The 72,089-nt window shown below is 32.3% G+C and overlaps 1 protein-coding gene across 1 annotated transcript; it reads left to right on the forward strand.

Moving 5' to 3' along the window:
• Positions 1–14,303: 14,303 nt before the first annotated feature.
• Positions 14,304–45,965, forward strand: LOC133195278 (hepatocyte growth factor receptor-like). Its single transcript, XM_061331131.1, has 3 exons — positions 14,304–14,516; positions 44,994–45,134; positions 45,822–45,965. Exons 1-3 carry the CDS (start codon positions 14,304–14,306, stop codon positions 45,963–45,965), a joined length of 498 nt encoding a protein of 165 aa, XP_061187115.1.
• The last annotated feature ends 26,124 nt before the right edge of the window (positions 45,966–72,089 follow it).

The following is a 72,089-nucleotide window of genomic DNA, read 5'->3' on the forward strand; positions in this document are numbered from 1 at the left end:
ACATCAAGCATCCAGATTTCACTAGGAAAATGCAGTGTATCCAGACTAGTGAAGTGCATCTAAATCCTTTTGGTAGTAATGTATCACTAAATACCATACGGAGAGTTCTTGAATATTTCAGTAGTAGGTATCTGGATGTGTATTTCTTACACCCGCTTTTAAGATGAGTGGTTTACAATTACATGTTGGTCGTGGGTCAGGATAACAGGGCTTCCCTTGTGTTGGCTGACTTTAAACTTTCAAGTTTTAGGTCATGTAGAATTTGTGTTTGCATTTGATATCTCATTAGCGTAAATAATGAACGTTTTTTTCATTCTTCGAAAAAAATAAATGCTGCTTTTATTTATGCTGCTTATTCTATGCGTGGTGTTGATATATTTGAATTTGTTCAATTTTTTTTAATTAAAAAATAGACAGCTTAAAGATAAATGACTGTGATAAACCGGGAACAGCAAAGCATTTATGCTGCTTGTGCTTTTTATTGTGCTGTTGCTTGATTACCATGCATTAATTCTGCCCTGGAGACTTATCGACCAACAATGCTACTATAATAAAATAATAATAATTATACTACAATAAAAGTTTAAAGATTAATATTGGTGTTTTTAATCTCCTCTATGTAGAAAAGAACCTGTCGGTTAACATATGTTTCAATATCTGCAGCTAGTTTTTCTAATTACTACTTGGGCAATATCTATCTGCTTTTATTCTACTGATTAGTGAGTTTAATATTAGAAATGTCTTTCTGTTCGACACATATTTACTAAGCTATATGTGCAAGACAATATGTACTTACGCGATACTAAGTCGCAGGTACAACACAATAATTCTTCAGTATGAGATCGCTTCTTGTAAAAACGACATTTATTCTCGTAATGTCGAGAACTTTTCCGTTAATGGCGAATATTTTCTCGTTATAACGAGATACTTCTCGTTATTACAAAATTATATGGTTTCTGTTTTTCCAATGAGAACTCGACCCATCAAAAAAGGAAAAGAAAAGAAAAACAAACAAACAACATGCATATATACATACATACAAACAAACAACAAACACTGAAAAAAACAAAAACAAAAGATAATTACCGCCCTACAACAGTCTATCCTTATACATTGCAATTTTATTATTTTTTTTTTTTTTTATATCTTTACAACAATGAATAGATTGCTCTTCATACTGAACTGAAAATACGACTCCTATATGATTTTGCTAAAATCAAGCTAATTTCGGTTAATACACCACGTTTAAATTTAACATGAAAAATGAAGGTAAGGAACAGTAACCAGGCATAAAATTCCATAGAAACAATACAAATTGTGAGCAGAGCAAACACGCGGGCGGATCTCTGAAAACATCAGAGGTGGAATCAAGCGCCGTGGAGGAGTAAGTCTTTTAGAAAACTAGCTCACAAAGGAATGTATTCCAAAGAGTGAAATATGAGATTAAAGTATGCTATAAATTACATTCTATTACCTCTCCATGTACAGTTTTTTGAAACCTGTATATAATAAATAATTGATCGTTTATATACATTTATGTATCTAAAGACGTTTATTTAGAATGTTCAAAGTCCAACTCTGTTGGCTGTTATATGACAAAAGCAGCACAAAGTAAAGGAAGATAAAATTCTACAGCAATACATCTGATCTTCGAGTATATGCATAAAATAGTTCTGTGAACGGATCAATTAAAAATCTAATTGTCAAGCTATTCCTAATAGGTGCTGGTTGTTGACGTGGTTCGGGGGGGGGGGGGGTAACAGAATGATTTAAATCTTGTAGAAAAGATTAAATCAGTGTAACTAGTCATTAATCTAAACGAAATACTTTTTTCCACAAAACAGTCTTATACGAGGGTCGTTCTGTAATTAATGCAACAAACAGTATATCACAGTTAATATAGATCTGTTTAATTTTATTTTTTCACATTTGAAACGTTCAATTAAAGAGCTCCTAATCACAGAGAACCCTATTGTCCTCGCAAAATAATTCATTTTAAAGTATGGTCACTACACTGAGCTGAAAAATGTTTAAAATGATCTCTGCCAAAAAGATGAAAATGAGAGCGTATGTAAAAACTGTATGCTTCTTTACATAAATCGCCAAAGAACTCATATTAAAGATATGATTTTTATATGTGGAAAGAATAGTCTTTAACGCTGTTTTCAGATTGATCCAGAAATTCAAAAGTAAAAAAGAGAGTTAAGATATAAAAGTCAAACTGGTCGATTGAAATTTGTAGGGACACCAAACATTATCGATCCTATTTACAACATGATATCTAAAAAATGTCAGATTTACATCTAAAGACATTTTGCTAGAACACTAGGCATTTCATCATCATAACATTTTAAATAATTCAGACAAACGGAAATGAATAAGATAATATTTCTATCAGATTTGTGCCTTATTTTCTTAAAATTGCCCAAGAGAAAAATACGCATTAAATGTGCCAACGATCTACTTAATAACAAATATTTTAGCAAAATAGAAGATTCGTTATATTTGCGTGATGGATGACGAAACATGGATGCACTTTCTATAGCCAAAAAAGGAAGAGCAATAATAAAATGTGGAATTAAAGAAAAAAGTATCGTTCTTATTATTGTAAAGAGAAACAAGGGCTGCAAGCATGTTTTATTAGTTTTCCTTTTTTTTAAGAGCTCCAGTAAAACATTAGATACATCCAAAGGAAGGACCATTAATGGTTACTTTTATGTTCAAATTGCATTGAGGAAAGATAAACAAATTTCCTCGAAAGGAAGTCCAAATACCGCCCCAGGGTAATTTTCTTACATTTCGCAACGCTGCTGCAAATAAGCACAGAGAAATAGATGAAATTCCGAAGAAACGAAAGTTTACAGAGCTTTGCCATCCCCCATATTCGCTAGATCTCAGCCATTGTGAGATCTTTTTATTCTAAAAATGCATGAAAACAATCAAAGGAAGATTGTACAATATTAGATATGTCATGGAAAGTGACATTTATCAGTGTCTTTGGGGCATCCCTAAAGAGCGTATGCTGAGGTTTTTTTTCTGGTCATGGCTACACAGACTTAAGACATGTGTAAAGGATAACAGGGAATGCTTTGAGGGATTGAAAATGTTTAGAATATGTATTACTCACTTTTCTTACTTTTAGGTGACCTATTGCGTTATTTATTGAACGACCCTCGTATTCATGTGTTCATCAATGCTTACTTACTCTTGTCTTAGTGCAGGAAGGTCAATATTTATGACAAAGCAGTACCAAAATTAATGAAAACTACATATTTCTCGATCATTTTCTCATAAAGGTATACTTTTTACTTTCTTAAAAATCTAAATGAAAATTTAATTCAATTCAATTCTTCAAACAATATTATCAACAGCATTTTCACACAAAGACTTTTAAAGATATTACCTATAATGCATTGCGAAATTCTAAAAAAAAAAAAATACAGCAAGGAAAATGGGGTGATACGTACATTATGATTTTTTATGCGGGATGAATTATAATAATTTTGCCTTAATTTTAAAGATATAAGTGAAATTGTTTAAATAAATGTTGATTCTAAATGTAATTTGGCGTTTTGATTCTTTTTAGCGCATTTTTTGTAGAATCGAAACTGTCTTGAAATAAACTTTTTTTAGCATTTCACACTGTATTTGCACGCGCTGCTGTGTGGAAATTAACGCATAAAGGTACTATTTTTATTGCAAAAAATGATAGGTAATTTGCAAGAAAAGAAATGTCAAAGTTTCAAAAATTTCACACAAAGCCTTTTCGGACATAGGTCCCTCCTCAAACTGTAGAAAAGCATTGAACGTCAAGAAAACTTACCATTACATGGTTTTTTTGGGTTTTTTTTTTTTTTTTGGTTTGTTTGTTTGTTTGTTTGTTTGTTTGTTTTTTTGTTGTTTTTTTTTTTGTCGTTCGTTAAATCCCGCATAGCAAGATCTAAACAAGTAAATGATGGCAATGAACTTGTAGATGTGACGTCATTCCGAAAAACTTGACGCAGTTTGTATGCCATGAGGGGCGGATCAAGCAATATTTTTACAACAGAAATGTATTTTTTATTCGCTGATATTTAAGAGACCATTCACTTGGATGCATGCCATTTTATGATTTTATTTATATATTTTCCGTAGACTACATTTCCTACTTAACTGATACTGCCGGATAATAGTGTATTTGTATATATGCAGACCCTGTACATTGGAAGGTAACGTAGGGGTCTAGTGGAAAGGCAGACAATCAGTCTTTCCTGGTAAGCTTTTACACATAAACTCTAGGCTATTTGAAAAGTACTCGTGAAATCTTATAATTGTATTACATGTAGTTATTTTTATTTTGATATATACTGAAAGGAAAAAGAAAAGCAGGGTGAACTTTATAGGTGATATTTAAGTTTATATTTTTCAGACGTATTTTCAGTATTCCTATCAAACATAAAATTTCATCTTTAATAAATATGTAACCAAAATCTCATTTGATATCTTCCAATAATTCATGAGTTATTGAAACTCATATGACGGTACCCTCCAAAAGTGAAAATTGAAAATTCTCATTATGTCACATGTCTCCCTAGCGCATCTGTCACAGCCTTGATTCAACAGTATGTTTATTCTTCTAGTAGGGATATTATTCAACCATTCCGACAAGGCAGCCCTAAGTTGATTGAGACCAGCTTGGGCTTTTTGAACCCTTTTGTCCACGTAGTCCCAAAGATGTTCGATGCGGAGAAGATGACCTTTACGGAAACCAGTCAAGTGGATGAATGTGATAGTTTGCGAGAAAGTCGATAAACCCTTGAAGCATTGGGACAGGGGTTAATATGCCGAAAAAGTAGGCAAACGACGCACGCGTGCGCGAGTGAGAGGAACACCAACGTAAAGTTGACGAGCTTACAAACCAAAATTGCGCAATCGATTTCCTTCAGTTTTGTGGTGAATGTAACGACTTTCATAGCCTATTGTAATAATAGCAGTTTTAGGGTAATGTGATGGTGATTATAAAGGTGGCAGGATGAATAGCCTGATCTTGACGTGGCTCTTTTACGCGTCAACGTCATCGTCATAGTTGGTTGGAAACCTTTCTAGGCCCTCCTTGATGACGAATAAGACGTTCTATGGTGGAAAAATTCACAACAAACTGCACAGAAACCTGTCGTTACCTTTGTCCTTACTTAGGCAATGCAATAGTCATACCCCATGGAACTTCCGTCAACCGTACCATGATTGCAAGAAATGCACATCGTTTGTAAATACCGAAAAACGATGTGTATAACTTAAGTGCAGCAAGTGGTACTTGAAGAGATGTTTTGAAAAACATATCTTCATCAATATGCACATGTCATACATTTCACGGCTGAGTAATTCTGAACACTGATTTTAATGCAGAGTAACCAAGATATCCCTCTGACCAATTTTCATAATTTTCGGTTGGGCAGTAAAAAAAAATCGCATATTTTGTTACCCCGCGTTTCTCTTTCCTTTCAGTATATTTAACCAGCAAAAAGAATTCAGCATGCGGTCTTACAAATATAATTTCACAAAACGTACAATTTGAACTTGATTATGTCCTTGCAGCACTGAAATTAACAGGTGACCTTAATACTGAAAGCATATTTGCTAAAATCACGTGACTGAACATCAGGTGACAAGTCTTTATAGAAAATTTATCTGTCCTCAATATGAAGTTAATAACCACATTACATTTGTCTGAAATTGGTATTTTACTAGAAGGAATTTCCATCCTGATTATCAATAGTACAGCAAAAGTAAATTACCCTTTAGTTAGATATATAACTTAAATAAAATTCCCAAAATTCTTCATGTATATATATATATATATATATATATATATATATATATATATATATATATATATATATATATATATATCTTTGTGTGTGTGTGTGTGTGTTTGGTAGCAATATCTTTATTTACAAAGACTGCATTTTATTAGTTAACAAAAGCATAACATACGCAACGTAGTTTGAACTTTATTGTCTTTTTCCCTGGAGTTGAAGAGTTCCAATACTTAAAGGAACTGTGTGCTACGTTATAATGTTATTTATATTCTGTTGTACACTTTTTCTTAAACAAGTTTTGATAAACAAAGCATCTATAATATATGTTTCGTAATTCGTATATTTTTCTTTGACTTACACAAGAATTTTCATCAATTGATATCTTTTTAAAACCTCTGGTAATACATGCTGATTTTTTTTGTCTTTGAACATCTGATGGCACTATATTCTTAAATTAAGAATATCTTGAAAAATTATCAGAAGGTAAGGTACGTTGCGTTTGTCCTTAAGCTAGAAAGTCTTTGAGTGTATAATAGTGGTAAAGATTACCGGTATTGAAGAGAAGGATTTCCCCCTTAGCTAGCCCCTAGAATCTGTATTCTAGAATGGGACCTTCCCCTGAGGAGAAAATCTCACACTAGAGCCAACTTTCCCCTGAGAAGAAAATCTCACACTAGAGCCAACTTTCCCCTGTGAAAAAAATCTCACACTAGAGCCAACTCTCCCCTGAGAAGAAAATCTCACACTAGAGCCAACTTTCCCCTGTGAAGAAAATCTCACACTAGAGTCAACTTTCCCTACCTTTCTTTCTTAAAGTGGGATTTCCCCTATTATCAATGCTAAAATAATATTTTGGCTAAAAGTTATATGAAAGCAACAAATTTCTTAATGAAAATATGAGTGTTTTCATCTCAAGAATTGTTTAAGTTCAATATGAAATCTTAAAATTTATAGAGAAAATCATTGAGTTACAACCCAAATTTTAACTCTAGGAAATTATAAAATTAGTTACTCGAAAATTTGTTAGACTCGATGTAACAACACCTCTGTTGGTTCGAACCTGTTTATTCATGAATTTTAGAATTATATATCGTAGATCACACCACCTTGAGAGATTTTATAATTTGTTTGCCCTCAAAAGACCCATGATTTTATCTTTGCAGCTTTTTACAAAGATTTTGTGAAAAAAATTCTAGAAATTATATTATTCATATGTTCCATATTAGGTTCCATCATTGTGTTTCAATTGAGAAGTCCTTCCAAGGGAAGAAACAACAATTACAAGCAGTACTGCTCTTGCAAACTGAAGCATAAGTATGTCCCCTCTACAGCTAGATTTTTTCATTATAATTTTTGTAAATTTTATTGAGATCACGTATGGGAATATGATAGAAAGAACACTTGGAACAATGTGTCATCCCTCCCCTTTCATATATAAGTGCATGTATGATATTTTATTTGGGATTAATAATTAATCCACTTCATCTCCAATAAATCACATACAATAAATATGGTATTTTCTTATTAACCACAGTTATATGGATACAAACAGAGCCGTCTTCAAATTCTCGTAAATTTTTGTTTTGATGCTGTTCTGACGCGTCATGACGTCATCGTCATCGAAACTGTGCGAGAAAAATTATTAATAACGATATTATGAATGAACAGAATGTTTTATATTGATTTTAACTTATGAATGTTTTTCTTATGTTTCTTCTTTGTAAGAGTTAAAATCGTTTTTAAAATAGATACACCATAACAGAAATTTCGCTTTGTCTGAACGTAAAACACCTTAGCCTGAAGAGTTATCGTTCTTTGTAACTACTGTATATGCGTAAAAATGAACAAATAAATTAAAGATATAGAGCTCTGTTTAATTTGTTGGAAGTTTTATTATACAATTAAACACGTTGATTTAATTTTTTTTTTAAATTAAATACACCTCAATCAGCAATTTCAATATTTTAAATTTCTTTTTTCACGGAGGATTCCATTAAAAACTAAATTTTATTCCTTTTGCACAACATTTCATATACATACTTTTAAATGTGTCTTAATGGTGGAGTAGCTTGTACAACGCCAGTGAAAGAAACGAACTGCAATTATAGCAGAAGAAGTTGCGGTCATGGTGCTATTAACGCATCTGTTGAGTGCAGGTTCGTAGTGGAAGAAAACAGACCGTATGCAAATATAGCTATAACAATGATAAGATTTCCAATGGGAAAATTGAATTCTGGTGTGGAATTTCATGGAACTCCTACTCAAGAGTCATTTTCCGTCATGAAAATCCAACTCTAGAAGCTATTTTTCGGGGAGGGGGGGGGGGTCCTTCTCTAAGGCCAGTTTTCCGGAGAAAAAGATTTCAGAAGGATGAGCCGACTGCACAATCCCTATACTTTATTTTTATGTCGTTATTTGGTTAGCATTTATATTTTCCTGTTAATATCAAACGCATTTATCTCAACATTGATTTTTTTTCAGACATTTACGGGGGGCAAATACCATAAACTTCTGCTATGATCATCGATAAACTTTACTCTTTTAAATTTCCAGATTTGCTATCTCGGTTCATATTTTGATATTGATGGGATAAACATATAGTTTGGTATGTTTCAATAATGAAAAAAGCAGAATTATTTGTATTTATATGTTTATATAGTATTACTTTAACATAGGAATTCTTCTGCCCTTTTTCTAGATTAGCATTACACACGATACACGAACTTTGAAAGATTAAGTCTCATAACCATGTTTTAAAGACAAGTTACTTTTTATTTACAGATATACGGATTTGTATGAAAACTTGCTTGATATAAATTAAAGTAGAGATCACGTGTTAATATTAAAATTATATAAAGTCTAACCCATCCCTAACAAAAAAATACTATAGTAAATTATAGTTAACTATAGTTTACTATAGTTAACTATAGTAAATCAAAGTTCTAAAGTTTTTACTATAGTAAATCAAAGTTCCAAAGTTTTCTCTATAGTAAATCAAAGTTCCAAAGTTTTCTCTATAGTAAATCAAAGTTCCAAAGTTTTTACTATAGTAAATCAAAGTTCCAAAGTTTTCACCATAGTAAATCAAAGTTCCAAAGTTTTCACTATAGTAAATCAAAGTTCCAAAGTTTTCACTATAGTAAATCAAAGTTCCAAAGTTTTTACTTTGGTACTATAGTTAACTATAGTAAACTATACTTAACTATAGTTTACTATAGTATTTTTTTTGTTAGGGATGGCCTACTAATGGACTTCCTTAATACCACAGCATGGTTTCCATGTTATGTCTTTGATCTTCTGTGCATCGTTTTTATATCTTTTTTTTATCGTATTTATATATGTGTAACATTGCTAAATAAATACATCTGGGTTTATATACCCCCGTATCGAAGATTTGGGGTATATAATTTTTGCCCTGTCCGTCCGTCTGTCTAGCTGTCTGTTTGTCCGCAAAAACGTTAACATTGCCCATAACTTTTGATTGGCTGCAGCTTTCATATTTCACATGTGTATTTCTTGTGACAAGACCTTTCTTTGGGTACCATGTTTAACCTTTTGACCTTGACCTTCGTGTTTGACCCAGTTTTGTAAAATTTTACTGAACTTAAACCTTAAGCCATAACTTTTGAACAGTTGGTGCTAGGGATTTTATACTTCTCATGTGTAATCCTTGTGATAAAACCTTTCTTTGGATATCAACAACTTTGACTCTTTACCCTTGACCAAGAAATTTGACCTACTTTTTTTAAGAAAAAACTTTAACTTTAGTCATAACTTTTGAACGGTTGCCGATAGGGCTTTCATACTTCACATATGTAATTCATTTGACAAGACCTTTCTTTGGATACCAACAATTTTGACCCTTTGATCTTGATCTTGGAGTTTGACCTACTTTTGAAAAACTTAAACCTTGGCCATAACTTTTAAATGGTAAGGTCTAAAGCTTTCATACTTCAAATAGATAATTTATATGACAAGACCTTCCTTTGGATACCATCGACTTTGCCCCTTTGACCTTGACCTTGGATTTTTACTAACTTTTGGACAATTTTAATCTTGGCCATAATTTTTGAACAGTTGGTGCTAGGGCTTTCTTATTTGACGTGTCTATTTCTTGAGGAAAGACCTTTCTTTGGATACCAAACAATTGTAATCCATTGACCTTGACCTTGGAGTTTTACCTACTTTTGAAAAACATTTACCTTGGCCATAACTTATGAACGATTGGTGCTACGGCTTTCATTTTTCACATGTGCATTTCTTGTGAGAAGGCAATTCTTTGGGCATCATAAATTTTGACCATTTGACCTTGATGTTTAACATATTTTTAAAAAACTTTAACCTTTACCATATCTATTCATTGGTTGCTGCTAGGGGTTTCATATTTCACAGGTATATTCCTCGAGACAATACATTTTTCTGGGAACCAATATATTTGATATGCATTTGAGAAAGTTTAATTTTTGATATAAGTTGTCATACGGGAGGCATCAGTGTTTCACGAACATATCTTGTTTTAATCTCATTTCTGTTTCCTTCTGATTCATTTCCTATCTAGTTCTCCTTCCTTTACTCTTGACATTTTAACCGTCTGTTTTTTATACAATCTATAGTTCCTTTAACGATTATTTTAACAATATTTCATTTTCTTCCCTTTATGTCTCCCAGTTGATTCGATACGCAAGAGCTTGCTCTACGTACAAACAACTTCTAAAACGAGGCATGCTTTTGACAAAAAGTTGATGAAACAAGAATATAAACGCTTTCGTTTGAGGTAAACATTTGGCAAGTTCTATGAACGATACAATGACCTTGTCAGCAAATACAAACATCATTAAGTCGAATACTGACCGACGTTTTCCATCCGTTATCCATACCATTATTTACACAATGAATTGTCTACGGATTTCTATTTGCCCAATCATGACAATGAGCACACGGCGGGTTTGATGACTGGTCGACAGGGGATGCTAACTCCTCCATGGCACCTGATCCCACCTCTAATGTTGTTAGAGGCTCGTGTTTGCTCTGCTTCCGACTTGATTTGTTTCAATGGACTTAAGAACTTGATTACTGTTCGTTATCTCCATATTTCATTGCTTTCAAAATTTAATTGTCTCTTTAATTTCATATGTTTTCTTCTAATTATATTTTCTTTTTTGGAGGAATTGATAACAGAAGTAACTGTAATGAAACGATAAACATTCTTCTTATTTTACATAATTTAAATAATTTAAAATTATACTCATTGACTTAATATAACTGTTTCTCTCCAATACAACTTTAAATTAACAAGAAGAACTGTACTATGGAAGGCAAGCAAGGTCTTGAATACTGAATGACCTTCCTCAATTCTCTTAAGCATGTAGCAATCGTATATATATATATATATATATATATATATATATATATATATATATATATATATATATATATATATATATATATATATATATATATATATATATATATATATATATATATATATATATATATTCCATACTGTATATAATCCATATTTAAGCTAATCTAAGCATTATAAAAAGTATAATAAATTATTATATAGATTTTTAACATGATTACATAATTTTTTCTTCTTTTTGCGATAAATATACTAAAATTATCCGTCCCACATGAGCGCTTTCATCTCAGTTCCAACCTTATAGCAAATACCTTTTTAAATGTCTTGAAAGATTTAACGATTTAACATTTTATCATTTCCAAATTAATCATTCTAATATATGATACATATAACTTGAACAATCAAGTGTTACACGATATTTCAAAGTCATAGAAAACTATTTACAATACAAATTTCGGCCAGTGCTTTCGAGTGCTGGACGAAATTGCAGTGATTTCCAGGTATTATCTTAGTGTGACATCTAAAATGTGTATCCCGAACATGTGCAAAGCAATTATGCATTTAATGGCAAGTAACGGATTAAACTTTAGAACTTGAATTTGCTTTTATATCTAGATACCAATTGAACTCAAAGAATCAGTTAGGGCAAAATGATTTCTTTATCGAACGTGGTTTAAAGGCCAATGCATGTATTTTGTGAAAAAAAACAAAAACAGGATGATGTTAGTACATCCTACAATGTTAAAAATATTTTCATTTAATACATGTAGAGCTACCAGGTTTTAATCTAACTTACGATTAAAATGTAGAGTTATCTATAGAAAGTACCCCAGAAAAGTAAGATTAAATTAAAAAAAAGCCCTAGTATGGATATTTTATATATTATGTGCAATGAAAGCCTAAATATATTGTTTGTATTTTATAAATGAGTGTTTCCTCGAATGCAAAACAGGCACTCATCTAGATCAAAACATTTTCAAGCCTCTTGATATGTTTGGCACCATAATTGTTAAAGTTGACATGAATCATAATTATAATATGATTGGAAGGAATAACAGAAATGTTAAAGGATATTAAAAGAAAAAAAAATCTGATAAAAATTGTGATCAACTAATGATTTACTTTTCTTCTCTATAAGTTTATTATAGGTCTATCTCTATTTAGGTTTACAATTTATTAAACCGATATATCTACCACTGTAGCTGTCACGTGCCACATGCATTGAACAGTTTGAAAAACATTTTTCCTTCCTTCTTTGAAGAGTTGTTCATTGTATATATACGTAATTCACTCAAGGAAATGTCAGTGTATTCAAGCATCACCATGATTCACCTCCAGGGGTAAGCTTTTATATTTTCTAAACATGTAGGCAATTTAGTTTCCTCCAAGAATTTCACCACATAACATTTTGCTATTTGTTTAGATTATTTGTTTAAATATTCCCCAAATGTCAGTAAGTGAATTAATGTTTAAAATAAAAAAAAAACATTTTACCTAAAAATAAAAACATATGCATGTTTCTAACATTTAAAACTGGTTTTATATAAAAGAATGGCTAGAAAAATTGTTCATTATTTTTGAAGAACAATGTTTTTAAAGTTTTAACTGATCTTAATTGCCTTTTCAGTTCGCATTTCATACTTCTGATCGTAATTATAAATCCTACTTTTGGAATATTACACAAAACGGTATCAGTTCCTTTGTCATTCACTCCACTCCGAAGAATCACGGTAAAACCAGACAATGGAGATGTGTACATTAGCGGCAAGAACATAATTCTACATCTGGACAAAAATTTTGATGTAAAAAGCAACAAAACAATAGGTCCCCGACAAGACAGCGAGCAATGTGATCCTGAAAAAGCTTGCAACTCTTTGCAGTTAACAGATAATTATGTACAAGTTCTAGAGTTCATTCCAAAGCAAAGAATGGTGCTCATGTGTGGAACAGTTGAGCAAGGTCGTTGCAAATTTCTGTATAGTGACTTATTATCATATGAAGAAAATTTTCTAAAAAATACACAAAACTACGTTGGAAGTAGAAATGGAACGATATTTGTACCATACTCTGCTGACAAGAAAGATTACAACTATTTTATAGGCCGAAGTTGGGATGGACGACCTATGAAGTATACTTTTCCAGAGTTTTCTTTCATGGGAATTCATAATAGATCTGCTGACCCAACCAATAAATGGGAATTTCAGAATACAACAATATTCGGGTCAATTGGAATATGTGATAAAAAACGAAAAGATACTTCAACTCAGTTTATCTACGGTTTTTTTAAAAAAAAAAAAACACTTTGTCTTTAGCATTTATACCCAGGCAAGAAACGTATCTTCCGGAATCATATATCAAACTAAAATGTCAAGGATATGCTCGAGCGACAAATATATGAGATCTTTTAATGAAATTATACTCGAATGCACAAATCATAATATTGCAACTGCTGCTTATTATAGCGAGGAAATTGAGGGATCTACAATACGTGGCATTTGGTAGCAGCGTAGACTCTGTTCGGTCTTCCAAAAATGCTTCAGTGTCTGTTTGCAAATTCACCCAAGGTGAAATAGACAACATGTTTAATAATTTGATTACACATTGTTATAATAACGGAGATGCTCAAAGCCCACCTGATTGATCGACGTGTGGGAAAACACAAAAATGTAACACTAGTGCAACAGTAAGAAAATTTATTGAAAGACGTGTTCATTATAACATAAGTTAAATATTTATATTTATAACATATGTTTAACATGTGTGTTTGTTTGTAACTGTTAAAACATACATGTTTATTTATTTAAAGAGTCTTTTAGATCTCAAGAAGATCTCCATTATAGTTAATTATATATAACATTAGAATGTGAATATCTTAGAATAAGTACTGTAAAAAAATATTTTTTTAGAAAATCAATTCAAACCAATTACAAAAATAATATCGATTTAAACGTGAAATTATTAAGAAATGCATAACTTTCTTAAATCTATGCATTGTTTACAATTTTGAATTATATAGGGACTACAAAATTTGCAATTATTTGAGTTCATGGCAACGTTTCTATCACAAAAGCTTTAACAGTTGTACCTTAGATAAATGATAATATCGAAAGAATATTTTCTCTAGCTTGTATCCAGTGTCATCGATGCCTGTCGATAGCTACTGCAGCTCGGAGAGACATATAAGGGAAGCACGTAAAACCAATCCTGGAATACAGAGGTTATCAAAACCCTACTTCAATCCACAGGCTTTAATTTACAAAGAAAGGAGGACAATTTTCACGTCAGTGTTTTCAAATAGAATCAATTCAAAGACGAATATTTTGTGGATTGGAACAATTGATGGTTACATTCTTAAAGTAAGTAAACATTATTCTTAATCATATGTTATTTATTTTAATTTGCAACATACGTAGAAATTACGTATAACGTACAAGAAAAAATATGACAATGTTATCTCTGTGGTTAACAAATATATCATAAATTAAAGTATGATTTGCAAACTGCTCTCAATGTCAAATGAAAAGATTGTTCACATTTCTAGTAAAATATTGAGGGACGGCATAGAGAAAGAAAACCGTATTTAAAATTTGATCTGAGTCAGAACAGAAGCCAGAGGATTGAGCCTCATCATGTGGTTGATCCAGTAGGCAAGGCCCATGTAATATTTCTACATGGAAATAAGGTAAGAAATAAGTTTTTCGCCCAATTAAAATACTTGTAAGTGTTCTGTTTGGACACAAAATTCAAATACAGAAAGAGAATATGTTGATTACTATATTAGTAAATTTATTTTATTATGCTTACTTATGTTTGTCAGTCAATATTGAAACAGCGAAAACTAGATAATAACACATAAGAATTCAGTTCTCATAGGTTCTATTTTGTTGTATTTTAAAATAAAGCGACATAAATCGAGCGGATAGTGTTCTTCAAGTTACGATAGTATTTTTTATTAAAGAGTTCTATTTTTTTAATTCTTGATCTTGTCTAGCATAAGCATGTGCATACAGCAAGATTTAATACTTAAGATAATTAAAATGCATTAGTACGTTTTATAGATAGAAATTATTATATGATGATAACAAATATTCTTTCTTCAGGCTTCAAGATTTCCATTGTATTCTTGTCATGTCCACACTACTTGCGGTACATGTGTGACAAGTGGTGACCCACTCACGTGTGGGTGGTGTAGAGATTCGTGTGTGATGAGGAGCGAATGTAATAGCACGTGGTACAAGGACACCTGTCCTCCATATATATATAATTATATATATATATATATATATATATATATATATATATATATATATATATATATATATATATATATATATATATATATATATATATATATATATATATATATATATATAATTATATATATGGAGGACAGGTGTCCTTGTACCACGTGCTATTACATTCGCTCCTCATCACACACGAATGTGTATATATATATATATAAAGCACTAAAAAATGACCAACGACACGAACAATAATAATTGTCAAATTTTCGGGACGACCTGTACCTTCCTCAGGACAAAGAAAAAAGTTAAGAAGTCATAAAAACAAAGGAAATAGAGAAAAAAAAAACAACTAGCACTACTACTAAACTTCCAAACACTAAATATTTACAGTGTTACGGTACATTTTTACATGTTTAATTTGAAGTTTATAAACAGTTTTGAACAAAGAAATCCGGAGCGCTATGAATTGCGTCCGGTCTATCGGGTGTACTCTGGTGAAGAGCGATTTACATAATTGAACGAATAAATTATCGCTAATTAATTACGACCAAGCAGTAAATCGTACATTGTCTTATTCTATCAAAATAGCGAAACTATACATGATAAAAAGAAATTAAAGATAATATGGAAGGGCAATTTTAAAATATGAATTTGAATATATTATAAATTTGGAAATCTGATAAAAATATAAAATAATATTATAAAATAAATCTGATATATCCTGAGGAAGGGACAGGTCGTCCCGAAAATTTGACAATTATTATTGTTCGTGTCGTTGGTCATTTTTAGTGCTTTATATAAATTTCCATCTGTGACCTTGTATCTACTTAGTAGATCCGACACTTAGGATATACAGTGTTGTTGGTTTTTAGTGCTTTATATATATATATATATATATATATATATATATATAAAACAAATATTAGCGGTGATTGCAGGATAAAAAATTTGAATTCCATGGTGTGATGCCACGTGCACTTTATATATGTCTGAATACCTCAAATAGAAATATTTTTAATACTTGCCAAAATATCTTAATTTGTTACAAATTCCGTGAAAGGCATAATTTAAGTATTGCATCAAGTAATAATTTCATTATTGCATTCTATAGGTATATCCTTTAAGTGGTCCATTACAAGGCGGAACGATAGTAACAATTGAAGGGGAGAACTGTGCAGACGACCAACACACAAATTCGACTATTGGACAAGCTGTATGCAACATCGTCAACTCGACAAATGTCAAGTATAAAATGATATGTAATATCGTTTCTTTGACATATTTTGGATAAAAACGTTTTAAAGAACACAACAAATAGAAACAAAAAATCAAGTTGAGAGCGTTACTGGAAAATCATGTTATGCAGATGTGATGTATTATTATATTTCTTTAAAATCTGCTTTAAACCCTCATGAAATAGGAAAAATAGATCAGCCTTTTTTAACGTTCTAAAATTGAAGGGAATGTACATATTCCTGAAAGACAATCCAAAGAAACAAAGAAACTACGTATATAAGATTTATTTATTAAGTCATTTCAGTGAAAAATGACATTTTTAACCAGTACAGTTCAGTTATATTAATGACAATACAGCATTATAAATTACAGGAAAAGTTTTTTTTTTGTTTTTGTATTTATTATCCATATAATGATAAAAAGTTAAAAATTTCTAAATCTTTCTTTAAGATGGGAATATATATGGAGGACATAGTCAAGATAACATTGACATACTACTCTTTAAAATAATTATTTCTTGATATGAAATGTAATAAAGAATATATGAACAAAAAATCTTTACTTGTAGAATTCTGTGTAACACCAGTTCAGCCGATGAGTACTTGGTTAAAGTGACGACCAACAGAATGGGTATTGCAAAACCGTCTGAGGGTGACGTTTTCAGTTTTTCTTATTTGCATACACTATTCTAGTTATAATTTCCTTTTTACAAGTATGTTGAAACATTTGGGCACCGGATGGTATGTTTCAGATCAGTATATGTTGTATTTTTTCGAGTAGGTAATGATAGAAAGCACATAGCTGTTATGTACAAAACTCGTCGCTCTTTCAAAATACAGTTAAAAATTATCATCTATTTTTTTTTTTTTTTTTTTTTTTTTTTTTTTTGATTTCCTAGAATGTAGCTGGCAAGTCCCTTTTCTTTCTTGAAGAAATATTGCTTTTTCTGAATTCTCCAAATATCAAACCTTCAGTAATTCAATTTATCCCATGTTTATCCCTTTATCCCATGGATATGACTCATTGGATATTTTTTTCATAACCCACAGTTGTGACGTCACCATGGCTTTTGCGTTAGAGTGATGAAGAAAAATAAAGTGGAGTCCTATATAAAACAGTGTAAAACATTGGTTGTGAAGTATTAAAAATGGGATAGAAAGAATCTCCTTTGATTTGTAGTTGGATATGACTTTTATCCAACTCGTTGTGTGTTTTATCCTCTCGCCAAGGCTCGGGGATAAAAAAAACACACAACTCGTTGGATAAAAGTCATATCCAACTACAAATCATGGGAGATCCTATATATAATTAGCAATGACTCATTCATTTTCATATGAGACTCATATATTTTTTGCAATCTTTATTTTTTTCATCCATTCCTCATTTTTAAACGAAAGTTTATATACATGTGACTCAAGTGGCCAAATATTAATATTTCATGGATTTAAATTCGAACACAAGGGTGTATATCTTGGTTTCTATACCAACACGTAATTACACTCTTGATTTTTTTCAGAAAATTTCCTCAAAAGGCGGGAAAATACTTAACATATCCTTGTGAATTACACACGACTTTTTGTGATATAAATGTGTGTACATGCGCAAGAGAAAGTATATTACTCCCCTCGTTTGCATAATTACAAAGGTTGTCTCTCAGAATAATGTATGTTTCAAATAAAGAAAGACCAATTAACATCTTTAGATCAAAACCACAAAGCGGAAATACAGACATATTTCAAAATATATAAGAAAATGAGGTACTTAGAATTATTTTGAATATTGAGGAAACAGAAATGAGGGTACCCTTTTCCCCAGGTTCGGAAATCTGCAGAAATCTGAATGAAAATGTTCACAAAAAGGTGATTTACAAAGAAATGTGTATTTACCTCATTTTATTATTTTAAAATTTATTATTATAATCAATCTTATTATAAAGGGACAATTAATAGATTTTATTTATATTTTTCAGGAATCTAGAATAAAAACACATTTTATGCAATTTCATATTAAAAAAATGATCAACAAATATGTTTAGAATAAAAATCTATAGGTACATGTATTCAGGCCTTTGGGAAAAAATGCATATTTTTTTGTTTTTTACACTAATGCATTAATTTAGTTCCTCTATTGACTTCATTTTTTTATGAAATACATTGTATTTAAGAATGTGAAATCGTTTCAAAATCACATTCAGTTTCAACTCAGGCTAATCCCTAACAAAAATGTACTATAGTTAACTGTAGTTTACTATAGTTAACTATAGTTATAACAGTAAATACTTAAATATTTTAATTTACTTTGAGCTTTACTTTTGAACTTTTCTTGAGATTTCATAGTCTAAATTCTCTTAAATTTAATTCATGAGTGATGTAAAATATGGAAATAATATATGAATATACAAGTAATATTTCTATTTAATACCCAAAAATGTGCACGTATCACTACTGGACGAAAAAAGTGCCGAGAATCCCAAATTTTACTGATAATATTTGATAATTACTGATACTGTGCTGTTCTTGCTGATAAATACTGATATTTACTGTTATTCTTACTGTTGTTGCTGATAATTTTAGTTGTTTCTGATAAATACTGATAATTACTGTCGTCTTTACTGTGGAGTCTGATAAATACTGATAAATACTGTTGATGTGCTGTCGATGCTGAGATTTACTGATAATTACTGTGGTCATTGTTCTTGAGCTGAGAAGGTGCTAAAAAAGCTTGAGTGATGATTAATTATTTTAAAGAAAGTATTTTATCAACAAAATTCATTACAATCTACTTGCTAGTTAAATTCTAAATGAAGAAGTCACATGAATTATTTGTTTTCACATTTCATTATTCATTTATTTATTTTTATTTTATTATTATTTTTACATCTTAATGTTAAAATTAGATCATAAATGTTTATGTTTTCCTTTATCTTTATATTTTTCCTTTGTTGTCAATATCTGAAGGGGGAGGGGGGGGGGTTCATGTAGTGGTTACTCTACCTATGCAGGTACTTTTTAAAATATTTTTTTTTATTCACAAAGGTTTTTAAAAACCCATCTCATATTTTTTCCGCTTGTATTTGTACTGTCGTTAAAATTTTTAGGAAGCATTTTTAATACAGTCAATGGTTGCAATTAAATATATATTTTCATGTAGAGAACCTGAATATTTGACAAGTAACATGGGTTCCGTCTGCTCTGTTAGTTGAGACCCCCCCCCCTCCTTTTAACAAGGCAGTATTAAATATTCTCACAAAAAATCTCTTCATATAACATATATTATGCCCTTTAATGAAGAATGTGACAGGTTCAAATAATAAGATTTAATCATGATCTTAAATTTGGTGAATTATCTCTTTTATATACTCGGCTAGTGCGCTCTAGTTCTATAATTTATGTCCTCGGCGCAATTTTTTAAATATCATTTTGTGGTATCAAGCTATCTATCTTTCGTTGTTTTTATTTTTATTTTATTTTTTAAGCCATCAGAAACTAGAAATCTCATGCAGTGTGATTTTCATTCAATGAAATACGCATCTTTCTTTCCTCGTAAGTACGATGCACGTAATTACTGGTACATGTAAGCGTGAGCTAGATCAATTTAAAAAATTAATAACCTGCTTATACGCGGTCAGTCAGTTAAGAAACAAAATAAAACAAAACTTGAAATTACTCGGTTGTTCTAAAACACCGTGTTAAATATTCACATGTCCACCACGTGTAGGAGTTTCTACTTTCGTTTTGAGAATCGGGTCAAATATTAGTACATTTTGTATGTCTTACGATATTTCATTTAGTAAAATTAGTAAAATTAGAAATAACCTTGTACAGAGAGTATAATATTTGTTGTCCATTCCATTTCTCGTTGTGCGAGACCAATGTATTCAAAGTACACGCGACATGATTCAATTACATGTAGTTATTCAGACTGTAGCAGAAAAAAAGGGGGGATGAAAGACTGTTACCTAGGCTGATAGGCGCAAGGTTGATTCTTTAGTTTTAAGTTCCATAAGTTATACATGCAATAATTGCTTAATATCTATAATATACATGAATAAATTATTTTAGAGAATCAGGGAACAATACAAAATTCAGCTTTATAATAACATTTATTCATGAGTGCGATTAGCATGTTACTGACATTCATAATTCATACAATGTAACAGATTTTTTTCTCGGATTCAGCGATGTGGAGTTTTCGCGTTTCTGAATTGTGAACAGTTGATGATAATATCATTACAAAGATTGCTAAATCACTAAACCATCTTTTCTTGAAAACAAAAATCTCGTATAAATTTTGCATAATTAATTATTAGATAAAGTCGAAATCTTCCTTATCAATTTATCGTCTCCGTTTTACAGGCCCTTAAACACTGTTAAGAGAGATTCAAATGAATTTGCATGTAGCACCCTCCCCCCGGATATTCTTTAAACTTTATCTCAAGAAATGTACGTAAAACTAGCAAATGAAATTAAATACTGAGCAAAGATCTACGTGAATTAAAATAAATTTATTTTATTTTAACATGTTTAAGTTACTTCATTTAATTAATAAGTTTGTACAATGTATATAACTTCATTTCTTTTCTTTCTTTTTTTTTTTTTTTTTTTTTTTTTTTTTTTTTTTTTTTTAATTTTGTACTGTGTTCTATTTTGCTAAATATTTTCTATCAATTTAATTTGTCAACGAAATCGATAACAAATATTAATTTTTTGTGCATCCATAAAGATTGTTCCTGCTCCAAGTAGCAAGTACATGTACACTGTAGGTTCATTTGTTTATTATTAACACCGGTGGCCGCAGACGCAGAACAATAGGTACATGTAATTAGTGCCCATTGTTACGCTGACCACTACAACTTACATGAAATATACATGTTGTACCCCGTTCTGCCCCAGTGCCTAAGACATGTACACAATAAATCCAAATCACGGGTTGATCTTCGATTTCTGATCAATACAAATCAATTTAAACGTGTATTCCATTCAGATCTGTAACCTTACAATATTAAAATCGATCAACTTAATAATCCATTATTTACATTTAATAGGTCCCATTTCTTATTTTCCATTCCATAAAATTAAATTAAATGAATGAGATTTTTAATAATAATAAAACTTATTGAATAAAAATGTTTTATGTGGTGACTTGTGAAATTGTAAGAGACCAACATCAGAATTATATGTACACGTGTATACCATAGCACTTACACTATAATTCTGACAAATAATTTTTGATCAGCCCCATCTGCCGGTTGCACATGTATAAACATGTGTAAACCTATAGGGTTTAGCAGAGACATATTGTTTGAACATTTTAAACTTAGACAATATTAATATCATATCATTTTTAGTTATAAGTACTGAAAGTAAAATAAAATAAAAGTGTATTACGTAAGGATGTACATTATTAGTGTACCACATACAGTGACTTTATAATTGGAAAAGGGACTTTATGTTCATGAGCTATAATTATCTTGTTAGAACAGATTGGATTTTGTTGTTGGTACAATGAACTATAATTTTGTAAATCATTTTGTAATGGAATTGATCAGAATAGACCAATCAAGCCCATCGATACTAAGTAATAAAATTTGAACGGAAATGCAATGGTATTATTAAGATTTTTGACCAAGAACAATAAAATTGGGAACTTTGAAGTAAATAAGTAAAAGAGCTTAGGGCTAGAACTCCTGGGGTGTAGAGATGAGGACTGAGCTCATAAATATTAGTAATGAGTGTTTACTTGCATTTGAGGGTGGTGCCATGTTGGGGTTCATAGGTCAACGGACAGACCTACGGACTAAGCGTAGGTGGTATGGTAATGTTAAGTCAGCCAATGAAAAGTACTTTTATATCCGGGACCATGAATACCCTCTGAGCACAAAATACCCTGTTTTGCCGGAAAACGGCATTCGATTCTATTCTATTCTATTCTATGACTCTATTCTTTGACTCGTTTTGAATACTTTTTGGACTCTAATTTATTTGGATCTTAACTATTACTTTTGGAGTTTTAGTTCTACGCTCTTCGGGAATCTTTGGGACGGATCTTTAAAACTTTTGCTACAACTAGAGTATTGGTCTATTCTGGTGAAATTTCAGAAACAAGCATTTAAAAATCTATACGATCACGGTTGTTTAATAAACTTTTCAAAAAACTTTTAAACTTTGTTATTGGCTTACACCTGCTAAGTCAATTTGGTGCCAGTGACCAGGACGTGCGAAGTACAGATCAGAGACATTAAGGTGAGACAATTTCTCTTGCTACTTAACATTTTAGATGACCACGCAAAATTTACTTGTTAATTTTATAAAATAAGCATCAAAATTCTAAATTAAAAAGAAATTTTTAAAATGGCAAAGGCTCCAACACATAGAGAACAGCTTGATAAAGCATTAGATGAATTAACGCAGCAAATGGCGGAAACTGAAATGTTAAATTCAAAAAGTTTGGATGAAGAAAATAAAAAACATGAAAGTTCAGGGTACTTTCCTTATGGGGGCAAAAAGAATGAAAATGAAGATGATGATGATCAAAATATAAAACAATGGATGAATTCAATTTTAAACCAGGTTAAATCATTAACCGCAGCTATTTCGGTGCCCATTAATCAGGTCATTACCTATTTTGAGGGGGATCCTGTAAAATTCAAACAGTGGATTAAAGATATCGAGAAATACGCAAAAATGTCAAACATGGCAAGTGAAGATATTCCAAAAATAGCGTATGTAACATGTAAAGGGTCTGTGGGGGACTTTGTGAAGAGATATTTGACAGAAATTGAAGTTTCGGGTGAATTACCTAGTTGGAATGATTTAAAACGTCTTTTAAAAAGTCGGTTTGCAGAAATTACTGACCCTCAACACGCATTGGCAATTACAGTGCATGAAACTAATTTTGTTACAGTATCGATGCTGATTTGAATGCTTCCTTAGCTTGCTGATTTGAATGCTTCCTTTGCTTGCTGATTCAATGCTAGTAATCCTTATCCTGATGCTGTTTTATAATTAGGTCAATGCTACCAGAAGCAGCATCATGCTACCGGAAGTAGATAATGAATTTCAGCATTGCCGTTTAAAGCAATTAAAGTGCCTTTTACAATAATTTGATCATAATATCTCACTATGTATCAATAATGTGAATACTTTAACCAATATTCTTTTTTTCTTTTTAAATTTTTTACTGAATTAAAACTCATTGATTTTCTGATGCTAGTAGGATAATGCTGATTTTATGTAGGTCAATGCTGGTTTTATCCTTTGCTTGCTGATGCTGATCCTGGTAATGCTGTTTTTTAAATACTGATGCTGATGCTAGCTCAATCCTGATGCTACTAATGCTTATGCTGATGCTGGTTTATGTAACAAAATTAGTTCCCTGCACTGTATGAGAAAAATGAGACAAACTTCCAGTGAGAGTGTGCAAGTATTTGCCGAGAGGCTTTTACAGGTAGCGGAAGATGCATATTGACCAGAAAATTTGAAAAATCAAATAGTTCAAAATCAGTTGGTTGACATATTTTGTGATGGTTTGTTGTTTGATTTTGTGAGAATGAAATTGTTAAGGGGAAATCCTAAAACTTTGGAAAACGCGGTTCAAATGGCAATGCATGAACAAAATTTGTGTAAACGTTTGGCATTAAGAACAAGTGACACACTTTATGAATCCTTGTCGCATGAGCCTTTGATAAATAAGTCAATTCCAAATTTATTTGAAGATACAAATTTTCCAAAAGTTCCGTCTCGTGAAACTGAACCCATGGAAGTAGATCACTTCCGCAATCAACGTTGTCACAGGTGTGGTAAAGTAGGGCACAGGGCAAAATTCTGTCATGCACAAATTGGTACGAATAGAAAAAATATTGGAAATCAAAGAAATAGGTCACATATAAATGAAATTTCAAAAACAACGAACAAAGGGGAATACAATTTACAGTGTTGGAATTGTGAAAATTACGGTCATATTAGCAGATATTGTCCTAAGAGATATTCTGGCCGTTTTGATAGGTCGTTCAGACGCAGACCCACCTATTACTCTTCAAAAAGGAACTCAACCCATCAGGAAAACTAAGACACTCTCTTCATGTTGAAGCCGATGGAGAGGGAAATAAAAATTGTGGTAGAAAAAATGTATATAAGATTTGTTTAACTGGAAATCCAAGTTCTTCTATTATGAAATTGGGAAAAATGAGATATAGGGCATTAGTAGACACCGGGGCTGAGGTTTCACTTATTAGTAGAAAAATGTATAATCATTTATTGTTCAAACCATCTTTAAATAAGAAAGAAAAACCATATTTACAGGCTGCAAATGGTGAATCACTCTCGGTGATAGGTAGAGTAGACTTAGCCTTTTCTATGAATGGGTTACGCATGAATCATAAATTTTATGTCACCGGGGGACTCAATCGTTGTGTCATTTTAGGACGAGATTGGTTAAAAGCAAATGGGGTCAGAATATATTTTGATTTAGGGTGTTTGAGAGTTGGAAAAACATATGTAAAATTAGAAGAAGATCTCCATATTTCATCGTTGGTGAGAATAAATAAGAAGGTTTTAATAAAACCGCAAACGGCAGTTGTGTGTTATGGAAAATTAAACTCCGCCTTCCCAAGAAAATTTGGAGGGTTGATAGAGATTAAAAATTTACACGATTGTCTTAATGAGGAACCCGGTTTAATATTAAAAGAATCAGTGGGTGAAATAAGAAACACGCGTAAGGTGCCAATAATGATCATAAATCAGTCTAACCGCGCGTACCAATTGAAGCCCGGAAGCGCTGTTGGTACAGTTCGATCTGTTTACAAAAGCGAGATAAATGCAATTAAAACAGCGGGGGAGATAATAAACAACACTTTAGATTTAAGCGAAGTAGATGCGCCCGAGAAATATAAATCCTATACGAGGCAAATTGTGCAACGAAACAAAGATTTGTTTGCTAAAAAGGATAGTGAGTTAGGGCACACTAAAACTGTAACAATGAAAATAGAAACTGGTGACCACCCCCCAATTAAAAACAGACCTTACAGAACTCCGCTTAACAAAAGACAAATTATTGATAAAGCCATCGATGAAATGCTTGATGCAAAAATCATACAAAGATCACAATCGCCTTGGTCTTTCCCTTTGGTAGTAGTTGGAAAGAAAGACGGAACACAAAGAATGTGTGTAGATTTTCGGTCATTAAATAAAATTGTAAGACCAGCATCCTATCCACTTCCGCTAATAGATGATATCCTAAGTTTATTGGATAAATCTAAACATTTTACTACACTAGAACTTAAAAGCGGATATTGGCAAGTTCAATTAGATGAAGAAGTAGAGAAAAAACTGCATTTGCTTGTCATAAAGGTTTATTTCATTTTAACAGAATGCCTTTTGGTTTAAGTAATGCACCCGCAGTATTTCAAGAGCTTATGAACATTGTTCTACAAGGATGCGAAAAATTTTGCCACTGCCTATCTCGACGATGTTCTTATTTTTTCGAAAACACCCGAAGAACATCAAGCCCATATAGAGGAGATTTTTCGGAGAATTCGGCAGCATGGTCTTAAATTAAAATTAAAGAAATGCAAATTTTTCCAGGGAGAAACAGAGTACTTAGGTTTTGTTATAGGCCCAGAGGGGGTTAAACCTGATGAAAAGAAAATAATGGCCATTAGAACATTACCAGCACCAACTACGGTTAGGGAAGTTAGAGGGTTTATTGGCATGTGCAGTTACTACCGAAGGTTTATTCCCAATTTTTCCAAAATAGCGGAACCTCTCATAAATCTTACAAGAAAATATGCAAGGTTTTATTGGAAAGAACAATGTCAAATTGCATTTGATTTTCTTAGGGAAAGTTTAACTGTTGTTCCTTTATTGGCATACCCGGATGTAAATAAACCGTATGTACTTTACACTGATGCTAGTGATAATTGTATTGGGGCGTGTCTTACTCAGCAAACTAATGAGGGGGAGGAAAAACCCATATATTACCTATCACATAAACTCAGTAGTACTCAGACTAGGTGGTCCACAATAGAGAAAGAAGCATTTGCTATTCATTACGTGTTACAAAAGTTAGATCATTATTTGCATAACGCTACTTTTACTATAAAAACTGACCACAAACCATTAAAGTACATATTAGATGCCCCCATGCAAAATAAAAAGATTCAGCTTTGGGCATTAAGTATAGCGGGTTATAATTGTAAAGTAGAGTACATTGAGGGTAGATTTAATTGTTGCGCAAATTTACTTTCAAGGCTTCCGTCTGTAATTAGAAAAGAAAATGAAGAGGGAAATGATGAAAACAATGAACCAGATGTAAAAGACAATGCTTTTGAACTCAATGTGATTAATTCTAACAGAATTGAACCCAAGAAATTTGCTAGTTGTGAATTTTCGGTACCTGATGATTTGGTAAAACCATTTTTAGAATTACCAGAGGATATTGATATTCAACAGTTACAAAATTCAGATGAGCAGATAATGAAATTGAGGGAAAAGTTTAGAAGGGGAAAAGCTACTCAATTGGAAGAAAAGAAATTTATAGAGATTGATGAAGTGCTTTATTATTTGTCAGATGGGGATTCAGAGTCACCAAAATTGAGATTATTTATCCCAGCGGAGTTAGAAGAACTTACTCTAAAACAATATCATGACAATTTAGGGCATATGGCTGTTGACAAGACCTATGATGCGATAAGACAAAAGTACTATATTCCAAATCTATATAAAAAATTAATCCATTATATAGAACAATGTGTAATTTGTCAGACTAGGAGTGCTAGAAAAAGTCAACCTCCTGTGCATGAGACCCAAATTCCACCTTATCCTTTTGCAAAAACTGCGCTTGATTTGTCAGGTCCATACCCGACTACTTTGTCTGGGAACAAGTACATCGTTTCATTGGTTGATATTTATTCGGGGTGGCCAGAAGCATTTTGTGTCTCCGATAAGTCCGCAGACAATATAGTACATATAATTTTGGATGAGATCTTTCCAAGATACGGGTGTCCTTTACAGCTTTTAACAGACAATGGTACTGAAAATGTTAATAAGGCGGTAGCAGATACTCTCAAAGAAATGAATATCCATCATATTACTACTTCTTATTACAATCCACAGGGGAACGGGAAGGTAGAACGGTTTCATCGTACTCTGCATGATGTAATGGCTAAAAAGGTTCAAGAAGATATGCAAACTTGGGATCTTTATCTTAACCAAACACTAGCAGCTATTAGGTTCCACACCAATGAATCAACTAAATATTCTCCTTTTTATCTATTGTACAACAGAGATGTAGTTTTACCATTAGATACTATATTAAAACCCAGAAGAAGGTATTTGGGGGAGGATCAATACAAAATTGCAATTCAACAGCAACATAAGGCATTTGTAAATGTTTATAGAAATTTGAAAGAAGCAAAACATAAACAGAAAGTACAAGCCGATAAAGGGAGTAAAGAAGAAACATTTCAAATCGGTGATCCTGTTTATTTGAAAAATAATCGTAGGACTGGGAAGCTAGACAAAAGATGGATACCCTATTACCGCATTATTGATCAAACAGGTCCTGTTAGCTTTGTCGTTAAAAATCAATTAAATAATACCACCACTAAAGCTCATGCCAGGCACCTTCATCATGCCCGAATTAATGAATGGGAAATACCACAAAATTCAGGGGAACGCGTCTGAAGACAAACGCAATATGTAGTACCCCCAGAAAATGAATCTGATAGCGAAAATTCTGAACAAGAGGTAGAGCCGCCTGTTTTACAAAGACTTGTAAATAGAAAACGTGTCGAACGTGAAAATTCTTCCGATAAAGATGATATTCCGTTACAAGAGTTAAGGAGGAGAATTCGTGCTCGTGCTTTAAACAATCGCAAAACAGATAATAACGAAAATTCAAACGCGGTTATTTATGATCATCCAATATCACCTAACCCAAATAACCGCGATATACAAACTGAAATGGAATACAATTCTGACTCTACCATTAATAACAACTATCAATACTCTAATTCTGATTCTGGAAACGAAGAATATAGGTTAGACATAGATCCAACTATGAGTGATTCACCAGAGCAGTTAATTGAAGTAGAACAAGAAATGGAAGTGGACGGTATAAATCTTAAATGTAAGGACCACAAGTTAAAAAGAGGTTTCTGTAATAATTGTATGAAACCACCTGTAATGCCTAGAAAACGGGTATTAGTACAAAATAAAGAATGTTCGCAAAGTGTAGATCTTAGTTATAAACCTTAAGTAAAACCAAGGAAGTCACGGAAAAATAATGTGTCTAGTGAGAATGTATTAGGGGAAAATAATTACATCACAGAACAATTTCTCAAGATTATGGGGAAATTACTTCAAGTGTAAATCAGGTAAAGTTTCTGATTATTAAACAAACTGTTCTTAGAGTTTGAAAATTTCCTCGACCTTGTAAAATTGATAAGACATTTGGCTTGAGAAAAGTTGGCCGAAAGACTTGAATAGTTGCCTTAAGTTTGGACATCTCTTTTCTTCAGTAGTGCCACTTATGGATCTTTGACAGCTACTTGTAAATACTCAAAAACAGCTACCAAATTTTAATCATAATTATTAAAAAATTCATTTGTGTTCTTTTAATTAGCTTGCACAAGCTTACTGAAAGTTGATCATTTTGTAATATCTATTTGTATTATATAAACATAGTTAAGTACAGATAATAAACTACTTCTTGGAATTACATATAACACTTATTGGGAAATGATATTATCTAACGTAATGTTTTCCTTTATTTACTGTTGAATCCTATTCAGCAAAAATCAAATCAAAACGCTAAAATTTGGGGTGTGAAGCAATTCACGGGTGTTTGATAAGGAGAGTACCTTTGATCTATTTTCATCTATCTTTTAATGATTTTATTTAAAATAAACTTCACTTTGAAAAATTGATTTAAAAGAATGTTTCTCTCCAAGAAAAGTTAAAGACATATCAAAGAATTCCCTTTTCTAAATTTAATCAAAGAATTGTCTTTAGATAATGTTGAGTCTATGCCTATGGAAAAAATGGTTTCAAATGCCTTGGTTCTATTTATCTTCAATTTTGCTTTTATTATGTATCGTTTGTTTTTGTGTTATTCGTAAGAAAAGGTTAAGGAAATTTTATTTAAATTTTAAAAATAAGTGGTCATCTAAGATAATTGGTAGAGAGAGTTCTTTGTCTAAACCACCTGCTGAGACTAATCCAGAGGGGACATTGGATGATGATAATGGCACTGACATGGACACATTGCTAGAGGAAGCTATTTTGATTAAACAATATCAACAGGAGAAGGCAAGGTATACCAGAAGGATGAAACCACAATGGGAGTCAGAAATAAATCCAAAGGCTCGGGATACGCTGATGACTTCTAATTTGAAGGGCGAGACTTCCGCCTGGAGTGGTGATAATTGCACTCTGTCATCTACTAAATCACCAGGACTGTATCCGCTGCGTGAACTTGAAAAGTAACACGATGATCCATGTTACTTACATTATTGTGGAATATAACTAAATTTTGATCTATACCTAAGTGTGGAATGAGAACATTGATTCCAAAGCGAACAATTTTAGTGAAGAGTAGTGAACAGTAGTAAAACCATATATCCAGGCACGTAGTTCGTGATGTAAACATATATTGGACACATATAATGGACTCATATAATCAGTGTAACCTTATATATTGGACTTTATTTCGGGAACAAGAAAAAGACGTCCGCGAACCTCCTATGCTGTTCGATTACCGTATGCAATTAACAATTAAGGAATCGTGACTAAATTATTTTCGAAGACTGTGGATTTCGTTTAATAAAAAGTTAACAGTGTCGCGGGATTACTTCCTATCTTGTGAACGAACTAAACTGTGACTAAGCTTAAAATTATGTTCCGGATTTGACAGAGAAATTTCCACGGGGAAATTTCTTATTGTGTGGGGACGAATATAAACCTATAGGGTTTAGCACAGACATATTGTTTGAACATTTTAAACTTAGACAATATTAATATCATAATCATTTTTAGTTATGAGTAGTGAAAGTAAAATGAAATAAAAGTTTATTAAATCAGAATGTATATTATTAGTACCTCAAGTTCGGTGACTTTAGAATTGGAAAAAGGACTTTAATTTTATGAACTATTATTATCTTGTTAAAACAAATTGGATGTTGTTGTTGTTCCAATGTACTATAATTTGGTAAATTATTTTGTACTGAAACTGATCCGAATAGACCAATCAAGCCCATCGATAGTAAGTAATAAAATTTGAACGGAAATGCAATGGTATTATTAAGATTTTAGACCAAGAGCAATAAAATTGGGAACTTTGAAGTAAATAAGTAAAAGAGCTTAGGGCTAGAACTCCTGGGGTGTAGAGAAGAGGACTGAGCCCATAAATATTAGTAATGAGTGTTTACTTGCATTTGAGGGTGGTGCCATGTTGGGGTTCATAGGTCAACGGACAGACCTACGGATTAAGCGTAGGTGGTATGGTAATGTTAAGTCAGCCAATGAAAAGTACTTTTATATCCGGGACCATGAATACCCTCTGAGCACAAAATACCCTGTTTTGCCGGAAAACGGCATTCTATTCTATTCTATTCTATGACTATATTCTTTGACTCGTTTGGAATACTGTTTGGACTCTAATCTTTTGGACCTCACCTTAATTATTGTTTTTGGAGTTTTAGTTCTACGCTCTCCTTAAATATTTAGGACGGATCCTTAAAACTTTTGCTACAACTAGAGTATTGATCTATTCTGGTGAAATTTCAGAAACAAGCATTTAAAAATCTATACGATCACGGTTGTTTAATAAACTTTTCAAAAAACTTACAAATCTTGTTATTGGCTTACAAGTTTTACATATTCTTATGTAAAACTTTGATCGCCCATTTGAATTAGGACTAACCCCACCAAAGGGCCCCAACATCGGGGTATCCCCCGGGTCATGATTTAAAGAAACGACTATTCATGGCTTTGCTGTTCATGATAAGAATTTTAAAGATTTTTCCTATATATTCATTGTGGTCTTACCCTACCTTGGGGGATGTCATGATATGAATCTACAATTCTTGAGGATGCTTCTATATAAACATGACTGATCATGGCTTTTCTGTTTTCAAAAAAGAGGATTTCTTTAAAAAAAAATTCTTATGTATTCCTATGTAAAACTTTGATCGCCCGTTGTGGCCCCATACTACTCCCCGTGATCATTATTTGAATAGACTTAAAAGTACACTTTGTTTTGTTTGTTTGTATGTTGTTTAACGTCCCTCTCGAGAATTTTACACTCATATGGAGACGCCACCACTTGCAGATGGAGAGCTGCAAATTTTGTCCTATACTCGGCACTTACGACCATTGAGCAGTGAGAGATCTTTTTCGTGCCAGCACCTACTGCGACACGGGATCTCGGTTTATACGGTCTCATCCGAAGGACCGGTCTCCACGTCCCACAGTGGGATTTGAACCGGCGACGTAAGGATCAACTCCTTACTTCGCGACTCTAGAGCAGACGCTCTAACCACTGCGCCACGCGGGCGACTAAAGGTACACTTTGTAATAAAGGCTTTGAATAAGTTGCATCTTATCTGACACTTTGGTTCTTTAGAAGTTTTTGTAAAGATGCAACTAAATTTTCACTAATAGTCTCCCCTTGAAAGCAGGCGTAGCCCTTCATTGGAACAAACTTAAATCCCCTTTATCCATTGGCCAAGGATTTTTTTGGCAAGTTTGTTTGAAATTTACCCAGTGGTTTTTAAGAAGTCGCAGATATGAAAAGCTTACAGACAGACGGACTACGAACAACTTGTGATCAGAAAAGCTCACTTTAGCTCTCAGCTCAGGTGAGCTAAAAAAGAAAGAAAGCAACAGCTAAAAACAAAACAAAAACAAGCAGAACGGCTGTTGCAAATTGAAGCATATGTATGTCCCCTCGGTGACAGCGGTGTAAAAAGCAGAAAGCAAATTTCAGGGCTTTTTTTCTTTGGCCTATTTTTATTTCCTTGGCATCGGCAGCTATTAGGGAAAAATTGCCTCTGGAGAAAATTACAGTGTATTACACAGATAGGATTTCCCTAAGGAAAATTGAATCTTGTGTGGGATTTGTGTGGGACATGCGTGGGATCACAGTAAATGTTTATGTAACAATTACCCTATTGAAAAAACAACACTCTATTCTGAATATCTGATTATTGACCATATTAATTTTTAAAACAAAAATTACCCAAGAATTCACATTTATCATCTAATTAATGATGTAAGTGATTACATTATTTCTACAACACCTAGTCCTTGTGGTCTGAAACCCTAAGACAAAATCAAATGTGTTAAGTCGCTGGCGTATTGAAAGAAAGTGAGGATCTACGATACCATTTAAGTGACATACACACAATTTCCCCGTAAAACAATGCATTGGTTGCGCCTCGCGACAAAAATGAAGATGCTGTTAAAATAAATTAGGCCGGAGGATATAGCAAGAGCGAAAACTTGCGTAAAACCTGACAGATATATTACATGTATCAATATTCATGCATAAAATATTTTAAGAAACCTTAAAATATATATATTAGGGATGGCAATTTGTAATCGGTTAACCGGTTACTCGGTCGGAACGATGGTAATCGGTTAGAAAATCTGTAATCGGTTAGTCGGAAAAAATTAATATATGCGTAAATTTGAACACAATATTCTGAAAATTCAATCAAAATATCTAAAATGTTAGCATTTTCATCCATATTAACAAGCTAGATACTTAAGGCTCTCCGATTTGACAGTGCGGGGGTAATTGGTCAGTTGTTAATTGCTGTTTAAACACCATGTCATTACCCAGTCTGACTTGTGTGTCTTTAATGATTTTAATTAAATGATCGTTGAGTATGGTGAACTGAATTTAATGTGTACCTAACCTCTACTATTCTTTGTAGTTACCTTTTTTTTTTCTCTCTCTCTTTTTTTTTTACACATGTTAATGATACTTTAGGCATATTTCATGAGTACCTATTTTTTTCTTTACTTTCTTTTTTTTTAATTCTTATTTATTTATTAAATAATTTTTTTTTTTGCCTATTGAAATTGAAATAAAATATAGTGTTCTGATCAAATATAAGCATAATATTATAGTACCACATCTGTATAGTCTTGTTTATTAGAGTTTATTGGAGGATATGTCGAAATTTTTTGATACGACTAACCGACTATTCGGTCGGAACGTCTTGCGGTTAACCGATTGGCAATTCTCTATTCGACTGCAATCCCTAATATATATATATATATATATATATATATATATATATATATATATATATATATATATATATATATATATATATATATATATATATATATACATATGACCATAAAAACCTTCAAAATCTCGTTATGTTATCGATTTTAGATTGTCCATGCATCATGTGTAAAACAAAGTAAACAGTTAACGTTATTGGTAATCTAGCATTTCGAGAGGGTAGTAGCTTGTGACAACCTTTCAGTAGGTTGCGCACAATACAATTTTGAGTTGAATCAGGCATATTTGGGTGAATTAAAAAATAACCAGACACATATTTATCAACCTGCATAAAAAACAGGCAATGAGAATAAATTTCTCCATCTTTGCATATGTCATTTGATATTGTCTTAATACCTGCCAAATAAGTCATTGATATCTCAAGTCACAAAGAAATTATGCCCAAATATGATGTTAAAAATTCAAGTGTCAAATTTTCCTTTTTGCGAAAATTCAATTTTTTTCTTTTGAAGAACTGTGAAATAAATAATAATGGATTATGTTGAAAATAAAGACTAAAAAGTTAGTGTTGCCAAAAAATAAAAAAAAAACTATTCATTTTAAGAAGTCAAAAAAGAATTATCAAAGTCTAAAACAATAATTGATACACCAGTTAAAACTAAAAAAAAAGTCATAAAAATCACAATCAGTATTAATGAGAGTCAAGAACTTGTGCATACTTAATTATGTCAGGAGTGCAATATTTCATATAAGTTATGCTCCCTAGCATGGAAAAATTATTATCTGTACATTATTCTCTGATGTCTATTTTGAAAAATAAAAACACAAATAATATTTTAACCAAATAGATCTATCAATTACAGAGTCTTTCTATGTTTCAGATATATATTTCTATGGCCAGGAGTGCAACGCATATTTTTAAAGATCCGAGTTGTATGATTCATACTAATAAAAAAAATCTTTAATGATCCATTTGGATAATTTTGCACTGAATTATAGTTTTATTGTTAAAATCTCTCTCTTTTTCAATATTATCAATCCATATGTGTTTTTTTTTTTATGTTTTCTTTGATTTTTTATATGAATGTAAAAAAAAAAAACACACACACACACACAAAATTGTTATAAAATCAAGTAACTCCACTTCTTCTTTACTGAAACAACGGAACATGATCCAATGTAATTTATGCTTCACAATTTTACTATAAAGAATCGCATGCTCTTGGTCAGGTGTGCAACAAAAATGTTAGAATTGCTGATCAAATATGAATAAATATATAAATAAATCTAAGCTTACTTTAATTTTTTTACTGTAATCAATAAGTGTCCTCCTCGAATGTTCAAGTCTGAAATATTGTATAGTGATGTAATATAATGGTCATTTTGTTTCATGTCTTAGGAGAACGAAATATATGGAGATAACGAACAGTATTCATGTCAAAAGTCCATTAAACTATACTAAATAGGAGCAGAGCAAACAGGGACCTCCAAAACATCAGAGGTGGGATCAGCTGCCATGGAGGAGTGAGCATCCCCTGCCGACCTGTCACCCGTGTGTTCCTTGTCATGATCAGGAAATAACAGCTAGAAAAATCAAAAATCCATCGAAAATTCAGTGTGTAAATAATATCCTAACAATTAGTATGAAAAACGTTAGTCAGCATATGACTCACTGATAAATTGTATTTGCTGACAAGGTCATTGTATCGACCATAGAACTTACGAAATGATGACTTTAAACGAAACTGCTGATATTTTTGTTTCATCAACTTGTTTGTCAATAATTTACTACGTTTTAGAAATTGTGCATACGTAGAGCATGCTCTTCTGTGTCGAATCAACTAGGAGATATAAACCTCGTATGCAGTTGATGAAGGTATATTGCTGCATAAGTAAGGGAAGTTGACGATTGAAAAGTTATAGTAATCACGTTGATCATAAAGCTTGCTTGTTAGATTACCATTAACGTCTTTTTCAAGTAAAATATCTAAATATGAAACAGATGTGTCCGACTCTGAGGCAGAGATTCACCAATCAAAATCAAGCAATTAAAATTGCGGCCACGCGGTGCGTCACTGTGCCTCTTCTCCCACCTACATGTACAGCCTTTGAGGACGAACTTTTTTCAAGTTTGTTATTTACCTCCTTCCACCCCGCCCTGCCAAAAGTTTTCGTTGTAATTCTATATTTTTAAGCGTTTTAGACCCATTTTCATGGTTTTTCTGTTAAGGTATGTCACTCGTGCAATTTGTTATATCAAGGATTTTTGGAGAAGTATATTTTGGATAAGTACTCATATAGCATGACTCAAAATCGGAAAGAAAATTGGGGGTCAGTGTGCATCTTACTGAGCTACGGTACAATTAAGTTGACCTTTTTGCACTTAAATTGTAACTCTTTTGTTAATCACTTTAACCGTTATCATATTTTATTAGATGTAACCATGGCAATAAACATAATCTTATTTTACGTAAAATAGTTTGAATAATATTTATCATTGAACTAATCATGCAAATTAATGCGCGTAAACTATTCTGTGACCTTTTTGCACTAAAAAAGTCTCATATTTGGGGTATATAAAATCTAAATAGGCAATAGAATATTTTCTTGTATCAAACTTTTTACGACTTAAGTGCTGATCGGTCAAAAGAATCGAGTAGTTTAAAATAATGAAAGAAAAAGTTGGGGTCAGTGATGTAAATTTTGAAATATTGGTCAAAATATGCGATTTTCTGGCAAAAAAAAGTTTAAATTTTATCTTGACTTCTTTAATATATCTTCATTTCTTGGCAAAATTTGTTGAGCGAAGGTGTAAATTTTGTTATAAAAATATAAATTGAGACCTATATTTAATATTCCAGGCATATCATAACGGAAAAAGTTCTCTGAGTAAAAGTATGTGAGGCTTAAGTTCCAAGATATTAAATTTAATGTGTAGATTCGTAGAAATTTCTGCTAAATATCCTTCCACCACAAGAAATAGTCCCTTATAAATCTTGCTTCTTTATGAATTTGTGAGCAGTTTTTAATTGAATGTTGAACATTTTACATTGTTTAATTTAAATATGGTATAAAGATTGAATTGTAATAAATAGTTTTTAAGTAAGAGGTTCTGACTGAACTTTTCTAAAAGGCTGACGAGTGACATACCTTAAGTCTAAGTTATAATTACTGGAAATTTGGATTATCTCTCTTTACAAAATTGGTTTAATACTCATATTTATATTTTGTGTCTGCTAAAATTATATGCCATTGTTAATAATACTTTTGAGAATTTCAAACGTTACAAAGGTGGCAACACACGACAAACTGTTGTACGGACTTTTTATTCATTGAAGGAGGATAAGATAAGGTGTTCTAGTGATGAAAGGATTATGGAAAGAAATAAGCAATTTAATGGGTAACTGGGCTATCCAAAATACTTATTGCATTAATATAAAGAAAAAAATCCACGAATACAATGTTTCTGGTTGACTTCAATTGCTATAGTGTTTGTGGAAAATATACTATAAAATATACTTTTATCCCCGAAATATATTTTAGCTATTTTTTTTTTTTTTTACTAAGATAGGGAATAATTGAAGAAAGAAAGCCAAGCATTACTTTTATGTGCTCTAACCATGAAATGTTGGACTATAAATATATGTATTGTACAGTTTCACTTGATGTTGCCAACGCTTTATGAGTTTTTGTGTTCTGTGAATTTTACAGTCAGGAGTGTAACAAAGCTGTTTTATCAATTAATTTCATCTATCTCTGCTAAAAAAGATTAGAAAATGTTTGACACTATTTGTCGTACAAATCATTATGTTTATGTACAAAATACATAAATTGTTTTGACATTTTTTCAGTCAATTCACAGAATAGTTTTCGTCACTAAACATATATTTTTAAATATATTTTACACAAGCAAATAGTCATATTTTGAAGTCTAGAAAATATGAAAAACTTGCCGTAAATGATAAAAAAGTATTAAGAGAACGAACTGATTCACAAACTTTCAATGAGTTATTGTGTGTAATAATTTTTAAAACAATATATAATAAAATACATATCAGATGTCAGGAATACAACAAAATCAGATAAGATATTATCACTTCAAAATCTAGTACTTTTTGTAAGAAAATTGTAAATCAAATTTCTTTTTTGGTTTAGATTTTAAAAACTAACTTCAATAGACAAAAAAGTAATTTTTTGGATTTTTTTAATTTTTCTTTCATATTAAAACTTTTCAAACCAGAATTGAAAAAAAAAAAAGAATTATGAATAAATAACAATTAAAAGCCAGTTTCTTTATATTTCTTTAGACGTTACCATATACAGGTGAAGGGCTTCAAATTTAGACCTTTAGTCGGCACCCAAGGCCATTGAGCAGTGAGGGATCTTTATCGTGCCAAAGACTGCCCTAACTCGAGACCTCATTTTTTATTGTCCATCCAAACGACCAGCAACGTTCACTTCAAAGTGCCGAGCGCTTGGTGAAGGAACAGTTGCTACCTATTTTTTTCGACTTAGGTCAGTCGCAGCCGGGGTTTGAACCCAGGAACTTCCGAACACGATGCGAACGCTCTACCGACTGAGCTTCCGTGACGGTCATTTATTCAAGAGAAGAAACTCAATCAAGGTTTAGATCTAATGATATATATTCCTGCCGCCATTTTGAAGAATAAAAAACTACAATTTCTTTTGATCATATATTTTAGAAAGTCTTTAGGATGTAGTAATTTTTTTTTTTTTCAATTAATGTTTTACTAAAAAACTTCTGAAACATTTTTATGCAATTATCTATTCTTTTGCCATTTCAGGAATTTTAACTAGAATGCATGTACATTATGATGATATAAGTGAATTAAGTGAATAATGTGTTATGATAAGTTGAATTTTTTACAAAAAATTTCAATTTTGCGGTCATTATTTTTGAATTCACCCATTTACAATTTGTGTACATAAACTTATGCAGATATATGCGAGGCAATGCTATTAAAATTGTACTTTTTTCAAAAAGAAAACCAATACAGTTACAATTGTCTGAAGTCAGTAATGGTACAGACGCTGAATCTTTTCTTTGAGGAAAAGTTGTGAAGAATGTCTATATGAAGATCGCGCTGAAGTTGATAAAGCTGCCACCAGGATTGAAATAGTGGCTAAGGCCAAATCTGTAAGAGTTGTGGAGGAATGACCTTTGCCTGCTGTTCTAAGAATAGTGTCGCCTCCCTTGCTTTCTGAAATTGCAAACTTGACAATCCGTCAGCTACCACGCTGTTTTTGAATGGAATGTTTCGCCTTAAAGAAAATGATATTTGATAGACACACCAATACCAAGCGACGAAGTAGATGCATCATTTTTTTCCTTACTAGATACTGCCTATTTATCACTTCGACCGCTGCCATTTCGTCTGACAGAAAGTTTCTTTTTCTTCTAGCCACTTCTAACCCCCCAAATTTCTAGGGCTTCTACAATGGGATACAATTTTCACTGTACTTTGCATGGGAAAAAGAGACTCTGCTCTGTCCATTCAGCTGCAAACCATTTAGATCCAAACACAGTAGTAAACCTTAACAAATCTGGAGCATCCTTAAATATTTGGGTGATATCTGAGATTTCAATTCCTCTGGAAAGAATACTGATTTCCATTAATAATTGCTAAGAAATGTAGCCACATTGCCAAATCTCACCTAACGTTTTTCTTATAAGGAATAAGGTAATTATGTTTCATATTCCCTATTGTCAAACCAATCAACGGCGTAAAAAAATCTTTACTAGGAATCACTACTAAAACCGCAAAATTTAACACCCAAATTAATGATTAGGGTTCCCGTAATGTAATTTTCTTTCTGTTTCTGAACTGAAGCAGTTTGCAAGTTTGTCTAGTGTAGAAGGCGACTCTCCGTATCAATTGAATCTACCTTAAGGAAGCTCTAAACACTTACTAAAAGTGCTTTTGTACTCAGAGAAATATACATCACATAAAGGTGTGTACATTAAGATTATTTAGTTCATTTTCAACATAGGGTACCTGCCTTATTTATGCAGGAAAAATGTTCAAAGACAATGTACTATTCGTGAACAGAAATCACTGTTGTTTACTTACATCAGGTATGTTAATGAAAATAATGATTTCAATTACTTATTCTTGGTCTAATATAATATTAAGAATATCTTAATCTATTACAAATTGTGTAATTAACAGTAAATAATCATTTTTTTCTTTCATACTTCTAAGGGTAGGTCCCTCTAACTGCATAAAACTACCCCACAAATAGAACTCTTTAGTGTGCAGTGTTTAGAGCTTCCTTAATACAAAAAAAAATGCATGTCACTGTCCAGGTTTGATCCGTATTCATTGGAATGTTAATTCTTCCATATAAAGCCAAAAGTTCTCTGAACTGGGAGGTCCAATGAAAGAAAATTATCCAAAATGAGACAAGCCTGCAGCCTTCAGTTTGTTCAACATTATGCACTGAAGAGCTGTATATAAATGCTCATATTTTTGACAAGAGCTGCTTGACTCAATAGCCAAAATTGTAAAAGTGACCTTGCCATGTAAATCCAAAAGGTGATTATCAAATGGATTCACAGGTATAATTCGAAAAGCATCCTTAGTATTAGATTTAGCAATGAGATCCTTTCCCAAGTGATACAATAGTGTCAACCGAATCATAATAAACTTCCGAACATTCTTTAGGAATATTTTAATTAACTGAATCCTGGGCTTAAAAAAGATCATGAATGATCCGAAATTTATTTGTTTCAGATATAGGAACAACGCTTAGTGGAGAAGATTTAAAATGGGGCGGATACGGAAATGGGCCTGAAATTCTTTGCCTATTTAAACCACCTGCATTAATATAGTCTTTTACAATTTCTGGGTGTTCAGAGGTTGATTCATGATTGTGAGCAGGGTAAATGGAAGGGTCTTTACACACCCTAAACGAAAATCAAATGTGATGCTTGAAGCTAGAAAGTTAAATTTTTCTTATTCATAACCTTGTAACTCATTTATGAGTTTTACTGGCCATAGTTTTTTTACTAGAGTTGGAAGGGCCACTGTCATTTCTGATTCAAAAGGTGGAGTTGGACCGTATTCCTGTGCGTTGAAATCGGGGATGGGGAGCATTACAGTCTTGGCAGGTATGCAAAAATGTGTGGGAGTTACACTTTTGCCCTTTGTTACAAAGCATTATCTGAGATGAAAGGGCTGTCGTTTCCCAGTACTCCCTTGCAATTTGTTTAGAGACCAAAATCCCATAGATGCTGTCTTTATCCTTATTTTTTTATTGCCTTTTTCCCACGGTAAGAGGGATATTTCCCTTATTTAGTATTTTTTTCAGCCTAGGAACAATGACCACAGTAAATCTCAGTAATACGCAGCATAGACAGCACAGCAACAGTATTTATCAGACTCAGAAGTAAAGACATCAGTAATTATCAGTATTTAACAGAGACAACTAAAATTATCAGCAACAACAGTAATAAGAACAGTAAATGTCAATATTTATCATCAAGAACAGCACAGTATCAGTAATTATCTAACATCAGTAAAATTGGGGACTCACAGCACTTTTTTCGTCCAGTAGTGAATGGAATGATCAACAAACTTATTTACACAAATTAAAATCATACTCACAGATATAATGTAACAATATCAAAATGAAAACATCCTCAAACGAGAACAAGAGCTTAATCAAGGAAAGCGAGCAAGGTCTGAAACGGTGAATGACCTTCCACATTTTAATAAGCATAATAAAATTATTATATGATGTATTTTTTACATGATCAAAGCATTTTTTCCTTTCCTTGCGATACATATTACAAAATGTTTGTCTCTTCTGATCGTTTCCATTTCATTTTCGACATCCTAGCAAATAAATATTTAAATGACTTGAAAGACTGTACCATTTAACAGTATGCATTTATTGACTGGGTTCGAGGGCAACATGCGTTTTGTCAAAGAACCAAAATGATTGCCTGAGGCCGTTAGATCGAAGGCAAACAGTTTGGTACGAGGGTTCGACAAAACGCATTTTGTCGGAGAACACAGTCAATAAACGTTTTGCATCTTTTATTATTTGTCATACATCTATAGAAAGTACCCCAAGAAAAGTGATCGATATTAAATTTAAAGGCACTAATACTGACGTCATATATATTATAATATATACTTTAAGCATGAGAGCCTTAACATATTGTTTGTATTTTATAAATGAGTGTTTCTTCGATTGCTAAAGGGAGGCTTATAAAGATCAAAGCATTTTCAGTCCTCTTTATATGTTTGGCGCCACAATTGTTAATGTTGAAATGAGTAATGATTGTTATTGATATGATTGGAAATAATATCGAAGGTGTTAAAAGAGAGTAAAAAGAGTTATTTTCCCATAAATATTGTGATCAACTAATAACTATTTTGTCTATTTTTATTTAAGTTTACAATTACTTAGACAAAAATATATTATATTCTCTCTGTCACGCACAGAGCGCACCGAACAAATTAAAAAACACACAATTTCTAGACCTTTTTTTTTTTTTTTTAAATTTTGCAAAAATGATTTCCCATATTTATGCGCAACATTTATATAATTAACAATTTCACGCTTTATTAACAATTATTAGAAAAGGATTTGTTAAAATAGCATGAGCTAAAAAAGAAATATTACAATAATAATGTTAATTTGAACAATTTGATGATTTTACAAATCTACATTGCAAAAGAAATCAAGAGGTTTTTAAGTCACCGTGTATCACAAATTAAATGTGTCGGCGACATATTTGATTGATGTATTTCCTTCCTTCTTTGAAGAGTTGTTCATTTGTATATATACGTAATTCACTCAGGGAAATGTCAGTGTTATAAAGTATCACCATGATTCTCTTCCAGGGGTGAGTTTTCAAATATTTTGAAACATTCCAGGCAGTTTCATTTTCCTTTAAATTTTCAAAACATAATATTTTGCAGTTTATTTGGATCATTTGTTTACTTTTCCCTAACTGTTAAGAAGTAAATTAAAGTATAAAATAAAAACATTTTGACAATAATAAACACATCTGTTTCTAACACTTAAATCGGATTTATATGAACAGAAGTATATAGAATTTATTAAGTGATGGTCTTCAGTTTATTCTAAAGAAAAATGAATATGTTTTAAAATTTCAACTGATCTTGATTGCCTTTTCAGTTCGCATTTCATATTTCTGATAGTAATAATAAATCCTACTTTTGGAACATTACACAAAACGCTATCAGTACCTTTGTCTTTTACTCCACTCCGAAGAATCACGGTAATACCAGACAATGGAGATGTGTACATAGGTGGCAAGAACATAATTCTGCATCTGGACAAAAATTTTGATGTAAAAAGCACCAACACAATAGGTCCCCGACAAGACAGCAAGCAATGTGATTCTGAAAAACCTTGCAACTCTTTGCAGTTAACAGATAATTATGTAGAAGTTCTAGAATTTATTCCAAAGCAAAGAATGGTACTCATGTGTGGATCAGTTGAGCAAGGTCGTTGCAAATTCCTGAATAGTCACTCAATATTAATAAAAGCGGAAAATTTTCTAAGAAATACACAAAACTACGTTGGAAGTAGAAATGGAACGATATTTGTACCATACACTGATGACAAGAAAGATTACAACTATTTTATAGGCCGAAGTTGGGATGGACGACCGATGAAGTATACTTTTCCAGAGTTTTCTTTCATGGGAATCCATAATAGATCTGCTGACTTAATCAATAGATGGGAATTTCAGAATACAACACTGTTTGCGTCAATTGGAATATGTGATAAAAAACGAGAAGATACTTCAACTCAGTTTATTTACGGTTTTCAAAAAAAACCATTTTGTCTTTAGCATATATACCCAGGCAAGAAACGAATCTTCCGGAATGATATACCAAACTAAAATGTCAAGGATATGCACGAGCGACAAATTTATGAGGTCTTTCAATGAAATTATTCTGGAATGTAAAGACCATAATATTGCAACTGCTGCTTATTATAGCGAAGAAACGGAGGAAACTGCGCTATATGTGGCTTTTGGTATCAGCTTAGACTCTGTAAAGCCTTCCAAAAATGCTTCAGCATCTGTTTGCAAATTTACACAGGGCGAAATAGACAACATGTTTAATAATTTGATTTCACATTGTTATAATAACGGAGATGCTCTAAGCCCACCTGATTGGTCGACCTGTGGGAAAACACAAAAATGTAACACTAGTGCAACAGTAAGCAAACTTATCGAAAGAAATATTCATTATAACATATGTTAAACATTAATATTTATAAAATATGTTTAACAAGTGTGTTTATTTGTAACTGTTAAAACATATATGTATATTTATTTAAAGAGTCTTTTAGGTCTGTAGAAGATCTCCATTATAGTTATTTATATATAAATTAGAACGTGAATATCTTACAATAAGCACTGTAAAAAATTTTAAAAATCAATTTAAACCATTTACGAAATTAATATCGATTTCAACATGAAATAAGTAAGAAATGCATATCTTTTTTAAATATATGCATTGTTACAATTTTGAATTGTATAGGGACTACAAAATTTGTAATTATTCGAGTTCATGTCAATGTTTCTATCACAATGGCTAATACAATTGTACCTTAGATAAATGATAATATTGAAAGTAGATTTTCTTTAGCTTGTATACAGTGTCATTAAATTCTAGATGCCCGTTAATAGCTACTGCAGCTCGGAGAGAAATATAAGGGAAGCACGTAAAACCAACCCTGGAATACAGAGGTTATCAAAACCCTACTTCAATCCACAGGCTTTAATTTACAAAGAAAGGAGGGCAATTTTCACGTCAGTGTTTTCACATAAAATCAATTCAAAGACGAACATTTTGTGGATTGGAACAATTGACGGTTACATTCTTAAAGTAAATAAAACTTATTCTTAATTATATGTTATTTATTTTAATTTGCAATATACATGGACATTACGTATAACAGTCAAACAAGAAAAAAAATATGACAATGTTATCTATTCTCTGTGGTTAACAAATACATCATTAATTCAAGTATAATTTACAAACTACTCTCAATGCCAAATGAAAAGATTGTTCACATTTCTAGGTAAATATTGAGGAAAGGCATAGAGAAAGAAAACCGTATTTAAAATTTGATCTGAGTCAGAACAGAAGACAGAGAATTGAGCCCCATCATGTGGTGGATCCAGTAGGCACGGCCCATGTCATATTTCTACATGGAAACAAGGTGAGACAATAACTTTTTCGCAAAATTTGAATACTTATAAGTGCTCTATATAGATAAAAAATTCAAATACAGAAAGAGAATATGTTGGTTTAAACTTATTTTATTACTGTAAACGTATTAACTTCGGCTGTGTATTCCTTTTTGGCGCTTTTGGCGGAAAGCAACTTCCGCAAATTTATGTACATCGCTAAATGTCTTGCACATATACACATAAATAAGAACACTAAGAAATGCGCTAAATCAAATCTACGCTAACTTGTTAAAAAAATCAATTTCCGCCAAATAACTTACACGCTAAATATAATACATTTACAGTATGCTTACATATATTTGTCAGTCAATAGTGAAACATTGAAAACTAGATAACAGCACAAAAGAATTTAGTTCTCATAGGAAAAAGAAACGAACGTAAGAATTCCTAGGAAGAAGAAGAAAAATACTCATGCCCTCGTCATTGTACTGTGTTTTATTGTTTTTTGTAATTTAAAATAAAGCGACATAAATCGAGGGAATAATGTTCTTCAAGTTAAGATAGTAATTTTAAAGGGTTCTAATTTTTTTTAATTCTTGATCTTGTCCAGCATAAGCATATGCATACATCGAGATTTAATACTTAAGATAATTAAAATGCACTAGTACTTTTTATAGATAGTAATCATTTTATGATAACAAACATTCTTTCTTCAGGCTTCAAGATTTCCATTGTATTCTTGTCATGTCCACACTACTTGCAGTACATGTGTGACAAGTGGTGACCCACTCGGGTGTGGGTGGTGTGGAGATTCGTGTGTGATGAGGAGCGAGTGTAATAGCACGCGGTACATGTTATAATGTATTCTATTTTTCCTAGCTACAAGGTAGTTTTACACTTGACCTCTAAAATTACCTCTTTTCATTAAATTTAGGCACATTTCTGCAATTGAAACTGTGACTCCATGGCGTAAACGATAAAAAAAAAACGTATCTGACGTCACAGAGTTATTAAAGACGTCAAAATACGCACGGCTAAATTTCGGCATTGACCATATATAGTTTTGAGTTTTAGGTTACCTTTATTCAATAAATACTAGCGGTGATTGCAGGATAAGAAAAATTAAATTCCATGGTTGAATTCCTGAAGTACTTCATTAATGTCTGAATATCTCAATAAAAATATCTTTAATACTTGCCAAAATATCTTAATATGTTACACATTCTGTGAAAGGCATAATTTTAAGTATTGCAATGAATAATTTCATTACTGCATACTACAGGTGTATCCTTTAAGTGGTCCATTACAAGGCGGAACGATAGTAACAATTGAAGGGGAGAACTTTGCAGACGACAAATTCACAAATGTGACTATTGGACAGGATGTATGCAGCATCGTCAACTCGACAAATGTCAAGTATAAAATAATATGTAGTATCGCGTCTTTGGCACATTTTAAGTGGTACAAGGAAGAGAAACTCCTTAAATAACACAACAATGTAGAAACAAAAAATCATGTTGAGAGCTATACTGGAAAATCATATTATGCAGATGCAACGATTATTATATTTCTTTGAAATCTGTTTTAAACCCCATGAAATAGTAGAAATAGATCAGCCTTTTTTAACGTTCTAAGATTGAAGGGAATATACATTTTCCTGAGAGACAATCCAAACAAACTTAGGAACTACGTATGTAAGATTTATTTTTTTAGTCTATTCAGTGAAAAATCTTATTTTTAATCTGTACAGTTCAGTTATTTTTTACAGACCTTGTTACTTTCATAGTCAAAATTAATGAAAATTTAGCTACATAAATAACATGAAAAGCTAATCTATATATTTATCATCCATATAATGATAAAAAGGGATAAATTTCTAAATCTATTTTTAAGATGGGAATATATGAAGTATATAGGCAAGATAACATTGACATACTATTCTTAAAAATGATTTTTTTTTTCTGGAAATGAATTGTAATCAAGAAAATGAAGGAAAAAATCTTTACTTGTAGAATTATGTGTAACACCAGGTCAGCAACAGAAGCCGGTGAGTACTTAGTAAAAGTGACGACAAACAGAATGGGTATCGTAAAACCGTCCGGGATTCAAGTTTTCAATTTTTCTTATAAGGTATGAATATTACATAATATAGTAGTATTATTATTACATAATATAGTAAATACTTTGATATTTTGATTTTCTTTGAAGCTTTACTTCTGAACTTTCTTTTTGAGATTTCTAGCCTAATTTTTTTTAAAATTTAATATCAGTGATGTAAAATATGGAAATAATATATGCATATAAAAGTAATATTTCCATTTAATACCCTAGTAAAAATACTTTAATTTACTGGACGCGGAGTAAAAACTTTGATTTACTATTTTGAAAACATTGATACTATAGTCAACTAAAGTATACTATAGAATTCTTGTTAGGGATAAGTATTGCTAGTTGAGGTACGACAATATGTGCAGTAAGGTTATGTACCGTCACAGGGGCGGATATTCTTAAGGACATACCCAACGTACCTTACCAACTGATATTGTTAAGAGATATTCTTAATTTAAAATTATAATAACAGTAGATGTTCGCAGACGAAAAATCAGCATGCATTACCAGGAGTTTTGAAAAAAATGTCAAATGATGAAAATTCATGTATAATTCAAAGAAAAATATACAAAAATTATTAAACATATATTCTAGATGGGTTTTTTTTGTCATCCAAATTTGTTTTAGAAGAGGTGTACAGCATTATAGATAGACATTAAAAGAGTAGCACACAGGTCCTTCAAGTATTGAAACTTCAACTACAGTGAAAAAGACAATAATTTTCAAACTACGTTGGGTATGTCCTGAAGTCGACCATTTATTAGTATTAAAGAGAAAGGCCAACAATTGTAATGAAGCATGTAGGCCAGAATACGACCCAACGATAGGTTTTTTTTGCTAACAAGGTCGTTATAACGACCATAAAATTAACGAGATTTACTATTTTAAACGAGGTTAAAATTCCTGTAACCTCTACTATCTGTCATTAGTCTGCCTAGGTACAAAAATTACTCGTACTAAGAGCATGCTCTTGAGTATCGAATAAGTTGGGAAACGTTAACATCATATGAAAGGGATAGTGGAATATTACTACATAAACAAGGAAAGTTAACGATGAAAAAGCTGAAGTCATCTCGTTTGTCAAACAATTTATTGTTAATTGGCCCTTATCATCCATAGTCAATAGAACATCCAAATATGAAGCAGATGTGGCAAACATGAATGTGGAGTTGAAGGCCATATTAAAAAAATATATATTTATTTTTCATATCATTATTGAAATACTTAAAAAGTTTATCCTACGACCTAGGGAAATGAAATTGAATTTTTTGAATTTGTACATGTAACTTTTTTGATCAAGTGATTCATATCGTATTGTTTTACTGACTCATTTTGCATAATAATATTTTTAAAGTTATTTATAACCCTGCTTTTTATTTTAAAAGGAAAAGAGGGTACGTTTAAACTGTAGAAATTCTAGTTTAAATATTTTTAATCGAAATAAATATTATTTACTCTAATTTTTAGAGCATACTAAATCAAATGTTTCATGCAGTTGTCTTTATAATATCCATTAAACCCGGCTATATTGATGACTTAGAGGTGACTTGTACATCACATCAATTTTATAATTATATGTATGTAGAATGAAGGTAAAAAAAAAATATAGGAGTGTTCGAATCTAAAATTAATGTCTAAGTGTTTTTTGTTTGTTTGTTTTTTTTTTTTGTTTTGTTTTTTTTTTTTTTTGTTTTGTTTTGTTTTGTTTTGTTTTTTTTGTTGTTGTTTTCTGGTATTGTCTTGTTTTGTTTTTTGTTGTTGTTGTTTTTTTTTTTTTTTTTTTTTTTTTTTTTTGCAGCCATTACATCGTTTTACTTTCAAATTATTAGTTTTCAAGATTCATGTCAATTGCCAACAAGAGCCCCTTATGTTTTTCAACTTGATTCGTATTACAATGCATTATTGAAAATGATTATAGTGCAGTCACTTTTTGAGAACTGTATATCAAATTTCCTTTATTTAAGGAAATTTAAGAAAGAAACTCTTTGCAATAGATAAGATTGGCAATGTTCCATTTACTACATATAAAAATCATGTCACCAGGTCAAGTAAGCATGCAACGGGATTGCCTTTTGCTAATCACATACATGTTTATTGAAAATGCATCATATCCTTAAAACTTTCTACTTAGCAATTTACTTAAAACCTTTGGCAGACAAACTAGCATCATGATGAAAATAAGTGATGAACTCTCTACCGAACGTGTGAAGATTGTTTCTACTGGGTCTAGATTTTAAGCCTAAGGCTTTGTAAAAGAAAAGTTAAATACATCAAAATGCTTTCCATGTTGAGATATCATGTAGCATAGTATTGGCAAATTATATACAAAATGCTATTTGGGACATGGATTCTCTATATAAGAAAAAATGAAGAAGAAAACCTGAAAAAGAGAGAAGCTAAGTTAATCAAATACAAAAAATACAATTTATTTCTAACAACCTAATACAGATAAACTGTCCAGTTATTATCAAAGAAATGACCCTACTAGATCTAGATATATATTTCTCCTTTGTTAAGGAGATATTTGGCATGAGAGACCTTCATTTATAGACGCATTGCATCTTTAAGATTCTGAAAGTCGCATCTTTGTCATATATTACAAACAAAAGAAAGGTATATATATATATATATATATATATATATATATATATATATATATATATATATATATATATATATATATATATATATATATATATATATATAAACTGAGCAACGTGATTTTTTTTGTGGAAAAAGTGGTAATCTGAGTTCAACCGTCTAAACATACCTGATATATTGCTGACTCGGTTTAAGCAATAATTTGTCAATCAATCAATCAAAAGTCATGCAACAGAATTGATTTATCATACTTTACATTTGTGTAATTTCTCCTGACCATGTTTTTTTTTCGTTTACACGATAAGGTTGCAAAAAAGATCATCATTTTTATCAAAGCATTCTTATACATGAAACTTTTAAAACAGATGCCATTCCTATCCACAAGTCATCCTGGATCAGGGCCTCGTCATGGAAATACAATGATAACTTTTAATGGTGACAATTAAGACATCGGACTGAAAACTATGATAATGATTTCTAATTTACAGTGTCAGATCGTAAGGTAAGGATTAAAATGCTTTATGAAGTGATAAACTTTTTTATGTATGCATTATATATTATGTATTATGCATATTTAATATAAAGTAACATGTAATTTATCTCAGATAGAAATAGGATATGAACTTTTTTATGTATGCATTATATATTATATATTATGCATATTTAATGTAATGTAACATGTAATTCATCTTAGACAGAAATAGGATATAAACTTGTTTATATCAGTTTATCTTTCTGTCCACGCTTCCTTCTTAGTCATGTAAGCTTTTCTGAGTGATTCATGTGGATTTATATTAAGAAAACTTTTGTATATATAGTTTTATACTGATGGTCTAATTTTTTTGCTCCGCGTTTCGATTCATTTGGTATATTTTTTACGAAGTATGATCCTAAAATTAAAAAAAAAAGATAATTGGAATGTGTACTTAGATATATCTATCTTTTCAAAAGATACCATGTAGGCATAGAGCTCAATTATCGAGATGGATATGTTAGAGTATCTAAAATAAAGATTCTAAAATTCTGATGACCCTTGTTTAACGAAACAGATGTCCTTGAATAATAGATACAATTACGCATTTCATAAAACATTTTCACATCCCCACATCATAGACCCATTATAAAGATGTTTAATTATATGACTGTGTCCAGAAAGAGATTCATTTTACTTATAATTCAATGAGTCAAATAGGAATCATGACTCTTGAATGTTGAAATACTTCAACTTAATCCTGGCTGCTAACGGAACATTATTTTAGAGACGACATAATGCATTTCTTATTTTTTAAACATTTGCTCATTTATCAATGTTTAAAGAACACAGAAATTTCAGTCGTAACACAAAAAGTAAAATATGTATTTTGACGAATTAAAAGAGCTATAATTAATGTATTATATTTGCTTTTAATTTACAGTAAAACCAAAACACAAGTGCAGTGTAGAACGAGTGAATGTTTAGAAATTCGGTATAGCCAGAGCACACTGCGCATGACTTGTAACAAATGCTACTCAGTCAAATTTGTAATTGACAGTACCATTTTAACAGATGAAAATGACACGTTCTGCTATAAGGAAAATCCAGAAATTACTTCAATATCAAGGAATAAAACAATCACAAGGTATGTTCTTGTGGTTTTTTAACGAAAAAGAATATCTCTTTACCTTTCCCGTTTATTTCATAACTTCAAAAGAATGAAGTTTATGGAGATAACGAACAGTATTCAAGCTCAGCAGTCCATTAAACAATACCAAATAGGAGCAGAGCAAACACGGTCCTCCAAAACATCAGAGGTGGGATCAAGTGCCATGGAGGAGTGAGCATCCCCTGCCGACCGGTCACACCCGCCGTGCTTCTTGTCATGATCGGGAAATAACGGAAAATCCGTCTACAATTCAGTTTGTAGATAATGGCCTAACAATTAGTATGAAAAACGTCAGTCAGCATTTGGCTCAATGATAAATTATATTTGCTGACAAGGTCATTGTGTCGACGATAAAACTTACGAAATGATGACTTTAAACGAGACTGCTGATATTATTGTTTCATCAACTTGTTTGTCAATAATTTACCTCGTTTTAGAAAGTGTACATACGTAGAGCATGCTCTTGCGTATCGAATCAACTGAGAGATATAAACCCCGTATACAAGATATGAAGGTATATTGCTACATAAGTAAGGGAAGTTGACGATTGAAAAGTTAAAGTCATCACGTTTATCACAAAGCTTGGATGTTTGATTACCATTAACGTCTTTTTCAAGTAAAATATCCAGATATGAAACAGATGTGTCAGACTCTGTGATATCTTTTATCTCAAGCTCACCGGGATATATCGTTTCGACATAAGAATGGAAATAACCATTGTTAATTGACAATACGTCGTCGATATATCTAAATGTCAATTTGAAGGTCACAGCAAATGTTTTCTTCTTTTCACGTATAATACATTTTTAGGGAAAGCTTGTTAGCTTAAACTTGATGAGACCGAGGGAGGAAACTTCAAGAAAAAGTTATCTGCACTTCGAACTCAGATATTTAAATGATTTGCCAGATATCGAAGTGCGAAATACCAAAGATCACATATAGCTTTTAGTTTAAACACCCAATTTATCGTTAACGCCCCCAAGATCTACCTGGTTCAAGATCAATAATATATCGCCTGTCAATCATAAATAAAACAATAGCTACTGATCTGATTGACAGGCCAGCTACCTGTGCTACCTGATGTTCTGAGATTGGATTTTTTGATAACATTTACCTGACCACGCAACAACCTTTTTTATGTGCCCCGCTTGATTTGTCGCTTGGGTCCACAGAAACGCAATTCGGCGTCATCTGGAAACAATATTATAGCGAGCCCCCCCTCCCCCTAAAATGAATCAACACAAAATGGAATAAAATGATTGATAGAAGATAATAAGACCCTGATGGCATGAATTAAGTTTGAAAATTATGAAGATTCCTTTATCACAAGTTTTATCTGTGGATGCAGATGTTTTAAAAAATCACAAATAGTACACATACGTTAATATTGTTTTACGTGTACAATAGATTGGGGTTTAATTTTAAATTGCACTGCCTTCGGATGGCATATATTCTTATTTAAGAATTTGGATTACAAAAGTTTTCAGTACTTCTTCACCATGTACAATGTAGTGGAATAAATGTCAAAATCATCGTTCGAATTTCCTCTAAATTCCTTATACGTAAATGAACATTTGGCATTAGTGTCGGCCAGGGAAATCATAAATTTCTAGATGGTTAATGAAGAGAAATGGAACTTTTTTTCAATATTTGCACGTACAATGTACCTTGTAATTATTTTTTTTACTGACAATTAAAAAGTAATTGATATGATTGCTTTGTAGCTTACACTCGAGATTTTTTTTTATATAATTTAAAAAAAAAGATTTTCTTTATACATGATATTTTTTATCAAAAAATATCCATGAAAATGTTGAGTTTATCAATTGTATGCAAAAGTATTATTTGGTGTCACCACTGTTGTACTCAGAATTAGACAAGAAAACTGTGTAATGTTGACCATGATCACCATAAAGATTTCCTGTATAATGCAATGTGTATATAAATTTTTGTCATCTTGAGTATTAGGGCACTCCAGGTAAATAACATCTGTACTAATAAGACCACTCCCTCTTCTCAGGTAACCGCACGGTAAAAAAATTGGGTCTTTAAATGAAAATTAACATTATGTTTTATTATTTATAGTGGAGGTCTCTCATTAATCATCGATGGAGTAAATCTAAACCATGCAAATTCATACAAATTTTACATGAATTTCACAAATGGGAACCTGATAGAAAATGTAAGTATAATTTTAATTAAATCCTATCTACATTCTCCAAATTCAAAATCAAATAATATTATTTCAACAACGCAACATACAACATCAATTACTCAATATGGCATATGTAAAGCTTTGTCACAAATAAAAGCACATAGTAAATGTTTATAACTTTGCATCATAGTATAAGAAAATAAATATCATTCATAAAAAATCGATGTATTCAACCATTTTTGCTTTTTGACAGGATTGCCATTTGTATGGTGGAAAAGTCCTCTGTAAAACACCCAATCTGTCCTCAATGTCTACAGAAATAACAAGTAAAGGTTTAAGAGCAGAAATGGGTGTTTTACTAGAAGACCTTGACCATCACTGGCGTACTTGGACCAGTAAAAATCCTTACTTAAGCTATATGACTGTTTATCCAGATCCTTTGTTTGAAAATGTTAACAGTACAGGGAAATGTGAGATTCATATAGACGAGAAACTTTTCAAGTTGAATGTGAGTAAAATCTTTCAGTAAATTTTAATAATCAATATCATTTGTAAAAAGATATATGAAGATCATTAGAATCCCTAACAAAAAATACTATAGTTAACTATAGTTTACTTTAGTATCAAAGTCTTTATACTATAGTGAATTAATGTTTTTACTATAGTCAAAGAATTTTTACTATTGATTTCAGATTGCTATATTTTATCAGGGTTTCCATGTTTTACTGTGGCGACCCCGACACAGTAAAATTTCCCCCGCCACAGTAACGATTCAAACTGTATGCGTGCAAGACAGTAAATATACAGTAAGATTTTCGACAATCAGATAATCAGGAACATAAATTCCCTCTAATCGAATCTTTAATTAATATATCGCTTTATAATTCTCAATGCAGAGCACTTAATTTACTCTTAATTAGGGCCCATTGTCTGGCTTCACCTTGCATTGTCAATTATCTCGTAGACCATCGCTGGACACTATGCATGAATGAACAAAAACACACCATTTCTTTTCACACTCCAATGTTACTGTAAAAATGGTTGTTGAATTTTTCACACCGATAAATTATTAGGCCTTACTTTAGAACAACGTCTCTAAAATCGTGTTGGAACTGCATGCGAGTCAAACATCGTAACTATCTTAATCATTTATTATGTAATGTTGAAAAGTTAAAGGCATCCCCTTAAAATATTTCGTAAATCAAGAAGTTCTTTTTAAAATCAAAAACGCTCAAATGACTTGAATCATAATAGATTTATTTGTAAAGATAGTAAGTAGTCCGATTGTATGCTAAACCAGAATTCCCTCTACTCTGCAATGTACGTGTAGAATATAAAGTTGTACATGTATTTAAAAATATCAGGGTTTAACAATAACATCTTGTAGATACTGATACAAATATATTATATACGTCCTTTTTTATGTTTCTTTATTTCTTTTTAAGTTATGTGTATGTTGGGAGGGGGTTACAGATCAGAGCGCTTGCGTTATAGTATGTTCATCACTCCAAATTATGGAAACATTCTAATTGTTTTATATATATATATATATATATATATATATATATATATATATATATATATATATATATATATATATATATATATATATATATATATATATATATATATACAATTGTAGCATTTGTGTATCAAACTAGTTATATAAAAAATTGTGCAAATTTGATTTCTGCGAATATTTGTGCATCTTGGAAAGTTTGCGATATAGTAAAACTTATCAAATGATGTAGAACCCTGTTTTTTGTTCTCCAACTCATACATGCACATTTCAGTATTAAATGGAAATGTTACTTGTACATTCACTTATTATTTCCAAAATCTCTCTAAAAAGAGCTCTGAAGTAATGTTTCATAGTAAATCAAAGTATCAAAGTATTTACTATAGTTAACTATAATAAACTGTAGTTAACTCAAGGAAATATTTGTAAGGAATGATGTAAAATAAGTATTACGTGTTTGAAAAAAAACTTTTTGGAAAAGTGTCGTTTATCTAGCCTTGAATATTTCTAATTTCTTCCCTCTTGGAAGATATGATTGTCTGTCTGGGAAAAATGAATTTGTTTTAAATCATAAATATTATTATTATATTCCCTTTATAACCTTTACAATCGCGAACGGTTCATAACATTACATATTAACCGAATTTGAGGCTGTATTCAACGGAGGGTCAGTGCCGTGCAGCGGCGATTGTGACGTCACAAACGACACCTCAAATAATGTTGTAAACTATGGTTACAAATGCCGAAGCCAGCTGTGTAATCGAGTAGGAAGACGATAGGCATACCTATCACATGATTTTCATCCAAACATTTCGAGGGAACCATGGAAGATATAGCTTGTAAACTTGACACATTTTAATCTCTCTGCGGCAGAAGCTCGTTTATGAAAATGGTGTCGTCATGCAAGATTCAATCTCTCGTTTATTCGAATCCGGACTGTATAATTAAACAATTATGGACTCTTTAAGTGGTGAATATGATTTGATATTCACCAGAAAAAAAATCAATGTAGAGTTCGGCTTCGACTCAGACAGTATCTATTTTTTATGGTGAATAACAAACCATATTCACCACCAGAAGAGTCCATAAAAGTATAATTTCATCCGAATCACGAAATTCATTTTGAAGACTGTAGAAATGTTTGCTTTACAAAGCTGGTGAAATGTGTGACTTGTTACGATTCATAAAAATTTATGTGCATGAGAAATATGAAATACAATTCTGAAATACTATTGGTATAAAAGAATAACACGTGCAGAAATGATGTTTTCGTTCAGATTCCATGAAATTTTTTTTACAATATATTTGATATTGACAGGGGAAAAATTTAAATGCGGCCTTAAAACCCGAAGACTACAATATTGAGGTGCAGAATGTTTTATGTTCAGTGAAAGAACTAACATCAGCGTATTTGAAATGTGATTTAACAGAGGCAATCAAAAAGCATGACTTACTGAAAAACAAATTATTATTGACAACAATAAAGGCAAGTATTGAATAATTCTTCATATATATTACACGTGTAAGTTCTCAGATCAAAGATCATGATACATGTAATTAGTCATTGCAGTTATGATAAGATATATATATATATATATATATATATATATATATATATATATATATATATATATATATATATATATGAAATATAAAGATAAAATGCTGATATAAACTTTTTATTTACTATAAACTACAATAGTGAAATTCAATTATCTACTTCAAGTAGTCTCACTACTTCCGGTAGTATAATGCTACTTCCGGTAGCATTAACCTAATGATTAAACAGAAAAGGTAGCACCAGGGTGGGGATAATTACCTATAAATTAGCAAGCAAAGTAAGAATTCGAATTAACAAACAAAGAATTTAAAAAAAAATTGATCATCGATGTTGTAACAATATTAGTTCCCCGCACCGTATATCTAATTAGTGACTGTAGTTATGATGAGATATATGCCAGTGACCTTTTTTTCAGATCAAAGTTGGTAACTTAGAAGTTGATACTGAATTTTATGCAAATTTTCAACAAGATACTTGTTTTCTATGTCGTAAGTATAAGATTCTAAGTTGTACGTGCAAGGTACTAGTCGTATGTGCAAGATACAAGTCGTATGTACGAGATAATTAGTTGGCAACAATTAGATTTAACCACTTAAGGTTAACTTCATTTATCAAATTTAAATACCAGTAATTTTATTAGTGGTCAGGTTCGGTTGTCAGTGCGTTTAGCTAACTTGCGTATTTATCAGTTCCACTTTTACCCGGGGCTATAAGTATTGATCACTTTAATACTGACTTCACTGCACTTTTTTTCATCAGTCTGTGTTGAAATTGTTAAAGGTAAGGAAGGCTTTTGTTATTTTAATCTATTTTCGGAACATAATCATGACATTAAGTTTCACAAGTCTGGTTTAAGGTCATTTACTTACTTCCTTGTTGCAATGGATTAATGATTTATCAATATTCAAAGAATTGTATCTTAAGAAATTTTCTCGGCAAATCATGCCGCCATAAGTGGAACAAGCATGTGTTTTGTTTTGTTTTTTCTATAAATCATTTTGTTTTTATTTAGCAGCATTATTCTTTCAACATGATTATAATCATTGATTTTTTGAGGTTTTTTTAGACTAATTTTTCTCTTTTTTTAAATTCGAGACCAGAGACCATCGACAGATCTCCAGCTCGCGCCGCGGAAACGCCAAAGGGGAGGACCTCGTTCACGCTCGGTAAATGCTACAACATTGCTTTCCCCTTTCTTGCCGTTAGATCCTGGTCTTGCAGCATCACCCCAACCATTCCTTACAAAGGAGCAAAGTCAGCAAAAGAGTAGCTATTATAATTAGAGACTCGAAAAGGGGACGCAGCATCACCCCAACCATCCTGACAAAGGAGCAAAGTCAGCAAAAGGGTAGCTATTATAATTAGAGACTCGAAATAAGGACACAGGACCAGCACCTCCCTGACTTCAGCTGGAATGTTAGGTGATACAATTATTTCTAGCACATTAAGGGCATCTGTACTCAGCTATGATTTTGAGCTGGATCTTGTTCATATCACCAAAAACAATTCCGACTTCAGAAAGAGCGCAATCCCACAATATCCATCGCAGAAGTTGACCACGGATGTGGATTCTCTTTATGTACAACCCTCCAACTATGAAGGGATCAGTGCCCAATTCTCCATTGATTATATGATTTCAATTATAAGGGTATATGCCTAAGTCAACAATGTCAGTAAAACACCTGTGTATCCTTTGCTCGCAACCACATCCATGCATCAAATGCAGAAATGCATCTCGCTATCTTTCAATTTTTAGATAAGCGAACTTGCAGTCTACATGGCGTTTATTGTCAAAAGGGCCGAATAACAACAATAGACCTAGAACAACCCAATCTGTTAACTATAATTAGTAAAGCATACACTCCAATAAGTGTGCCTGTATTGCAAAATATTAAGTTATCTTCTAGACACAACTACATCTGAATTGTCTTAAGGTTTCATTTTGATGTTAGGCTCTGTTATGAAGGCCCTAGGCAGGCATGTAATTGTAAGAATCTCAAGTTACTAAACTTCCTTACTGACGAGGCTATCCACATAGTAAATATAGAAATAACCCAGAGTGCCCGGCCATTTTCACCAACCACCTTTGCCAACCCTTGATCATCTCAGAAGGCATGGTGCCTAAAAACAGCATACTTAAACTTATCCACATTTGTCACCCCATTGGAGAATCAAGCTTTAATTATTTTTTTGATCACAAGTAATGTTCATTCAAGAATATTTTCTTCGATCAAGCCTTGGTTACTCTGAGTAGTGAAAGGGGGGGGGGGGGTCATTTCACGCTTGGACATGAAGAATGCTTTTCGGCTATTACCAGGTCACACATCTGACTTTGAATTTCTAGGTTTCAAATTTGAAGCAATATATTAATAGAAAAGTACCTGCGACTTGGTTATTCTGTAAACTGTTCAACAATTGAGAAATTTTCAAATTTCTTGAAAAGGGTTGTATGAAGTCAAAGTCAATTATGATATCTGGATGGTGTCCTCTTGCAGGCAGGGCAGTTACCTTGGAAAGCAGTGAGCTAATGATTCTCTTCAATAGTGTTTATACAGAATTAAGTGTGTGCTACTTGCACACACAATCAAAGTACTGACAGTACTGAAAAGCGCTAAGCAAAGTTAGTTGACAGAATTCTGATGAATACAATCTTGATAAGTATGCCCTCTTTCAAAAATTGTCACAGTTCTACTTACATAAACTTTTTCGGAATCTTATGTTTATCCAAGATGTCTCAAAATGTTAATTTTGTTAACGTTTGACATGGGCTCAATTTAATTACTTTAGAAACACTTTCGACTGCTGAGTTATTTTCATAATCAGACTTTGATCAGATTGATTGCAATTATTGGAGCATGAATATGCAAACTACGTAAGTAATTTGTTTCTATCGCGCTAAATCATATTTCTATCGACGTGGCCTATCATCGAATACGTTACGTAGAAGTGATGGCAAAAATAAATACTTGTACAACATGAATGTACATTATAACGTTCAGACTGGCGTATTGCTTTGTCATACCGGTATTCATGTATACTCAATCTTTTTTTATGACATCCTTGTACAGAGATGAACAAGATACTGGTAATACACTTTTTAAAATTCTTTACGTCATAAGAAAAAAATCATCCAAATAAATACCTAATATTGTTCCCGAAAATTAACTTCTTGGTTTCCTGTGCGTTCTTGCAAAGTCGCTTCAATCGCAGCCGGAAAAATAAATATCCAAGCCAAAACAATCAAACAAAATTTAAGAAAAAAATATCGGAAAGCCTATTTTATGGTGGGAGGCTCTTGTCGATAAAAACAAAGTTTGGGCAACCAGCCATGTGATTTTTTTAATTACCGGTATGTACATAATTTTATCACTTAATCAAGTACTGGATTGAGATTGAAGGGGTGGGGATTTGTAGCCGGGCTCATTGCTCGTAGAGCAATAGCCGGCTTATGCTACGGTGTTCAACCGGAAATGCTGCTTCCTCACAGCCAAGTAAGAATATAGTACGTATGCTCAACCACCTTTGAAGCAATACAAACACTAAATTAAACAAATTTAAGTTAACTAAGAAATTCTCTAAACCAAAAAAAAAAATTAATGGTAATATACTTTCTTCCCTCTTCTTTAATTAATTATTTGTTTAAATCAAGTCTCTGTCAGCGTCACATTCTATAAATAAAGGTTGTGCTAATGCGGGGAGCACGTGACCCGATCCACACCTTTATGCAAAACTCCCCGCTGAGGATCCGTCTGTGTATAAACGATCAATGTTTATTGACTTCTTTAAGTGATCTTAGACCCCGAAATGATACATGTGATAAATTGTTTACATTGTTAAATTCAAACTGCATTTTATTTAATTTTTTAAACATTTTCTATTTATACTATATGCCATAAATATATTTTTGTGTAGCACATTCTTCCAGTGTCTTGTTGTTATTCGTCTGTTATTACAATGAATGCTTCATGTAAAACGGACTTGTTCAGTTCTCTGTAAATGAGCCCGGCTCTCTGTACTTCTGAGTACTTAAGTTTGATTTTATATCTACACGTACATGCACATGATGAAGAGGTGCACATGTCAATCAAGATCTTAACTCTTTGTTTTATATGTACAATTTCTATTAGATCATGTTTTTATGTTTTTGCAAGTACTATCTTCGTTAACCATTAAGTACAACATGCAGCAGGCAACGGTTAGACAACGTGTAATTTATTAATGTTTTGCATGAAGCACAGAAGCGTGCGTCTATAGTGAGCCTAAGTTAAACCATTCATATATATATATATATATATATATATATATATATATATATATATATATATATATATATATATATATATATATATATATATATATATATATATATATATATATATATATATATATATATATATATATATATACATAACATTGACTGCAATATTATAAAATATAAGATATAAGTTATACAGCAATGGATTTTGTTTGGTGACCTGTGGTCTTCCTAATGATATTATTATTCCATGTAAGGCAACAGTATCTATTTAACACAGTACCTAACCTCTGATCTCCTTATTAATATATCAGAGTAGGCGACCTCCTGTCTCTGCATTCGCAGATCTAACAGGCAGGGGGAGGAGGTACATTGAAGGTCTGCCCCCCCCCCCCCGCTCGGACTCTTCACTGGTCCTTAAAGTCTTTAATAAAGGTAATGTAATAATTATTTGGTAATAAACTATATTAGGTGTCCTTTGGTCTCCCTTTTGAGGTCATACCTTAATAGGCGACATTATCAGTTTAACGCTTTAGTAAAGCTAACTGTCCTGATATCGTTATTGATGTACAATATAAGACAACCTAATGTTTCCATATTCTTTATGTGGGGAGCAGAGGTAACATAAAGTTTACATGAATACGGAGAGTCCTCTTATATTCTTCATCAGTAGGAGGACAAGAGATCACATATTGTATTGTACATCAAAAGAAAGACAAGAGGTCCCTTTATATCCAACATATATAGGGAGACCAGAGGACACCTTATGTTGTACATCATTAGGGAGACCAAAGGTCCCCTTATATCCTATATTAATTGGGAGACCAGAGGTCCCCTTATATTCTACATCTTTAGGAAGACCAGAGGACACCTTATATTGTACATCAATAGGGAGACCAAGGATCACTTGTACATCAACAGGGAGATCAAAGGTCTTCTTATATCCTACATCAGTAGGGAGACCAGATGACACCTTATATTTTACATCAATAGGGAGAACAGAGGTCCCCTTATATCATACATCAACAGGTAGACCAGAGGTCCCCTTATATCCTATATCTATAGGGAGACCAGAGGACACCTTATATTGTACATCAATAGGGAGACCAGAGTTCCCCTTATATCACACATCAACATGTAGACCAGAGGTCTATTTATATCCTATATCTATAGGGAGACCAGAGGACACCTTATATTGTACATCTTTAGGGAGACCAGTGGTCCCCTTATATCCTATATTAATTGGGAGACCAGAGGTCCCCTTATATCCTACATCTTTAGGAAGACCAGAGGACACCTTATATTGTACATCAATAGGGAAACCAAGGATCACTTGTACATCAACAGGGTGACCAAAGGTCCCCTTATATCCTACATTAGTAGGGAGACCAGAGGACACCTTATATTTTACATCAATAGGGAGATCAGAGGTCCCCTTACATCATACATCAACTGGGTGACCAAAGGTCCCCTTATATCCTCCATCAGTAGGGAGACCAGAGGACACTTTATATTTTACATCAATAGGGAGACCAGGGGTCCCCTTACATCATACATCAAGAGGGAGACCAAAGGTCCCCTTATAACCTACATCTATAGGGAGACCAGAGGACACCTTATACTTTACATCAATGGGGAGACCAGAGGTCCGCTTATACGCAGCAATGTTTAGGCTTCCCGAAGCTTTTTAAAATGCGTTCAAAACATAACACTGCATTGCAAGGTCGATTTTTATTGTTATTTGTAAGTTATGTACTTAAGTACGGCCAATTTATATAGAGAGTTCCCTAAGCTATATATAAACGTATTTGTTTCGATATCACATGACCTCGTTGATCACGTGACGGTCTTTTTCTACTTTTTTGAAGTGTTTCACATAAATCGCTTCGGCGCAGCTGATTAAAACAATTATTATTAACTTTTTGTCACATAAATAAACTCGTCGCATCTATTATTATGGTACAAAATATTTCACAATAAATTCAACTTACCGACAAATTTGAGGGTATTTTCCACTCAATATCGCCATCTGTATTAAAACAAAGCCATCACACATTTTTCCCAAGCAAGATTCAGTTAGAGGGGAAACTCCTCTTACAGATTTCCAGAAAAGATCTTAAATAAATCCTCATTAATTACCTGCGCCAGGCTCCTTTATACACATATTATAAATTCTACTTCTATCCACGGGTAAATAAAAGGGTAAATGTCAAACGTATATTTTCGGATATATTTTGAACACGCTGACTTTTAAACAAGAGTAATAAAGCGAAATTATCTAAAATATTAGGATATATTAGATTTAAAAAAAAAAGAAAAGATTAAAACACATTTATTTTAAACTACATTTCTGACACTTTATATGCAGATTGAAATAAGGTGTAAAATTTATGACACTCTCCCCTTCATAACAACTCAAGTTTGCAGTGACTTGACGTCATGTTCAATTATGACGTCATACATTTGTAGTTCAGAGAAGTGAAGGCACAGAGTACACTGCGATATTCTCTTGGAAGCCTTAACGTACCTGCGTATCATACATCAACAGGGAGACCAGAGGTCCCCTTATATCCTACATCTACAGGGAGACCAAAGGACACCTTATATTGTACATCAATAGGGAGAGCAGAGATCACTTGTACAGTGCTGCTATCCCACAAGTTGACATGCGATGGGTTTGGATAGGATTCAGGATTGAGGATTCACGATAGAAACATATAGTAGTTAATCCTATCCTATCCTATCCTGTATCCTACTGCCAATCAGATTCGAGTAAAGGTTGATTCATATTTCAGAATTAATTACAAAAACGGAATATGTTTTAAAACGTTTACAAAAGAAATATTTATAAAATTACGATAGAAAATAAACATATTTTGTTTATTTTAACACAAATTAATAATTAACTTCGAGTGACATTGCGTACGATTTAACCGTGATCGATCACCGGCAGAATCTTCGCATGTAAACAACGAAGAGTTCGGACATCTGTGTTTTCTGCTCTGTTCTCAAAGTTCCTTGTTAATAGGATTTTTGGGATCGGTCTCTGTTTGGTATCTCAACCTTTTTATTTCAATTGTTCAGTATATGTTTGCAGTTGAAAATCAGTGAATTTGAAAACAAATTCAGGATATTAAAACTAAATTTGGACTTAATTTTATTCTCATTTAAATTTCTTAAAGTCTGTGGATTTTCACTTTTTAGGTCACCTGAGTCACTCAGGTGACCTATTGCTATCCGTTCTCGTCCGTCGGCGTGCGTCGTGCGTCGTGTGTTAACATTTGAACATTTTTAGCTTCTTCTCTGAAACCGCTTGACCAATTTTAACCAAATTTGGCAAATAGCATCTATGGGTGAAGGGGAACAAAAATTGTGAATTTCATGGTCCCTGCCCCCCTGGGGCCTGAGGGGTGGGGCTAAAACCACCAAAAATAATGCAATCTTTAAAAATCTTCTTCTTTACTCCAGGACATCAAGCAGTCAAACTGTTGGCATGATTGTAACAAGCATTGAGACCTCTACCAAAATTGTGAAATTCATGGCCCCAGGGTCAGGGGTTCTGGTCCCAGGGTGGGGCTATATAGATCATATAGTGAAAGTGCATTATTTCTTTGAAAATCTTCTTCTGTGCTCCTGGGTATTAAATAAAGTAACTAAGTACATAGTTATGAAGAGCAAGAGTGCCTCTTCCAAAACTGTGAAATTCATGGCCCCAGGGTCAGGGGTTCTGGTGTTAGGGCGGGGCTCTATTGATTATATAGTGAAAATGCATTAATTCTTTGAAAATCTTTTTCTGTGCTCATTGGTATTAAATAAAGTAACTAAGTACATAGTTATAATGAGCAAGAATGCCTCTTCCGAAATTGTGAAATTCCTGGCCCCTGGGTCAGGGGTTCTGGCCCCAGGGTGGGGCTATATACATCATATATTGAAAGTGCATTATTTCTTTGAAAATCTTCTTCTGTGCTCCTGGGTATTAAATAAAGTAACTAAGTACATAGTTATGAAGAGCAAGAGTGCCTCTTCCAAAATTGTGAATTTCATGGCCCCAGGGAAGTTTCGAACAGAATTTTTAAATCTTGTGGTCCTAGGGTCAGGGGTTCTGGCATAATTGGCTGGGGGCTTTTGATATTATAATGGAAAAGTGTTAATACTTCGAAGTCCATAGTTATGATGATGGTAACTCTTCCAAATTTGTAAATTTCTTGACCCTTGGTCTTGGTTTCTGGTGTTAGGGTAAGGCTTTGTTGAATCTGTAGTGAAAATGCATTGATGCATAAGGATGCCTTTTCAAAAATTGTGAATTTCATGGCCCCAGGGTCAGGGGTTCTGGTGTTGGGTGGGGCTCTATTGATTATATTGTGAAAATGCATTGATTCTTTGAAAATCTTCTTCTCTGCTACTGGAGATTATTTAAACAAACTAAGTGCATGGTTTTGATGCATAAGGATGCCTTTTCAAAAATTGTGAATTTCATGGCCCCAGGGCCAGGGGTTCTGATGTTAGGGCGGGGCTCTATTGATTATATAGTGAAAATGCATTGATTCTTTGAAAATCTTCTTCTCTGCTACTGGAGATTATCTAAACAAACTAAGTGCATGATTATGATAGGCAAGGATGCCTCTTCCAAAATTTTTAAATATATGGCCTCAGTTTTTGGGGTTCTTGAGGAAGGGGGGGGGGCTCTATTGATTATATAGTGAAAAAGCATTAATTCTATTAATTAATCAGTAATTAATCCTGTCTGCTCCTCAGCGTTGAGCTGATAAATAAATTGCTTAGCTATGATGAAAATGGGAGTTTCGAACAGAATTTTTAAATCTTGTGGTCCTAGGGTCAGGGGTTCTGGCATAATTGGCTGGGGGCTTTTGATATTATAATGGAAAAGTGTTAATACTTCGAAGTCCATAGTTATGATGATGGTAACTCTTCCAAATTTGTAAATTTCTTGACCCTTGGTCTTGGTTTCTTGTGTTAGGGTAAGGCTTTGTTGAATCTGTAGTGAAAATGCATTGTACCTGTGAAATTCTTCTCTGCTTCTGGGCATATCGGAAGAAAACTGAGTAAAAGTTTAAATGATATAAGTAAGCGTATTTTTACCAGATTTTTGAACATCTGGACCATTTGTCTAAGCATTCTAGTCCTGGGCAGGGCTCTATTAATTTGTATTCTACTGAGAGAAGTTATTCCCCTTTTCCGTTCACCTTTGATAATTAATCACTGTAAATAATGTATTTGAAAGGTTAATAGAATAAGATAATTATGCAAGAATGTTTATCGTATAATTAAAAAAGTACTTTCTTAGTTTTAGTAATCAGGTAGACCTGTAAGTAATAGATAAATAAAAATGAGACAAAAATAACTTATCTTATTAAAAGTTCTTCAAAGACCATAAGAGAGGTCAATGCTAGAGGTCTTAATATGGGTTTAAAAACAGTACAGAAGCACTAATAGTTTGTTAATAGTCTGCATGGTGATAGTGTTAAGTGGGGGAAAGATTAGAACTTAATTTATGAGTTGATACTGAATACTAGACTAATTATTTTGTTGATCCTGATCTTCCTACTTCTCTTGCTTTAGGGCAAAAAAGCTTCATCTATCAGTGTATTTAACTTCTAAATTGTTGTATTATACTCAGGTGACCGTTAAGGCCCTTGGGCCTCTCGTCTATAGGAACAGAGGTAACTTTTATTTGTATTATATGAAGCAGAATTTGTTCAAAATCTTTTACGTGAAAAGAAGAAATCACTTGCTGTGGCCTTCAACTCGACATTTAGATATATCGACGACGTATTGTCAATTAACAATAGTTATTCCCATTCTTATGTCGACACGATATACTGTACGTGTACATAATTTGGGGTATTCAGAATCACTGGGTATAGAGTTGTTGGTGTAATCATGATTTAGCGCTACACATGTCTGTGTCCTGTATTGTATTTAGAAATTATTTCTTAGCGGTTCTTAGCGGTATTCATAAATTAGAGCATCGTTCTCCGCACCAAAGCCGGTACAATATGAAGCCCGGATTTTAAGTACACATACAATATCTCGGTGAGCTTGAAATAAAAGACACCACAGAGTCTGACACATCTGTTTTATATTTGGATCTTTTATTAGAAAAAAAGTTAATGGTTATCTAACATTAAAACTTTATGATAAAAGTGATTGCTTTATCTTTTCAATGGTCAGCTTCCCTTACTTATGCAGCAATATATCTTCGTCACCTGCATACGGAGTTTATATCTCTCAGTTGATTCGATATTGAAGAACATGCTCTACGTATGATCAATTTCTGAAACGAGTAATTGACAAACAAGTTGATGAAGCAAGAATATCAGGTGTCTCGTTTAAAGTCATCATTTCCTAAGTTCTATGGTTGATACAATGACCTTGTCGGCAATATAGTCAAATGCTGACTGACTCTTTTCAAACTAATTGTTAGGCCATTATTCACACACTGAGTTGTCCACGGATTTTTCCGTTTTTTCCCGAACATGACATGGAGCACAGGGCGGATGTGACCGGTCGGCACGGGATGCTCACTCCTCCATGGCACCAGATCCCACCTCTGATGTTTAGGAGGTCCCTGTTTGCTCCGCTCCTATTTTGTAATGTTTAATGGACTTTTGAGCTTGAATACTGTCAGTTATCTCCACATATTTCATAATTTTTATTTGTGTTATGATATAAAAGAACTGTTGCAATCTTTGTTTATGTAAGATATGAGAAATTATAGCGTGAAAGAAGCATTTTTTTTTTCTTCACATGATTAAATGTTCAGAAGCTTATTTTCATACTTATTGCCTTTATTTTGTTTTTAGAGTTGTCTTTTAGTTAAGCAGAGTCTAGTATCGTAGAAGCCTGATCTCTGCATTCATATAAACTTTTTGTGATATCTGGTCTCCCTATAACACTGTAATGTACAATATATGGAGACCTCTGGTCTCCGTATTCATTCACAACTTAACGTGACCTCTGCATGGTCTCCCTAATTATGTTTTATATAAGAGGACCTCTGGTCTTGGCATTTATATAAATTCTTTGTGACCTCTGGTCTCTCTAATGAACAACATACCCTCTGGTCTCCACAATGAAGTACAACATAAGGTGACCTTTGGTCTCCCTATTGATGTACAACATTAGGTGACCCCTGGTCTCCCTATTGAAGTACAACATTAGGTGACCTCTGGTCTCCCTGTTGATGTACAATTTAAAGTGACCTTTGGAATCCCTTTTGATGTACACTATAAGTGACCTCTGGTCTCCCTATTGATATACAATTTAAGGTGACCCCTAGTCTCCCTATTGATGTACAATATTAGGTAACCTCTGGATTCCCTATTAATGTAAAATATAAGGTGACTTCTGGTCTCCCAAGGATGTACAATTTAAGGGGACCTCTTGTCCCCCTAATGATAAACAATAAAAAGTTTTATATTAATGCAATAAGTATTTTGATAGGCCAGTTACACTTTAAATTGCTTATTTCTTTCCATAATCCTCTCATCACTAGAACACCATATCTTATCCTCCTTAAATGAATTAAAAGTCTGTAAAACAGTTTGTCGTGTGTTGCCACCTTTGTGACGTTTAATAATTTGTTTGAAATTCTCAAAAGTATTATTAACAATGGCATATAATTTTAGCAGACACAAAATATAAATATGAGAAATAAACCAATTTTGTAAAGGGAGATAATCCAAATTTCCAGTAATTACAACTTAGACTTAACAGAAAAATCATGAAAATGGGTCTGAAAACGCTTCTATAGGAACAGAGGTAACCTTTATTTGAATTATGATATAAAATAACCTTTATTTGTGTTATGATAAAAGAACTGGTGTACTCTTTGTTTATGTAAGATAGGAGAAATTATACAGTGAAAGAAATAATTTTTTCTTCACATAATTAAATGTTTTAAAGAAGCTTATTTTCATACTTTTTGCCTTTATTTTTTCGTTGTCATTTAGTTAAGCAGAGTTAAGTATCGTAGATGACTGATAATACTGAACCAAAGACCTAAATTGAACACTTTAGGTCTATGACTGAACGAATGAAGAAAAAGTCTCAATTTCCCTGTGTGCAATTTTTAACACAGTAACAAATACACTGGTTCTCAACCTGCTGATAATATTACATGTATTGTTTGATAAAGTTAAGCAGTGAAACATTTATGAAACGTGGGGGGGGGGGGGGAGGAGCCTTAATTATGACATCAACTTGTGATGTTTTAATGTTTAAAACATTACCTTCACATCTCTGCTAATCTATTAGAAAGATCTATATGAAGTTATTAACATAAATATATTGGAGTAGGACAGAGAAAACTGTTTTTAAAAATAAAATTCAATCAAAATATAGGGTGACCTGAGGTCACCATTTGATACAGATGAATTAACTTTTGTTCCTTTAATGCCTGAAGAATTCATATAATGTTTTATTACTAATCAAAATGACGAACTATTTGCGGGTGACTCGAGGTCCTAGTTGAGCGTACGTTTTATCCTCCTGCGTATATGAAGACTCCCCCTAACAAGCACTTGCGCATGCGTTAGCACTTAAAAATCATGCCCATTACTAAGCTAGTAGTTCAAGGCTTGGAAATTGATACTGTTGACATGTCTATTAGGATTCCTTCAGGCAAACTGGACCAGTCCCGTCTTTATTGTTATTTTTCTTAATTCTTGAAAAGGTAACTCTTAGTGGTACATGTAATTCATTCACTGACAGTTTGTTGATTTTTTGCATTTGCACTATTCAAACTGGTAGAGCATTTTCGAGACTGTATGACGCATTGCTGTATGACGCTACATGTGGTCTCAGCATGCCATGGTTAGTGTTCAGATGTAGCTAGATATCTAGGTATGGCTCATGTTTTAACAGTCTTTTAATGGGATCACATCTTATCAACACAGAGATTGTGTCGGTTTCAGTTGCTATAATCTAGAACTATTCACTGACAGTGATGGCTTTAATAAATTTGGTGGCAATGTTCTCCATGGACCATACATGTATAACGTGAAGGCCTCGCCACGATTAAATTCATTAGCGCCACAGTTATAAACCATGATTATAGTTTATAGTACCACGACAGTAAAAAATTAGCGCCACAGTAAGATTATCGTCGATGAGGATATATATATTGTATTTATCACCATTAAATATAATGTCTTGTACTTGAGGAACTTTTTCCTTATCTGCTAGTGTTTTTGAGATATCTTTCCCTAAGCTTAAAAATGGATTAAAACATAAAAGAAAAGGTTTTGCAGAAGAATCCGATTCAATACTTGTGGAACAGTTAAGACTATTGCAGCCAAGATTTTGTGCATGATATTTTTCTGTTATTGGTAATCTAGCATTTCGAGAGGATAGCAGCTTGTGACAACCTTTCAGTAGCTTGCGCACAATACAATTTTGAGTTGGATCAGATATCTTTGGGTGAATTAAAAAAAATGACCAGACACATATTTATCAACCTGCATAAAAAATGCAGGCAATGAGAATAAATTTTCCGTCTAAGCATATGTCATTTGATATTGTCTAAATACCTGCCAAATAACTCATTGATATCTCAAGTCACAAAGATGTTATGCCCAAATATGATGTTAAAAAATTCAGGTGTGCCATTTTCCTTTATGTGACATATTGAAAATTCAAAATTTTTTGAAGATTTGTGAGATAAATAATAATGGATTTTGTTGGAAATAAAGACTTTCCTGCTAATATTCAAAGTATTCACCTTTAAATGTAGATTGTACCAACTTTTGTTTGACTAAGTTATGGTCATGACTGATGCTGAAAAGAAAAACTGTTATACCATGTCAGGAGTGCAAACAGAAAAAAATGTAGTGTTGCCAAAAAAAAAACCCATTAATTTTAAAGATTACCTGCAGTAGCGTTTTATTTTTTGAAATGATAAAGATCACGATAAAATAATACGAAAGAAAAAACCGCATCGAAATCTATGCACAAATAACGAAGTTATCGCGCTTTAAAAGTGCCTATTTTTACCTGTTTTTAAAATCCAATCAAGCGAAAATAGAAATGATCGAAAACGAGCTCTACTGGCGTGACGTCACAACATGTACCGCATAAGCCGTCAGTATTAACGACAATGAGATTAACTTGAAAAACAACGACGATTTTAGCTTTGATAAGAGGCATTGGTCTATAAGTTTTAAAAATTCAGACGGAATAATTATTGAGCTTTGCATCAGACCTTACTAAACTAGAAACCGATTCTAACGCGGAATTTTAGAGATTTCAAAACAGCCTACAGCCAGGGTCGTGTATACTACAATTGAAGTTCCTGTATCTCCCTGTTACAGCCTACTGAATATGACTGGAAAAAAAATCATCAAAACCAAAATACAGGAATTCTATATTTTCAATGTCCTAAAACAGTTCGTTCATCAACCTGTTAATTATTTCCACAAGATCTTCATTACTATCGGCTTAATGATAATGATATCATTACATCATAGACTATAGACTACCATAGACTATAGACTACCATAGACTATTATTTGAAGAACCAGGTACTTTACAGTTCTGCACTTTGTATTATCATTATCATCATTATCATTTTCTCGTTGGATAAAAATTCTTCTATGTCTAAATTTGAAAATCAGTTGTTACTATTTAGCAATCAGCAGCAACAATATTATCAATTTAATTTTACTTCAATGTCACAACCAAATATATTTTCAAAAATCGGGTCATTCTCAAAATACAAGTAATTAAAACAAATTGTTAAATAATGATACCCGCGTACTCCTAATTATGGTAATGTACTTATAATTTTTTTTTGTCACTGTACTAATTAAAATTAATTTACAAAATAAAAATTTAAAACATGCACTCTACATTATATCAAATAGTGCGTTTGCAATGCTAAATAAATTTTAACCCCTCTCATCTCTCTCTCTCTCTCTCTCTCTCTCTCTCTCATCATATCCTTCTTATGTAGTCTTCAGATATCTTTGATATAATTAAAAAAAAAAACCATTAAGGTTAAAAAAAAAATATGCATACAAAGTGCAGAACTGTAAAGTACCTGGTTCTTCAAATAATAGTCTATGGTCCTAATTACAGAAGACCCCCCTCCCCTTATCAAATCTGTAATAGATTCGGAAACA

Source organism: Saccostrea echinata, unplaced genomic scaffold (assembly GCF_033153115.1).
Source record: "Saccostrea echinata isolate AGI-Se365-2 ecotype Australia unplaced genomic scaffold, CSIRO_AGI_Sech_v1 ptg000029l, whole genome shotgun sequence".
NCBI classification, from domain to species: domain Eukaryota; kingdom Metazoa; phylum Mollusca; class Bivalvia; order Ostreida; family Ostreidae; genus Saccostrea; species Saccostrea echinata.

Excerpts from the sequence above, each read along its gene's own strand:
- LOC133195278 (XM_061331131.1), top strand. The coding sequence starts at position 14,304 with ATGCCTGTCGATAGCTACTGCAGCTCGGAGAGACATATAAGGGAAGCA. Across the intron at positions 14,517-44,993 it reads TTGATGGTTACATTCTTAAA|GTAAATATTGAGGAAAGGCA; the intron begins GTAAGTAAACAT and ends TCACATTTCTAG. Across the intron at positions 45,135-45,821 it reads TATTTCTACATGGAAACAAG|GCTTCAAGATTTCCATTGTA; the intron begins GTGAGACAATAA and ends TTCTTTCTTCAG.